This window comes from Lepidochelys kempii, chromosome 4 (genome assembly GCF_965140265.1).
Source record: "Lepidochelys kempii isolate rLepKem1 chromosome 4, rLepKem1.hap2, whole genome shotgun sequence".
In the NCBI taxonomy this organism is placed as follows: Eukaryota; Metazoa; Chordata; order Testudines; family Cheloniidae; genus Lepidochelys; species Lepidochelys kempii.
This window is the reverse complement of record NC_133259.1, coordinates 10504076-10576164: the sequence shown is the minus strand read 5'-3', so window position 1 is coordinate 10576164 and position 72089 is coordinate 10504076. Positions and strand designations below refer to the sequence as shown.

The 72089-nt window shown below is 45.4% G+C and overlaps 1 protein-coding gene and 1 long non-coding RNA gene across 2 annotated transcripts; one reads left to right on the top strand and one right to left on the bottom strand.

The window, feature by feature from the left end:
* The first annotated feature begins 28520 nt into the window (after positions 1-28520).
* On the top strand, positions 28521-39625 carry AREG (amphiregulin). Its single transcript, XM_073340361.1, has 6 exons — positions 28521-28644; positions 29310-29510; positions 32483-32672; positions 33140-33298; positions 35877-35976; positions 37555-39625. Exons 1-5 carry the CDS (start codon positions 28602-28604, stop codon positions 35962-35964), a joined length of 681 nt encoding a protein of 226 aa, XP_073196462.1. The 5' UTR covers positions 28521-28601; the 3' UTR covers positions 35965-35976; positions 37555-39625.
* Positions 39626-45551: 5926 nt separating this feature from the next.
* On the bottom strand, positions 45552-50936 carry LOC140910120 (uncharacterized). The gene is made up of 4 exons (XR_012158427.1): positions 50754-50936; positions 50377-50449; positions 47893-47980; positions 45552-46053 (listed from the first exon to the last, which is right to left on the bottom strand). It is a non-coding gene; the product is annotated as an uncharacterized lncRNA (long non-coding RNA).
* Between the last annotated feature and the right edge of the window lie 21153 nt (positions 50937-72089).

Genomic DNA, 72089 nt, shown 5'->3' with positions numbered 1-72089 from the left:
CAAAATTTGCCAGACTTTTACATTATTAACCAGTAGCTTCAGGTAGCTTGAAATCCTTAACAGAGACTGAGAGTGCAATTTATTGGGATGGTGCCAAATTGGCGTGGCCGTACTGAACGAATGGTGCTAGACATGGCTTGACATGACTGAACTGCGAAAGAGGATTCTGGGAGAAGAATCCTCCTCTTAGCATCAGGCAGATACCAGAGGTGAAATTGACTGGCTCCATGCTGCGTGTAGGATCAATACTGATCTTTGGGTCAGCAAATAAGTCCACCTGAAAGCAAAGAACATGTGTAGAATGTCCTGAATGGAGCATGGGCTGATGGGGGGCATATTGACCCTGTTGAAGGACATCACGCAGGGGGCTGAAGTGAATGATTGATAAGGGAGTGAATGTGGGGTAATGTTCAGTTGGCATCGCTCTGCAGTCTCCTCCAAAAGTACTAACCATGTAAAAATTAGTAATCACACGCCCACTGGGCATGCTTTTAAGACATGTGACCCCTTTGAGGAAAGAGAGTATAAAAATCAAGCAAATTAAATGACTTGTTGGGGGCAATTCCTTAATTAACACTTAAAGAAGCAACGCTGCTAGACAGAGTAGCCAAAACTCTGCTCCGTGGGCTCAAGTAGGACTGTAACCAGAGGGGTTTCCAGGCAGCCGAGGCCTGGCCTCAAAGGAATCCAAGACAGACCAGAGGGCTGAGGAGACCAGACCTGGAGGGAAGAAGTCATCCATAGAATTGGTAACCACCACTTCTGTTTGCCAAGCAGGAACTCTATGAGGCGAGCACAGGGCCTGTTTGTGTATGTTTATGAAAGAGAGGCTCGCTAAGAGGAATGTATAGCTCTTACTGTATAGTTCTTTAATGTCTAACATAGGAGTTATGTGCTTAATGTAACCCTTTACTGCTTGGGTAATTCCTTCTCAAATAAAGTGCAGTGTATGCAAGTTAATTACTGTGGCCCTTTTTCATTGGTATGACAGTAATCTGCTCCACTGGGAGCCATCAAAGATCCATTCAGGGGTAGTAGCTCCCTAGTGCAAACACAATTCACCAGCACAAATAGGACCATATATACATCACTTATACAGGAGGGTTGAAGTGGTACATGGAGTCTTGTGCTGGCCTTCAGGTGAGCATGAATTGGATTTTGTGTGTAAACTTTCCTTGATGCTTTGTCACTATAGTGGCGTGTATGGGCATTTGGTCCCAGAGCCTCAGCTGGTGTAAACTGGTATAGCTCCACTGAGTAGGGCAAAGGCTTTTTGCTATGTTATTTGATGTGAATGGCGGTAATGGGTGGGTCTGTTTATTAACAAAGACTGGTTCTTGACGGCTGCAATGATCACCAAGCACAGGATTTTACAAACATGGAAGCATCAGCTTATGCCCAGAATAGAGCTGTGGTATTTGAACCTGGCTGAGTTAGCAGCCAAAGAAGAACAACTTATTGCTGTAGAGAGAAAGTATATGAATTTGAAGAATGTGGACCCTGGATCTAGATATATTTGAATAAAAAAAGTTGAGATGATGCAAAGAATGCCAGACCTGCACTCCACTAAACCTGCCTCTCTTCCCATCCTTTCCTTCTTTCCCCATTCGCATATGTCTGCGCCTGGATGAAATCAATAAATATGTTGATTTCCAGCAGCTGAGAATCCAGCGCGCTGTGTTTTAATATGTTTCCCATAACATATCATGATGTTATTGCCATGCATTTTTAAAGTGATCCAGGAGTACTATTATATATGGTAACAAACCGTGGAAAGGGAACAGTTTTATTGGCTTTATTATTCATGCTGAGGGGCAATAATGAGGCAGAGCAAACTGAGGAGGCAGTGTGTCCTAGTGGCTAGATCACTGCACTGGGTCTCAGTAGATCTGGTGTCTATTCCTAGCTCTGCCACTAACCGGCTAGGTGATCTTGGGCAAGTTGCTTCACCTCTCTGGCCCTCAGTTTCCCCATCTATAAAATGGAGATAATGATACTGACCTCTTTTGTAAAACACTTTGAGATCTATGTCTGAAAAGTGCTCTCTAGAAGAGCTAGTATATTCTTATTTATTAAATTATTAACTCACCCATTAACCTCATGATAATGTTTGGATTTATTCATACTGTGCAAAGAAAATGCAGTAAAATATTAGAAAAAAATTGTTCTTGTGATTAATACACTGGCAGTATTTTAAATATTATGTGATGGGTTCTCTTAATTAAAAATCCTTGTGATGGGGTAGCCATCTACCCCATGCCGGAAAGGAAGGGGTTAAAAGCAGCCTACGGAGGCTATGCAGCAAGCAGCCAATTGGAGAGAGGCTGCACGGTGCAGTCAATCAGGGCCCAGCAGGCTTACATAAAAGGAGCTTGTTACACTCTGTGCCTCAAATTAGCACCCTGGCAATCCCATGTTCACCACTGTCTTATAATTTTATGTTTTGTGGGGTATCACTTTAAAAGTCTTGATCTGTTGAACATTAATATCCTGTTGGATTGTAGGTGCTATCCTTGTACGTGAAGTTATGAAGTACTGCTATATGTGTTACTGAAATATGTTGTGGGGTTGGGAACACCCACAACCAGCCTTTCGGTTACAACAAAGGAGTAGCCATCCATAGCCAGACAGCATCAATGGCTCATCAACCCCCAATCCACTATCCCAGAGACTTCTCTGAAAAGGCACACACATCATGGGGCACACTAACCTACGTCACAGGAAAGATCTTTCTAGCAAGCTGGAAGAAAGTATAACAGAGAGACAGTGACATCATCACTTGACCGCTTCCCCCTGCTGCCCCATCTCAACGCCTGGAGGAACATCTGGAGAACAAAGACTCTGAACTGGGGAAGAGTGGTCCCAGGCTGGAAAGGGAGTGCAGTCTGTGTATTGAGGAACTGTAACCTGCTTGTGTCATCTGTCAGGATGAGAAAAGCTGTTTGATTCAACACTTGTTTAGACCAGAAGTTTAGGATATAGAATGTGCGTTTCTATTTTTATTTTGTAAAGTAACCTATCTGTGACCTTTATCCCTGCCACTTATAATCATTTAAAATCTATTGTTCTGTAGTTAATAACCTTATTTTAATGTTTTATCCTCACCAGTGAGTTTGTCTGATGTGCTCGGGAAATCTCAGTGTGGGGTACAAAGGCTAGTGCACGTCCACTTTCCAATGAAGACATGGCAAATGAGGCCTTGTCTACACTACACAGTTTCATTGACAAGACAGTGGAGGTGTACACACTAAAACACTCCTCCTGCCAATGTAACTCCCCTGCTATGCCGACATAATAAAACCACCTCAACGAGTGGCATAGAGCTTTTTGCGATGTAGTTAGAGCGACACAGCACCGGTGTAGACACTGCACGTGGTTATGTTGCTCTAATTGGCCTCCAGGAGGTATCCCACAATGCCCATCCTGATCACTCTGGTCAGCAGTTTGAACTTGGCTGCCTTGAAGGTACACAGGTGTGCGCCCCTCCCCAATTTAAAGGCAGGGGAATTTTTGAAATTCCTCTTCCTGTTTGCTCAGCATGCACAGTTAACACAGCATCTTCCCAGCTGACCACAACGCTGGCTTTCCGCAGCAGCCACTCTCCCACCTGGAGCACACTGGAGCTGTTGGATCTGCTGAGTGTATGGGGAGAGGAGGCTGTGCAGTCTGAGGCCACACCAGCCATAGGAACTTTGATACCTACAGGCTGATTGCTGGTGGCATGCAGGAGAAGGGGCACGAATGGGACATGCAGCAGTGTTGTGCTAAAATCAAGGAGTTGAGGCAGGGTACCAGAAGGTACCCAGTTATTTAGGCCAGCGTTTCTCAAGCTGTGTTCCATAGGACCCTTGCTGGTGTGGTGGCCTGTGGGAGAGTTCAAGGAGGACACAGTGATGGCTCTTTCTCCTCATTTCCAGTTTCAAAACTTCATTAAAAGCAGCTAAACATTTTCCTGATGTTATTTTTCCATGTAAGCAACTGATGTAGTTTTGACTGTGAATGGGAAGGGAGGCAGGCCGCGCAGTCAGCAATGGCAGGTGAGGTATCTGTGGCCCACACCGTGACACGTCTGAGCACACCTAATTTAGAAGAGGATAATCATGCGGGATGATGTCTGCTACCTTCGTCTCCGCCTCCTGGTTGATGCACATCCTTGGCTCACTTTTCCTGTTTTATTACTACTGACAACTACTGACCACAAGGGCGTTGCAGTCCCAGCAGGTGGGAGCTACAAAGAAATAGGTCCCCCAAAGGGTGCAGATTTTGATTACACCTCTACTTCTAAATGGAATAATTAGAACTCACTGTAACAGTATATTAAGCCCCTGATGCAACCTTAACTCCGGATCAAGAGACATGACAGCTGATAATATTGTCTCATTCTGCCAAGAGTCTGTAAGTAACTGGGCATACAACATACATGCAAACCAAGCAAGAGCTTGTTCATCATAAACTTTGAGATGAAATTAGGGTTTAATCGAAGATACTATTTCCCAGGGAAAAATCTACCTGGCTAAACATGTCAATCAGAGTAGTGGATGACTTCCCCATCTCCATCAAACTCAGTGCCATAGCCTTGGATTACCATATGGAGTAATCCCACCATTACAAGAATGTATCTCTCCTCCTTACATAATGTCACTTTACAATAGCCTTCTCACAGGGTGACTGGCTCCTAAGGGTGGGCTATGATCAGTGCCCCTGTGCCTTATTAGCAAGGCCTTTTGTTTTCAGGTTTTATTTTGTTTCAGATTTCTCAGGAATGTATCAGTGTTTATTACAAAAATGAAGAAATGGGTGAAAATCATGACAAAAAATGAGTGTCTCAGTTTTTTGAGTAAAGATCAGAGGACAGGGGAAAAGTAACACACAGAGAAAAGTAAGAATATCGAAAGTAAAAGTAGTGTAATGTGGTGATTTATTTCATGAACTGTACATTAATGGTACATACACATGTACACACACATGTGTGTATCTTCCACTACATCATCTCACTTTAGCAGCCAACCCCACATTTTCACCCCCTGTATTTTTTTTCTCCTTCATGGCATTGAGCAACCGAAGAGCCTGTAGCCACAGGCCTATCAGCTCAGCAGATGGGTGGACTTTTTTTTTTTCAGTTCACCAAGCTCTCCTGGGTCCCTGGGGCACACCCCAGTAAATTGCTCCAAGAGACAAACTTCCCTCATTCTTATCATGGTTTCTGCAGGGATCACCTCCAGCCAGTCGCCCAACTCTTCACCATTTGTACGCCCATCTCAGCTTAAACTTTGGCTGCCTCTTTCTGTGCTGATGGAAGTGCTTGCCATGGGCTTCCGAGCTGAGGTTAAACCTTTCCTATGAAACGGCTTTGATCCATGCACAGCCCTCCTGGCAATTCTCTGGCAGTTCCCCTTCATCAGATGCACCCCTCTTCCCAAGCCCGGAGAGCCAGGCTAAGTGCAGAGGGGCTCCATGGTGACAGGAGGTGGCCCTGGAGATCTTCCTTGCCCATTTCTGCAGCCACATCAGTCCTCAGTTCTATCAAAATGCTCTTCTGAAGGTGTTTTCTGTTGGACTGATGATCACTTCCTCCTCCTAGGAAGCTCTGCCTTTTAATTCTGAGCCTTCAAGCACAGGCTCGCCATTACCACTCTTGAGGTCTACGTGAACACAACTTCCTTCATGTGTGTCTTCAGCTTTCTCTCTGTCAGTTTACACCTTACAGAATCCCAGGCCTGCAGGCCCCTAGGTCTGGATACTTTATTATCCTAAATCCATCACAGCCTCATGGGATTCAGGCAATCAGCTTTTGATTGTCAGAGCTTGCTCAGAGCAAAAAAGAGAACAGCTCTTCCCCTCACACCCTACACACATGAGTTCTTCTCCGAGATAATATTTACCAAGAACTCTCTCAAACATGCTTTCCGTGGGCAAACATCATTTGGTGGAGACATTTCCTTCACATTCAGATCAACCTGAAGCCTGATTATTATTATTAGTTTTTTAGTGAGAGAGGCAGAAGAAAAGCTTTGCAAGCAAAATTAGAAAAAGACCATAATGGGAATGGGCACACTGTATGAAACCCATTTACCCACTGTGACCCCAGCCCTGTACTCAGCTACTCAATGTATTAGTTCTGCCAACACCTATGCACCCACTATCACTGCGATCGAAATGACTGTAGATAGCTGTCCACGCACTATGCACATCAGACAGATTGATATAAAAACTTCTTGACTATCCCATTAACCTAACCCAAATATTTTGTCTGTGTCCAAAGGAACAAGTGAAAGCAAAATGTATTTTTTTCGATACTCTTATCTTCCTCAGTCCAATTGCAATACTCTTCCTGCATCCTTCTGGCCAGCTTCTTACAGAGACTATGGCAACTCCAAACGAATAGGATGAAAATGTGCTTCTCTCTTGGGTTCCTTTAAGAGTGGCAACTCCTTTCTTACAGGTTCCTTGAAGAGTGGACTCTCCTTCCTTAGGGGTGTTTAAGGTCAGGCTTGTCAAAGCCCTGGCTGGGATGATTTAGTTGGGGATTGGTCCTGCTTTGAGCAGGGGGTTGGACTAGATGGTCTCCTGAGGTCCCTTCCAACCCTGATATTCTATGGTTCTATGATTCTAACTTGTAGCGTAATGAGTTAGTGCACTAGTATCTCGCACAGGGAGGCTTGTGTTAAAATCCTGGAATGTTTGGTAAATGTATTCTAGTCTCCGTCGATCACAAAACAACCGGAGGATTTGGTACAGCATCCTGTTGCAGCTCGAAGAAAGGATCAGGTCTGGACTAGCAGGGGTGTTGTGGTGAAGTGTTGGTGAAATTTACAAATCATTTACTCAAAGCAAAGCTGGACTAGGCCAAAGCTAGTCATCCCTCTCTTTCATGGCCACTAAAAGAAAGAAAGAAGAGCTCCATCAGTAACTATAGAAGAATTCGGTCTTGCACAAATAGCCTTAATTAATTTAATGGAGCTGGCGCCAAACCTAAATTACCTGAGCACTCCCATTATATAATTCCATTCTGTATGATTAAAGCTTTCTCAGCAAACCCAGAGATCAAAACACAACGCTGGTGCAAATTTTTAGGACAGCTCAAAAAGATTGGGAAATCTCTATACGCTGCCTGGAATGGTGCCAGGCCGATCCTTCTCAACCAGCGATCCCAAGGCGCCGCCTGTCCAAATGCTATCAAGCATTGTCCAAAATGTCACCAAGCCTGTTATAGTCCAGATTTAATTACGGTATGGGGCAGTGGTTCTCCAACTGTGCTCTATGACACATTTGCTAGTGGACCACAGAAAGGTGGCAGGTCACATGACGCTGGCTCTTTTTTCCCCCCTCCAGCTGCTTCTGTGGCCCCATTGTCAGGTCCTTCCTTACAGCGAAAAGCCTGGACAGCTGTAAAACCAGTTGGAAACAAGGGAAGAGAAGCCAGCTTAGCTGCCTCCACCAGAGGTTGCTGCTACGTCACTGGAAGAGGAAATAGTAACTGACCTCAAGGATTGGAGCTGTCAGCCAGCGGGGCCAATGGGAGATGAACATCCACCAAGACAGTGGAGAAGACAGTGTATCCGCAGAAGGGAACCAAGCAGCTGAGCCAATTTGCAGGTGAGACTGGGAAAGTGGCAGGGCACTGTATGGTGGAGAAGAATTGGACCAAGCAGGGGAAGCATGTGCAAGGGGGCTGGACACAACTGAGATACAGAGCAGATGGGAGTGGGATTAAATGAAGAGAGAGAGAAAGAGACAGCAAGACTAGGAATTGAGGGTAGTGAACATCTCACCACACCCTGGCTGAACTCCAAACAGTTGGCTTTCATTTCTCCATTCCTCCTCCCCTTCGCTCCGCACTCCAAAACCAGATCTTTGGTCTGAAATGATGAGACCAAATGTGGAAAGTTTAAGTCCCAAAGGAAACTTTTCAGCAAGTTAATACTCCTACCCAGTTCTTACCTAGCGCATCCCCTCAGTAGATCTCAAAGCACTTCACAAAGGAGGCCAGTATCATTATCCTCACTTTACAAATGGGGAGTCCCAGGCACAGAGATGAAGTGACTTGCCCAGGCCACCCAGCAGGCCAGTGGCAAAGCCAGGAATAGACCCAGGTCTCCTGAGTTCTGCTCCAATGCTGTAGTCACCAGGGCTGGAAGCATTTAAACACGTGCGGTCAGATTCTCAGTTGGTGTACATCAATTTACACCAGCTGGAGATCTGGCTCAGGGAAGGGGTTAATTTAAACAATCACTTTTGCAATCACTTTGATAGCTTTTGCTGTTAGTGGAAGCTGTAATCATTAGAGATGATCCTCAACCAGCACCCTGGCTCCCATCACTCCTAAACTTCCGGACAGTTTCTCTCCCGATCTGAATGTTGTCAGTCTCGAATGATAACCCCTTTGCATCAATTTTTGAAACAGCAGGAGAATATGTAATGGATTTTAAATCCTGACCTGATCCACAGTTGCTTCTCCTTGTTTGCTTAGCAGCCAGGGAAATGCGGAGCTTATATGCAGTCACCGGAGGAATGCTGGTATCTAGGGCACCAGACTCTTTGTCACCAATACCAGACATCTCTCTTCTTCGCTCCTTCCCTTGGGTGCCGCACTAACTCTGCCAAGGCCGTGATTTCCCACCTCATCACCTTGTGCTGACTCACTGAATGCCAGCTCTGCTGCTACCTCAGCAGATTCATCTCCGCCTGCGCTCTGTGATGCACTTCATCCTGAAACAAGTCGAGCCAGTAGCTCTGCAGCCAAGGATGCCGCACTTTCCATTTGAAATTGAACTGGCTGGGAATTTTGCGATGGAAAATGCAGCTTCCACACATTTCTGGCTTTATCAGGAAAATCAAATGAAGTATTTTTATTTGGGGCTGGTTGGGCTTGAATCAGAATATTTCAATTTTTTAACTGACCCAAACCATTCTGTTCCGAATCAGTTAAAAAAAATGTAACTGCATTACCCTATTGCACTTTGTCTTATGGGATGTTTAGTCCTGGCCCCCATTCTCCTTGGAGGACTATCTCTGCCATATCGCAATGCAGATTGTCCTGTGTGGTGCATCCTGGGAGCCATGTGGTTCTGGATGCATTATAGAAGATGTAGTCCAGCCATAGGAGAGAATGGGGGCTGGAATTACAATTCTTGTAATGCATTGCATCATGGACAACGCAGTTTAATGTTGAAATGACTTGAAAGGAATGCTTCCAAATCATGGCAACAAACGGAAACGTTTCAGGTTTTGAATTCTGAAACAAAAAGTTGCAACATTTCCAAATGGAAATTTTTTTGGAATTTCTGTTCCACCGGATATTTTGAAATTTCAACTTTTTATTCTCCACTCCAGGGGAAAAACAAAAGTTGAAATGTGGGAATTTCCCATGGATGGAAATTCTGAATTTTGCTCAGCTCTACTTTGAAGTGTATAATAGTTCTATAATGATCTCATCAAGCATTATGTTTCATGACCTCAATTTAATTACAACTGTTTAAGCAAGACCAAGCGCCTCCACATTTTACTAGTAGAGCTTTCTGTCCGTCTGTCTCTCTGTAACTTTATTGGCCCCAAGATAGAAGGACTAATAGCAGTTGCTTACGTAGGTTCTGTGCAACCAAACTGACTGCTTCTAAGCACTGACCCACAAGACCACAACTACCCCGAATCCCGGCCTCTCTCGAACAGAGGCTGGAAGCTGTGTCAAATGACATCATTGATTTTCAGAGCAGATTTTCCTGCAATCTCACCAACTTCAAAACGATCTGCTAGAGCTCATCTGAGAATGTAATAGTCACCATCCGTGGGCTCCTGGACACTTGGCATGACATCAGCTGGGAGACATGTAGCATCCCAGTCCACCAGCAAGTAGCCAGAACTATAAAACCAGTGAGTGTTACTATAGTGCCATGTGGAGAGCAAACCTGAGCCCCTGGTGGAACAATGCGGAGGAATCCTGGTGAAGGTGAATGTCCTCTTGGAGACATCCCCCTGTTGCAGCAAGGGCAGTCCAGCCATAGGGCAGTCCAGCCGTATGGTTTTTCATATACCTCTATGGGCTAATTCTGGGTAAACATTTACTTTTTGATTCATCACCCAGCTGATCCCTCTGAAATGTTTGTTCATCTATGGTTTAGGAAGAAGACCCTTGGCCTTTTGGCCCGTGCTCCAGAAATAAACTTGCTGTCTTTGTCCTGCATCTCAAACAAACTATTCCATTTATTGGCAGAGTATCTTTAAAAGCAACCACTCTGCTGTTTTCAGGTAAGGAGGTGTTTACATCTCTCAGTTTCTAGTACCAAGGGCAACCGGAGTATGTTTTCAGGTAGCAGCAGAATTTTGGGGTGCATGAATTTGCCTAATGTCAGCATTTTGGGGGTTGTGCCTCTGTGGAAAGTTGTTTGCAGATGTATTTTTCAAGCTGAATCTGTGGCCCATTCATAGTTAGAGATTGCACCATTCCCACCTGACTATTTCAATCTTATGGCCTGCTTGCTTCTGTCCAATTAACTTTCCTCGGCAGCTTGCACGGGAAAGGGGCATTGGCACCTGCTGAAGATGAGCAGTCACAAATGAAGGGCAGCTTCTAATCAAATATATATGGCATGCAATCCACCAAAAATGCCCGGAATCAATATGCAAATTGCTAATATCACACACACCACTTTGAAAATGTAACTTTTAAGTTTTATACTACTCTTTTGTAGTCTGATCTCTTCCTGTAGGTGGAATTAAGGCTTAGTCTATGCTTAAAGGTTATATCAGCATAGCCACCCCTAGCAACATAGCTACGCCAGCAAAACCCCCAGTGTAGACGCAGCTATGTCAATGGAAGAATGTTTCTGTCAACGTAGCTAACGTTGTTTGGGGAAGTGGTGTTCCTACATCAGCAGGAAAAACTCCTTCTGTTGATGGAGGCTGCATCTACACTATGGGACTACGCTGGCATAAGCTTTGTAGTGTAGCCCGAGCCTTGGAGCATATAACTTTCTCCTCTAAAAATCTTTGAGATGAGCCGTATGACCATGTTCTGTGGTAAGTAATTTTTGAGTCCGTTATTCTGCTCTATAGCAAAAATATATCAGGAGGCAAACTTGTGTTACTCTAAATAATCACAGTCAAAATCTTCAAAATTTTGGGTGCCAACTTGAGACCCTTTAAAGAGGATGACTTTTCAGAAAGCACTGGGCACCCACCCTCTGAAAACCAGGCCTCTTCCATGGCTCTCAAGTTGGGCCCCCAAAATCACGTCACTTGTAAACATCGTGGCCTACCTCCCATAGCAGGAGCGTGGGAGTTTTAAATGCACTCAGCTTTGGTCTAAGTCTGCTCCCACTGAAGTCAATGGTAAAACCCTAGCCAGTTAGACCAAGGCTGAGTACTTTCAAAAATCCTGTCTTAAGCGCGTAGCAACAGATGTCCAGCCATACTCATCATCTGTCTTACATTAGGACATCTGAACAAGGTCATCCAGGGGTCAGGCCTGCAAAATGCTGAGCATGCCGGTCCCAATCCAGCAAAGCACTTAAGCACATGCTAAACTTTAAGCACATCGCGATTTCCATTGATTGCAATAAGACCACTCACGAAAAGTTAAGTATGAGCTCATGTGCTTTGCGGGATCAGGGCCAGAGTCAAGGACTGCACCCTTATTGGTTGAGTAAGAACTGCTGCCGATTGATTCACTGTTGACCACATTCCTTCCGCAGGAAGCCACCATGCACCAGACACCTATCAAGAGATTTTTATCAGTTATGGAGGCTACCCCATCTTCTCATGATGGCCTTGCAGTAACAGCACATGCTGAGATACTGCAGCTCTCTGAGCAGGGCTGCTCCACCATTTGGAATGAAGCAGCATGTTAGTGGAACCCACACCCACGCGGGGCGGTGCTCTGGCCCCGGCTAGTGGTGGTCGGACGGCAGATACAGGTTGATGATCCTCCTACGGCCTTATAGAGTTGGGCCTTTTAGCTCCAGGAGTAGGGTCTCATAGTTTAAGATCAAGAGGTTGCAGGTTCAGTCCTGGCTCCAATATCCCACCCAGGGGTGTTGTGTTACAAGTGGCTGCCTGTGTGGGGCTTGGAGCACAGTATTACATTTGCACAGTATCTGGAGCTACCATGATGCCCATCCTCCCTCACTGGCTACTTTTATAATGGCCAATTGATTTTCATCTAAGACTGTTGGTTTTTAAAGTATGGAATGTTGCACAACTGGGCTGTATTCCAGACCTGCTCCTCTTAGTTTAATGGGTATCTGGGTACGTGCACACCCTTTAAGGATCCCACCGCCGCAACTTGAGTCAGTCAAAGCTGGATTTTCAAAAGAGCTCAGCTCCCATTTATGCTCCAGAAATAAACAGGCAGATTTTCAAACATGCTCAGCCTGTTCTTTTGAAAATCTGATACGTTTTCATCCAGCTTAGAGAGCGGTCACAATTTTTCCAAAATGTGATGTTTCAATGGAAAAACTTCAGGACAATTTTTGGAAAAATTTTGGAAAAATTTTGCAAACGGCTTTCTGCATTTTTTTGACCAGTGCCATCTTTGAAATGCATTTTAATGTATATGTATTATGCAGTACAGTGCCCTGGGATCATAAGTGTATTTATGTGGAAGGGCTTTATTATTACAATTATTGATGATTTCTCTCAATATTATTACATTTTTTGTTTGCAAAATTCTAAAATAACTTACATTTCATATTTATTTTTGCGCTCGCTCTCTCTCTCTCTCTCTCTCGGGTGCACAGTGGTTTTTACTTCTTGTTTGCCGTGTTGTTATACCCATGTTCCTCCCATGATTAGAAAGACAAAATGGGTGAGCTTACATAGAGCTTCTCAGCAGACTAGAAGAAGAGCTTTGTGTAGCTCAGAAGCTTGTCTCTTTGACCAACAGAAGTTGGTCTTTTTACCTTATCTTTTTACTTCTTGGCAGTTGTCAGATTGAGACAGGTTGGAAGTAACTTGTCTAGGTTGTAACTGAAAGAGGAGACCATTCATTGTCAGCAATGCAGGTAAATCAGAGAAAAAAGGAGACTTTTCCTATTACAGGAAATGTGTTAATTATCCAATTCCAGTCATAATAAATCCATCCTGCCCCTACATAGACAAACACCTATCAGGGATGGTCTAGGTATACTTAATCCTGCCTCAGCACAGAGGGCTGGACTAGAGGACCTCTTGAGGTCCCTTCCAGTCCTGCATTTCTAAGATTCTGTGTAAAATTTAAACATTTAACCATCATTGACAAAAAAAAAAAAAAAAAGAGAGAGAGAGAGAAATAGTTTTGTATCCAAGTGGCAGATTTCTACCACAACCCTTCTCCTGCTCACCACCAACAGGTTTCTTCCTCCAGGGACTGGTGCTCTGAACCAGACTTTCATCTCACATCTCCCTAGTTTTAAACCAATTTATTTCCATTGACTTAAGCTGAGCCACCTGTAATTTAATAGGAGAACAGAGTCAGGCTGTAACTCTTCAGGGAGATGTAAGCTGGGGCAGTCCAAAAAGGGGAGAAAGAGGAGTCCAAAAAGTGATGTCCAGTATGCACAAGAGTCTGCCACCCTCACTCACCTTGCTCCAGGGGGAGTCATATTGAAATCAGTGGAACAACTAGTGACGGGACATGTGGCATGTTGATTAGCCCCTTGCTACACCTGAATAGAGTTTCTCAGGGTGGAAGGTAAAACTCATGTGAGAAGGGTATCAAATCCAGCTAAAAAAACAAATATTTTTTTAAAAAGGAGTGCTCAGCAGCAGAATGGCTGAATGTGGCCTTGAATAAGCAGAGATACGTGGTAATAGATGTTTGAGGACAAGGGAAGAGATAATCAGCTGAACATGAGCTCCCAATGTGATGCTGTGGCCAAAAGAACTAATGCGATCTTGGGATGCATCAACAGGGGAATCTCAAGTAGGAGTAGAGGGGTTGTTTCACCTCTGTATTTAGCACCTGTGCAACCACTGCTGGATACTGTGTCCAGTTCTGGTGTCCACAATTTACGGAGGATGTAGATACACTGGAGAGGGGTCAGAGAAGAGCCAGGAGAATAATTAAAGGATTAGGAAACCTGCCTTATAGTGTAGTCTCAAAAAGCTCAATTTATTTAGCTTAACAAAGAGAAGGTCTTAAGGGGTGACATGATCACAGTCTACAAGTACCTACATGGGGAACAATTATTTAATACTGGGCTCTTCAGTCTAGCAGAGAAAGATTTAACATGATCCAATGGCTGTGGAAGTTGAAGCAAGACAAATTCAGATTGGAAGTAAGGTGTACATGTTTAATGGTGAGAGTAATTAACCATTGGGCCGTGGGGGATTCTCCATCAGTGGCAATTTTTAAATCAAGATGGGATGTTTTTCTAAAAGATCTGCTCTGGGAATTACTTTGGGAAGTTCTCTGGCCCGTGTTATACAGGCGGTCAGACTAGATGATCACCATGGTCCCTTCTGGCTTGGAATCTATGCATCTTGGATGTGTGACCAGAACCCAACTCTCCAGTCTTCCTAGCCATGTGTTCTGTCAGTGGGGCTTCTTCATGGCTTCAAAAAGTGGCACTGCTTCTATACAATTGCGAACTTCTCCCTGCCAGAGGAAACAATTAGCTACTGAGTGTGCCTTGGAAGCCTCATTCAGGGCCTGATTGCACAGCCTCTATGCTAATGAGCAAGTACTCATGCAACAGTCCCCATTGGTGCTCCCCAAGGTGAGTAAGTGACCCACAGTCCAGCCCTGCTCCCTGCACATAGGAGCCGCTCTAAGAAGTGGAATGGATCACGGTGTGTGCACAAGTTGCAATATGTTCGGATCGGGAGGTTGGTAGTAGCCTTGCAAAGCAGTAACCCCTCCGTGCTATTTCAGCACGTCAAAATCAATGGCCGTATATGGCCGTGGTCGACTTATTCCAATGGCACCTTTCACCTTTACAGCGCATTCATTAGGGCCGCGGCATAATTAATTAAAAGCCACCAACGTCACAAGAGTGACTCCTATGCAGGCATATGCAGGTACTCCCAGCAAACAATAGGATTTCCAAGGAAGCAAAACAAACATGACTGTAAAACTGAATGCACTCTCGGGTCTCTTTGCTTATTCACAGTTTGTGGGACAACAAAATCTAGCGAGGTCTGCGTAATCATTATGTACGTAGAAAGGCTTGCCTGGGCTTTGTTCTGGTGAAGTTTCTACTTTGTAATAGAGCTAGAAAAATCTAGTTTTGGCAAAGATGTAGAGGAAAGGAATTTTTAATTGCTTCAGTCTTTGCTTTGTGATTCATTGTTTCTAAACATGTAAAATTCCTTTAGCAGGTAAAGTAAATAGGACATTCAGTACTCGGACGGGAAAAGCTAAATGCAGGGGACACATGGTATAGTCCGTTCAGAGTAATGATGACAGTGAGATGCTGGCTCTGATCCTGCCCTCCCTGAAATGGGTGTAAATCAGGAGGAAATCTATTCAAGTCAGTGGGGATATATGAGCCACATTTACACTGATGCTCCTTTATGCTGCTCAGGCCGTGGGAAGGGACACTAAAGTGAATGTAAATATACCTTACGCCCACTCTCAGGGCTCTCAGTGGAGATGAGGATCAGGCCCACACAAACGTAAAACTGGTCCAGATGAGAGGAAAACAGGAACTTAATGCACAATTCTAAACTGATTAGTACCCTTTGGGCCTGCTTCTGATCACGCCACTGAGTTCGGCAGAGCTAGAGTACTCCTGGGTCACCTGCTGTAGGATGATCAGCCAGTGCCCCTCCACTGTAGACAATGGGCTTGCAGAGACAGGAGGTGTACTTGGGTCCTGCTTTCGCCCAGCACTTAAGCAGGTCCTTATTTTTAATTCCATGCTTGAGCCTCAAAAGATGTCAAAAGATGCAGTGTCAAAAGATGATTCCAAATGATTTCTCAGATTTTACTGTTGGCCCCACTGAAGTCACCGGGAGTTTTGCCATTGAATTCAAGGAGGTAGGGGGAGGTCAGGATTTCACCTCAGATGTTTGTATATGCACAATAGAGCGGGAGCATCTCGGCACAATCATCATAATAACAAACAAATAAATAAATAATATTTAATAATGATTTTGCATTTCTATGTGCTGAGAAAGGTGTTTCTTTTGAAATTCCACCATGGCTATCAGAGGGAAAAGGGGCCACTTTCTCGTTAAATAGCACGAAACATAGGAGAGAAAAAATATGATTGCTCTGTCATGGGCTGCCAACAATTGCCTAAGACTACAATCCCCAAAGTGGACAGATGCCCTAGACCTTGCTTGCATGCAGTGGGTTGCATGGGGACTTTTACATTAGCTGATACACATTTTCAGATACATCTTCCTAGTGGCTTCGTATCTAAGCCACTCATATAGAAGTATAATTAACCCTGCTGTACAGAAGCAGTTATTCTGCCTATGCAACCTTCATGTTTTGGACTGTGCTTTGCACTCAAAACATCCCCTTCTGGGAATCCTTTTGCTTAACCCGGGATTGGTGCCGCTCCAACCTAGACCCCTTCTGGATAGATCGTCATGATTTATGCATTGCATCAATGTGACCATCATAATACCTCATTTAAATGCTATCTCTTGATTGTATCAACGCAAACATGCATTTTATGGACTAAGGCTAAGGTTGGCCTGTGGAGTCTAAAGAGTTTTAATGGCGGTAGCACCAAGCACGTGCGCTGACAGAAAGTCTTTTATCACAGTTACAGGTAACATGATCATCAGGAAGTAGTGGGAGATGAGCGATGTTAGGGGGCTTATTCCTTCACCCACTTACTTCCCTGGTCCTTCTCGCATGAACAGAGAGCAACAATACCCGAAGTCCAAAGGTACAAACAATTCGATGTTTATTGGGGTGAACTTCCAGCAAGCATGATTCCAGTTTCCTTCCTTAGTGTCCCACTTCCCACCTCTGACACCACAGAGCCTTACACTTGTGTCCCTGTTCCCATTCCTGCCCTTAGCCAAACATGATTCCAATTTCCTTACCCCCATTCCCTGTTCCCATTTCCCCCTTTAGCAAAACATGATTCCAATTTCCTTACCCACATTCCCTGTTCCCATTTCCCCCTTTAGCAAAACATGATTCCAATTTCCTTACCCCCATTTCCCTGTTCCCATCTCCCCCACCCACACACCCAAGCACACACCCACCCCCTCAATTCCTGATTGACTGCAGACTATATAGTAAAACTTGAGTTCGGCTTAGCTATACCTTAACCAATCATTTTCCTGAAATTTAACTAACCAATCCTAACATATTGTAACATGATTATGTAACCAATTATATCCCACCACCTTAATTAGTTTACACCCAGCAAAATTAATTATACAGCAGACAGGAACAATCACAGAACCAGAGAGATTATACAGACAAACAATAACAAAGTGGGAACTATAATGACAAAACAATACAGAAGTGAGGATTTCACATCCCAGCTATTGATAAGTGAGTTCTTGCCAGACAGGATGCTATCAAACTAAGTTTCCTTTTACATCTTCTAGGCACTTCCCTTTCTCTGGAGGTGATAGGCACTATCAGGACAGGATTGTATTCCTAACAGCCCAATAGCACCTGATTTCAATGTGACTAGTTTGGAATGTGAGGATGTGACCGGTCGCTTCCCAGCTTATGGCTTCCTCTGTTGCTTAGCCAAAGGCCTTAATCTAAGAACAGGGCCTCAGACTGTCACAGTAAGAGAAGGCCCTTACACTGGCAGACAGTGATTTTGATTCTTTCTTTTATACCTCTAACTAGCCAAGTGATAAGAATACACCTAAATTCTTAAAGTACAGGCCTTTGCAGACAGGCCCGAATATCTATATCCTAACAAGCGGAATAGAAGATGCATGACTAACATCCTAGGAATGAAGTAGTAGCCAGACTCAAGCCTTTAAAAAGCACTGGCTGATTTAACATGTTGACAATTTCTCTTTAAATGTTCAGCTCCATGCTCAGGAATTGGCTATCAAACCCCTGGGAGACTGAAGAAAATGCTTATTGTATTGAAGTATCATCATCATTGTCCAACTACTGTACTGAGCATATAATTGCAGTCGGTCTATACATCTATTGTGTTCTGTACAGTAGCTGTCAGCAGGCTGCGAGAACTTTGAGACCTATTCAATTGCAATAAAGAAGACCGGGCCTTTGAACTTTCCAACATAGCGCCACACTTAAATGGAGGAGCACTTAGAAAATGACATGTTGGCCACATCACAGTCTGGAAACTGACTAAGAGGCTGTTGTACTATACGAGTTGCAGGCTGGCCTTCATATAATGCTGATTACTGCACAGAAATTTTACCAGGCGAACGCATGAAGTGATCCTAGTGTTAGTCTCTAGCAACTAACTAGGTCTATTCATAGGCAGGTTAGCAGCCACCGTTTTATTTTCAAAGCAGCAACAGCCCATGGCATGATAGACAAAGAGCCAGATGCTCAGAACGTCAGTGAAGCTGCAGTAAATCACAGATTCCCCCCAGTGAGGATCTGGCCCCAAATCGTCATGTGACCTATAACAATGACATGGGACTGTTTATTTCTTTTAGTTCCATAGTGCCAAGCCAGCACAGTCACTAAGACTGTAGCAGTCTGTATTACCATGGAGATCTAGGGTTGGCAGGGAACTTGAGGACTCAGTCCCATGGGTAGGGCTGAGCACAGATGCTCCCGGAGGATTCGGCAGACAGTTTCCCTGTGCCACCTTATCTATATCTAGTAGCAACTGGAAAAAAGGACACAATTTATGTTGCTTTCAAGCACGCCAATAGGCTTGGTCATATCGTACACTGGCGGAAGTCAGCTGTGGGCCAGATTCTGCTCTTAGTGATATACCAGCATAAATCCAGAGTAACCTCACCAAAATCACTGAGTGGAGTTCCTCTCAATTTGCACGGCTATAAATGAGGTCAGACTCTGTCCCTGAGTCCTGCAAACTGTCCCTGCACAGAGCTGGTTAGCACTGATGAATGTATTTAGTTATATTTTACATGAGAAGATGCTCTATGCACCATTCATAGAATAAACACACACCCCGAAAATACAGCAATAATACGCCAGAACTTAGCTCCAACACAACAGAGCTTCTGTGAAACCTTTCTTGGCCTACAGCAAGGTCTCTGTCATGGCCTCATTCCTGGGAGAATAGGTGAGCCTTGCAGCATGTCTTGAAGATCACTAAATCTCAGAAACTCTGCCAGTTTCTGCCCTCACGTTTGTCCCACCTGCAGAGCTCTGGTAAGCACAATGGTGAGGGCAGCATCTGATCCACCAAAGAGCTTTGCTAGACCACATGGAATTTTGGATGGAATGGGTGATTGGACTGCACTTCAAAGAGACTCGCTGCTCCCTTTGCATTGCTCCTTCAGCGCAAGGGAGTGGAAAGCAGCCAGGGATTCCCTTGGCATGGAGAGCCCCCAGCCGGCATAGAGCTAATGGAGCTGGCTCCTCCACCACGTCCCCATCCCTGCAGCCTTGGCAGTGTGAGTTAGGAGCCAAGAAGACTGGGTGTGGCTGGAGTGTTGGCAGACAGCCATTTGGGGGCCCTAGCCAGCTGGCATAGTTTAGAGTCTAGATTGTGCTAACCCTCCCTCTTAGCTACACTCTGAGAAAGCAAATGGACAGCAAGGGGGCCAGGATGTGCCCCAACATATGCAGATATTAGGCACCATTCCCCAGTGCCATGCCCCTCGGGTGGCTGTTTACACATGTACAAGGCAGATGTTAAAAATCCTGCCATTCTGAGTTGGTAGCATTTTATACCCACTTTGCAGGGGGGCAGGGCTGTGGAGAATCAGGCCAACTGGCCCAAATACTTTAGTACAGTTGTATGTTTCCTATCTGCATGAATCGCTACTTTATTTAATTATGGGCCAGATTCTCAGCTGACTTACCCTAGTTTAACACCAGGGTAACTCCACTGGGCCAGATCGCCAGATGGTGTAAATCAGCATTACACCACTGAAATCATTGGTGTTATGTCAGTTTACACCAGCTGAGGATCTAGCCCATGATTCTAATGGGGCTACTCCTGAGTTACACTGCTGTAAGTGAGAGGGGAAGCTAGCCCTGTTTGTCATGTAGACCCCTGGGTTCAGAGCTTCTATTGTATTTTTTGGAAATGCCACAAAATTCACTTTTTGGGGGGGGTTGATTGTTAAGACACTCAAAATACATGCAGCCAGACAGCTTCCCATTGGCTAACCAACTGATGATGGTCAAAGTTGTCAATTATTCCATCCCCAATCAGTTTTCAATTACACAATCATGCTCCAGTCCAAATCTTTCTGGGAAAAGGTAGAAAAATTGCAACAGTTTGGAAATTGCATCTCTCTGGGGCCCAGATCCCAACCCCTTTTGGAGGCTGTGAGCTCAAAATGCATACATCATGTGGATCTGCAGATCTTGGAGGCTGTGAGAATTTGCATGACCAGCAAAATGGTTACACTCAGGCCTTCACTTGCACTAGAAGTATGACCAGATCCTCAGCTGGTGTGAAATGGTGCAACTCCATTGTCTTCACTGGGGCTGTGCTGATTGACAGGAGCTGAGGCTTGGGAAGGCAGGTCACCAGCCCGATTGCAGCACTTCTACCCGATAGATGAGGGCAGTACTGATACCAGAAGACAGTGACATTTGCCAATCAAAAGCTGAGAGAAAGTCCAGTGAGCCACCCAGACAAATGTAAATTCCATTTGAGTCATTGCTTTTAGCAGGTTCCCATGCAGTAAGTCATATGCTGGAATGGTGAGAAAGGATAAATCATGCTCTAATACCCAGGTCAGTCATGCCACACCCTTAGAAAATATACATTTTATTCTGCTGGAGCAATTGATGTGTATGCACTTGATCCACTTCCTTTAGATTCATGCATTTCAGTGGCACATTAGTGAAAGCAAATCGGATGAATAATGAGAGATCTTAGTTGGCACATGTACTGTCACTGAGGATGGAGGCCCGAGCCCTCTGCATCATGCCAAGCTGTTGTCAGGCTCAGTGAGTCTGGGGCAGAGCTCACATTCACACCACTTACTGCCACATTCACTGGCATTCTTGAGTAATGGCGTGTGACACAGAGCAGACTAGGTTGTGCCTCAGTGGCTACTGGATTGGGGCTCTGAATTGTTGGGGGGAGCAAAACTATGCAATAAACTAAACCAGGACAACTCGGGGGGGACACAAGCCTTGATCTTCAGCTGTGGCTGAGATACGCTCAGAGCTGAGGAGTGGAATGGGAGAAAAGGGGGTTCTAACCTCCCAAATTCTTTGGCTGACTGGGAGTGGGGGTGCCATTCTGGGGCATAATGTAGCTCTAGCAATATATAACTTCACACACCCCTTGCACGTTACCTCTGGAGCTTTGCTCACTCCGTCTCAGAGCATCTTAGCTGGTGTAATTACCTGGCGAGCCCAGAAGAGAATGGTGTAACAGGAAAAAGCAACTAGTACCAGGTGTAAGTTAATACAAGATCTGGCCTAAATCTAGGAGCCTTAAAATTCCACCTGTCGTGTAGCAAGAGAGGGTCCTGTTAACATGAACTCAACGATAGTCAATGGAATTCACCATGTAGCCAGGAAATTCCTGCAGAACAAAGCCTGATTCTTCACTCTGTTATGCCAGCTTATGACAGTGTGGCCTTCTGGCGTCAGGACTAGACAACGCAGCCTTTTTATTTATTATGAAATGCAATCGTCTCATTAGATGCTCAGCTGTTCTATGGTGATGAGCATGGGATAAGTGCGATTTGGTAGGTAGACAGATTCACTTAGACTCCCTGGTGAATTAGGTCTACTGAATAGGAAATTACTGCATTTCACGAAACCAGCACCAGGATAGCATCCATCCACTGGTTTCAGGAACAGATACTTTGTGCATTGGGGGCTGCTTCAGCGAGTCAGTGTGTTGTCAAAGTTTCACATGCCCCGGGTTTAACAAAGCCACAATAAAAGTCTTAGTATTACCTGCATGGTCCTAGGCCATTCGTTTCTGTAGGGAAACCTGCAGCAGCCATTCCTCCAGCATGTCGTCCCCTAGCTCTGGCCGGGGGGATGGTGGCCTAGCAAGAAGGGAAGGGCTGGGGTCGGTAAACCAGCACTGGATGGACCCCACATATCCCTGGCTAGAGCCACCCTTCAGAAGAGCCTCTACTTTGCCTCCAGCTCCTGGCTTCCCATCTAGCAGCACAGCTGGTCGATGCGTCACAATGGCACTGGCTGCTCCCTCCAAGGAGGACTTTAATGGCTTGGGGCAGGGACTAAGGCCGGCCTCAAGAGCATTAACATCCGTGGCAACTGGCTGTGGCATTTTAGTCCTGTCCCAGGGAAGCACACAGTATAGACGAGCTACTCACTGGCTCCACCCCTTTCTCCTGCCAGCCTCCCACCCATGTACAGCAAAGCCCCAATCACACGGTGTCGATGCAGAATAATTCTCACCTGCTCAAAATAAGGCGCATGCTTCAGAGATACAAAACCCTCCTCCTCCATCCCCCATGAGAGAAGAAGGATGGTCCAGTGGTTACAACACTGCCTTGGCTTCAGTTTCTTCCTCTGCTACAGACTTCCTGTGTGATCTTGGGCAAGTCACTTTAGACTTACATCGCATCAGCTCTCCACCTGTAAAATGAAGACGATTTGAGATGCTTGCTCCAATGTTACCTTTCTTCTCTGATGTGAACAATAATTTTATTCTGGTTTGCAGCCACAGCAATGGAGGCGGGGATCGCATCAGGTGTTCTGACCTATGCAGGCTAATGGGTTCCCTGGCCAGGAAAATCCAAGTGCTGCAGGAACGAGGCTGGTGATTCAATAGGTGATTCAATAACCCTTCCCTCCATGGGAGTTAGCACTGAACCAGTGTCCGGATGGAATGCTGGAGGCGTTGTCCTCCAGGTGGGGTCTACGTCCATCACCCACAATGAAGAACAATAGATCTTTAAGAATGTTACCAAAACCAATCTTTGAATTATTGCTGGTGAATGACACAGGATGGACAGTCCTGGCATCCTCTGTTTAAACAGAAATCAGCTATGGGATGAGCAATGGCAGTGCCCATTTCCCAGTGCCCACTGCCAATCTGGGCATGAGAACGGAACTTGGTTTCTAAGCCCATTTCATCTGTGGCGTCTCTGCTGAGACTGGCCAGAAGAGACCAAGGACTGACAAGTGCTGGTGTTTTTCATGATGCCACATTCTGCACAAGTTTGACACAGGGCATTGGGCAACAATAACTTTCACTCACTACCCGCCCGAGGCAGAGTTTTACTGGCAACCCAGCAGTGAAAGTGTATCTATGTCACAGCCACATCACCAGTCCCTTGAGCCTCACGGGGACTTGATTATAGACCCTGATGCTGTGGGGGTATCTGACACTGGACTCAGGTGTACATGTTATTTCCCCAGGAGTAATGGTCCCATTAAGAGCTCTTGATGCCGCTAAGACAGTCCATTGAGAAGGGGCCTTCCAATACTGCAGTAACACTGTGGCGAATCGGGCCGACTGTCTCCGCAGGGCATGCAGTGAGTTGGGGCATCTGAGATCAGAGACCACAGGCCAAAATCAAAAGGCCATGAACGAAAGAGGGCGCAAATCCTGCCAACTTCACTCAGGCAAAACTCCCAGTGGCTCCAATAACAGTTTAATCTCAGGAAGAATATGGTGAGCACTTCAGGATTTGGCCCTATAGATTTGAAAGGTAGGATTCTCTAAAACAGAGACTTCTATGGAAGCAGAATGAAGCCAGTGCTGAGTGCTTTATGAAGATCCCACCCTACTTGTCTTGTATTAGACACCCTTGAAGAATGGCTACCCTGGGGAGCAATCAAGTTCAGGAGTGGTTTCTCTGCTTCAGATTTCAGAGGCATGAATTGCATTCTTCCCCAAGCACGAAACCCCCAGTATCTACATTACTGAGTCAGGGCCGGGTTCTGCCTGTCTTACTCACTGAGTAGCACCTACCCCATGAGTAGTCCTATGCACTATCCTGCACAGTGCTGACGCTGTGGCTCTGAGGAGGTCCACAAGGCCAGATGGGGGCAACCACTATAGCTCCAGGGGCGTGGTGCCAATTTTCCCAGGTGGGTATCTGGGCCGTAGGTTTCAATGGGACTAATAATATTCTTAAAGTTAAGCCCTTAGACGCTATTCGGGGTGATAAGGATGGCAGAGTTGGGCCCTCAGTAACAGAAACTAATTGAAATGGGCATTAATTTGCAAAGCACGTGTTTATTACATTTCCACAAGGGTTCAGGAATTCTCATGATGCTACCAGCACTCCCACTGACTAGGGACAGGAGACTGTGGCAATGAATTGAGATTTGGCCAGACTATCATCTTCCAGAGAAATGAGTGAAGAAAGTTTTTGCATCCACCTTCCAGGGCCTCCAATGAGAGTAATCACATGCCCTTCAATGGCCTTATTTCCACAAGTAAGGCAACCAGAATGTGACTCTGAAAGCACATGGAGAAGGAACAAGTATAGGAAAATATTTGAGATTAATTGAGCACGTATCCAGATTCAAAACTCCCTGGAAGCTAACAAAAGAGGCAGGTAAGGCAAACTTGATGCCTCCAGCAGAAGCGAGTAAACGGTGGCGTTTCTGCTTTCTATTTTTAAAACCGGGCAAGTTCTGAAGAGTGTGAATTAGGCAAATAGCACGCTTCACTATCACAGTTGAACATCAGCAATGTCACGAAGAACGCCAAAGCTCTCCAAAAAGTTCATTTTTCTTTCAGAGGGGAAAAAAAGGTTTGTTGACTATTCCACATATGTGAATATGTATCGGGGCCAAATTCTCTGCTGCTGTGGATCAGGGAAGCTCCGTTGGCAGGAGAGATGGTGTAGGGTAGAGAACTGCACTGGGAATCAAGAGACCTGGGATTTATTCCTGATTCTGCCACTGACCTGCTGCAGGACCTTGAGAAGACATTTCCCCTCTGTTTCCCTTCCCACCCTTTGCCTGCCTTGCCTATTTAGGCTGTCCAAGTAGTATGCTCCTTGGGGCAGGGGCTGTCTCTTAGTATGTGTTTGCATCTAGCACAATGGGACTCTGGTGTTGGCTGGGGTCTCTAATCGCCACTATTATACAAATAGTTCCAGGCAGCGCTACCAGCTAAGGTTGCCCTGTATCCAGTTGCTTGTAACTTTGCTACCTTTCATCGTTTGGGCTGAAATTTTCCACGGCCGGTGTCTATCTCAGGCTGAACTTTTTGAAAAAGTTTCAGCCATTTCTGAGAACAAGGATAGGTAAAAATATATTGCTTTGCCAGGACTGGAAAAAAAAATGCTTACAGCCCTTTCAGTGAGACGGAGCACCTCCATGCTTGGGAGCAGGGACTTGAAATTTGGCGGGGGTGGGGGGTTGTCTATATGTCAAGGATGTGCCTTTGCTGCCCTATGAAAAAACATCCACATTTGGCCAAGTTATAAGCCTTCGGGAAACTTCAGGTCACACACACTCAGGGGAGACTTGTTCGAGTTTGGCATCTGAAGTCTCAGAAGATTCCATCTAGACTGAGCATGTTCCACCCAAGGGTTGCACGGGCTGATTGCGACTTTCTCTGCAACTACTGCTCCTGGCTGCTGTGGAGAAGGGCACTGGAGCTGAGAGTGCAGAGAGAGTGGAAAAAATAGGATGTGATCATGTAATTAAAGACTGTATCAAAGTGCACACACGCAAGGGAGCCACATTAAGGCTGCACAGGCGACCACAACTCTTGCATGTCCAAACATCGGAGTGCTTGATTTTACAACCTTCGTGTTCTTTTAATGCATTTCCTTGGTTGTTAAAAAATTCCATCCTGTGTAATCATTAACGCCCACATGGGTCATCAGCTGGGCTGGAATCCCCCTCTTTTGATCTCCCTCTTTTAATAAGCCTGTGTTTTGTGGGTGACAGCAATTAGCAGACACTGGGAGACAATTTGGCCCATTGTCTCTGGGTCAGACTGACCTGGATCTAAATATAGAGCTAACCTGAGCTGGACACCTCTCTGAGAGCTATCTATCGCCCTTTGCAGTGTGTAACACAGGGATGAATGAATGAATAACTTGGAACGCCACCAAGTTCAGCAGAGGATTTTATAAGTTTACTGAACTATAAATAAAATACAGATTAGAGGAAAAGAGCCAATGCAAAATATCCTTCCAGTTCCCCTTATTCATTTCCAGGAAAGCATGTCCTTGCTTGAGACCTGAATCTTTAGGGGGCCAAAATCTCTCTCCCACACAAGCTAATCAAAAGGAATCCAAGAGATGATTTCACCTGTCATGGTGAAAAACCTTGGGGTCACATTCCCAGGGCCAGCTTGTGCCTGACCCTCACCCGGAAGTGCACGTGTGGTGGAAGGACTCAACGAGCCTTCCCTTGCCCCCCTTGTGTGACCCGTGCACTCTAGAGACCTGATCCCCTATCCAATGGAGTCAGTGGAGCTGTGCTTTTTTCTAGTGGACACTGGGAGCACAGGGTCAGTTCCCTCCCTGCTAGAGGGGAGCACAGTGAGTGCCCTAGAGTTGGTGAGGAGATGAGGCTATAGCTCCCCTACACAATGGCCCAGCAGATCAGGGAGGCCATGCAGTAATTCAGGCTGCAAACTGCAGAGAGGTGTAGTAGCAGTCACCCAGCATATGTGCACCTGGAGTTCTAGGGAGCATTGTGTCTCTCCAGTGTGAATACCCCTCTCCCTCCCAATCCCCTTTCCCCCCCACTCCCACCTAAGTGACACAATGCAGCTGTTACTCATGCCTTACTCAGGCAAACACTCACTGGCTGAGTAAGGAGATCAGCATCTGTTCCTTTAGTTGCTTTTTTGCTGGTGAAAAGTCACATTCACTATCATATCTAGCATGCATCCACCCACGTGGGGGGCAGGGTGACCTGCCGGGATCGTCCCTGCAATAAACTCCTCATTCCTCTGTGTATGACAAATGACCCGTCCCTATGGCAACTCTTTGCGGCTTCACAATATTTTCACTTTACTGTGTAATTGAGTCACAGCAGAAGCCGGGGGTGGCGGGGTGTCAGGTGTGAGGAGAGACTGGCTGACACCTGTACAGAGAATTTTTCAGGGGACTTTATAACATCGTATACAGTCTGCAAGTTGTGGCAATAGTAAAAATACAGGCCCTGATTTTCAGCACATGCTTCAAGTTAACAGGATGTCAGCACAGGCTTAACAGTCAGCAAGTGGTGAAGTCCTTTGCTGAATCAGGGCCCGTTTGACATGGTTTTCAGTTTGGTTTCTAGTCAACAGCTGGGATGTAGCGTTGCTCTCTTAATCACAGAGCCAGGGTGGCAGGAGCCTTCCCAGGCTCATGGGTCAGGCAGAACTGCAATGGGGTATTTAGGTAGTCCTCTCCTCCGAACACCCTCAGGAAGCCCCAAAGGGGCAGGGAAGGGATGGAATCATGGCTCCCTCCATGCCAGCCAGCCCCCTGAGGAGGAAGCCACATGGGGGCAGGGTGGGGGTGTCATCAGGGCTGCACACCCCGAAGCATTGTTCCCCCAAGGCAGTGCTCCCCCCTGCAGCACACTGATAAGACAGCGCCCCGGGGGGGAGATGATACAGAGGCAGAATGGAATGCTCTCGCAGAGGGGAACCTATCGGCATTTACCCATAAAACGCTAATCCTTCCAAGCCTGCCAGGAAGGAAAAGCCCGGCCCTGCACTAAATCCCCTACAATCTTAGGTCCAGATCTTGCAGACCCTTATGCACCATCTTAGCCGTACACAGCCAGGCAGTCGCATGGACATCCAGGCGAAGTTTGGGCATAAGGTTTTGTAAGGCTGGACTCTGGGTACATGGGGAGAGCCAGCAGAGGGCTACAGCAAGCCATCCTTTCCAGGCAACAGGTGCTACCAATACCCACTTTCCTTAGGCACCCGAAGGCTGTTCTCAGAAATAAAACAGTCAGTATGAACGACCGTTAGAACAGATGCAGCAAGGAGGGAAATCTTATTGGCACGCCAGATGTTGCTCTCCCCATAAGCTGGCTGAAAAGCAGCAAACACTTGTCGGGATCTTTTTGAGAAAAACGGGGGGGGGGGGGGAGCATTTGCCTTAGATTTCGACATGTGCCTTCTTTGGACCAGGTGTAACTGGAAGGAGGCCAAGCTAGGCCAGCGCCAGGGTCAGTCAGCCGGGCGGACTCCGCGATCAGCTGGCTGCCCGGGGAGCCTCTCTGGGGGGACAAACACGTGCCCTGAGCCCGCACGTGGGCCGGGGTGGGTGCAAGGCGCTGCAGGCGGGCAGCGCACGTGTAAGGGGAAGCCCTGCCCGACTTTCACGGCCCCGCCCGCACTCTCCCCCCTCCCCACCCACGGCCCCGCTGGCGGGTCCCCCCTTTTCGCTCTGGGCCACGCATTCCTCCCGGCGGCCGCCCTGCGCACCCAGGGGTGGCGCCCGCCCCGCCTCCAGCCGCGCTCCCCTCGGCTGACGTAGGCCGACGCTCCCGCCCCAGCCCCGCCGGCCGCGGCCAGGGCTATATAGCGCGGCGGCCGCGGGCGGCTCCCCATGGAGCGCAGGCAGCTGGGGCCGGGAGCTCAGCGCGCACAGGGACTCCGCCGCGTAGTGAAGCCGGCCGGGAGGCCGGGACGCCGCCGTCTCCGATGCGAGCCCTGCTGCTGCTCTGCGCGCTGGCCGGGCTCTGCGGTGAGCCGCCGCGGTCCGGTCGCGGGGCGTTCCGCCGGCCCCCCGGGGAGGGAGCCGCGGGGCTTCCCGCTGCAGGGCAGGCAGGGCGCTCGGGCTGAGCAGCGGTCAGGTCTCCTAACCCGTGGCTTTCCGTACGGGACCCGGCTGAAAAAGAGCCCCCGGTGCTGTAATCCGGATTAGAACCCCCTGTTTCCTTCGGCCCGGCCAACTGATCCGTTTTTGCTCCTCTCATAGTACTTACCATGGGCCTGCGTTGCGCTGCCCAGCGGGGTCCGCTTTCCCCTGGTGGCCAGATGGAGGGAGGCTATTCACTCTTTAGCAATTTGGAAACTGCTGAAGTCCCTCTAGAAACTGACTGCGGTCAACCCCCGCTCTGTCTTGCGGGGTAGACTGGCCCCCTGCAGTCCCCCTGGGTTTTAGGTCTGTCCTAGCTAAGAAGAAAACCTTAAAACCCAGTCTTTGGTTTTTAAATCCTTGGACTGGCATAAGTGAGCTTGCATTTGAAAAGCTCAGCGCTGCTTCTTTAGTGACTCACTTGTGGGTGATGGCATGTGTCCAGTAGCCGCTTAATGTGTGCTCCGAGGTAAACCCTTTTGCCAGCTTTGATTTGAGGGGTAGGCCTGGGATCCTGATTCACTTCAACGCGTCTTCATTCTGTTCTGTAGGGTGCCAACCTGCTGCTGGATTAGGACTAAATGCGACCGAGCAGGAGGAAAACGTGCCTATGGTATGGGACCACAGTGTGGATGGGAGCACCAGGCCTTCAGGAATTGACTATGAAGATGCTGAGGAAGATGAGGAGGAGGAGGAGGAGGAGGACCGGGACCCAGCGGTGCCTATGTACATTGTAGATGATTCAATTAGAGGTGAGTTGAAGTGACGCTTCTGCGTGTTGTCCCCAAGGACCCCAAATCGTGTTTGACCAGGATAATGTATCACATGGAGAAATCTCTTTGGGTGAGCTTGCTCACTACTTGGCTATTAACTGTTACATACAAGAATAATCTTATTGTTCTAAAGATGACTATTTTGATGAGCCTTGAACTTGCCTTCCATTGATTCGTGCATCCTAATATTACACTGCTTGGTTTGCCAAATATATTGGCAACCAGTGGTGTGCAGGATGTTGAAGCAATTTAGCATTCCCCAAAAACCTAAAACTTTCTAGCTGCTATTCTCTGCTGGTGTAGTTACTTTAAAGTCAGACCTATGAAGTGGCTGGACTTTCATATGTGCCCTGTACTTCCTGCTCTCACGAGGTGCTAGTCAATGTGGAGTACTTGCAAAAATCTGTCTTAGAATTTTTTGACTTGCAATAAAATCAATGCAAATTCTCTGCTGGGAAGTAGCTACAGGGTGACTAGCAAGCACCAGTTTATTGTGCAATGATTGGAGTATGCCTAGACTAGGATAAAAGGTGGGTTTTTAAATGGTAGCTACTTGTCTTGTCCAACATGGTCTTAAAATATTAGTGTAGGTGGGGCAAACTTGTGTTGTAGCATGTTAGCTGGTTGAGGTGAACCCCAACTGCAGCTTGTCCGCACCAAAGCCTTTAACTTAAAATTCACGTTAGCAAACGTTGCACCTTTCTGTTTAGGTGAAGCCTCCAAGTTGCCCGTAACTGTTTTGTATGCCTGCGATCCAGGAAAGCACTAGTGTATGGTGACTAATAGTACAGGGTCTTCTCCTGTTTCCTGTTTGGCCCATGCCCTTGTATGTTAGGGAGGCTTAATAGGGAATGGCAATGGAAAAAGTCAGAGAGCTACTTACAGGACTTGAGGTCACTTCTGCAGTCTATAAGGTTGTCCTTGTATTTAACATCCAATAGTCTGCACGCTCCAGTGTGCTATGGGGCATGAACTGGTTGCCATTAGTCAGTGGAAAGATGCCCATGATTCCAGTGGTAGTTCAAAGGATCTGGCTCTTAGACGCAAGCCTGAGCTACAATGTTCTAAGTAGAACTTGCTTTTTGTGCAAGGTGGGTTTGGTCTGGGCCCATCTCTGATCTGTTGTGCCGAATGGTCTAGGCTTCCGTGAGAAAATTGAATCTGTCAACATAAGTTGGGCCTCAAATGTATTGGTTCATGGGCTAGATAATAGATGCACTTGAAACTGGGCTGTTAACCAGAGGCTGCTGTTTTGTTGATGGGCTATGGACTTTTTGCACTGGGCTGCTTAAAGCCCCACAAACTTAAATTCCGCATCAGATTGCTTCCCACACCATACCCGAAGATGCCTCAGCAGCTTTCTAAGGATATACAACTTGCAAACTATTGTTGGTTTGTATTAATAAAACCACCAGGACAATTGGACAACAGCCTTTTCCTTTAAACCCAAACTTACAGGTTGAGTCCTGTAAGGTAAGGGATGAAAGAAGGACCTGCTGTCAAAGTAGATCGATTGTCTTGATCTGCCAAAGTTAACTGAACAGCTGATGCCCTTGGCCTGACCATAGTGACTATGGATGGCTTTATTCTTCTAGGGGAAAAGAAACCAGACAACCGGGCCGGTACTTTTTGGTTTGCCTGCTGGTATAACTAATATCACTTCACAGGCAAAAATGTCTGCTAGCTGAGGATGGTGTCTTCTTTTGAGTAACCAAAATACATGACAAATTTAGTTAATAAGAACTTAAAATGCTCAGGTGTATATTTGGAGGCTTTTCCGCAGCTAAGTAGACTCTGGTTTTATGATAACCAGGGAATTGAACTAGCCTTTGAGAAGGGTAAGGTCATGAAGCGAATGACTCTCAAACCAATTTGATAAGCCATAGATTGAAAGTTGCATCATGCTGTGAGAGAGAGTAAAATATTTATTCTAGAGTATGTGGTGTACTGCTTGCGCCCATCTGCAAAGCAAGCAAGATCGATCAATAACTGTAGTTAACAATATATTTCATGAAAAGGACTAACACTATAAATAGATTTTCCTTGCTGTGCATTCCTGTGTATATTATCTGCATTCTAGAGGCTGCTAGGACTGTATATTATAGCTAAAGAGAAGTAGCTTGTCCTTTGTATTTAAGGATGCTACCATCTTTCTTTTGGAATGTAAAGAGAGGCCGTATAATTGCCTAGGCTAGCAGCTGAAGTTAAAAAATCATTTGCAGCATCATTAGTTTCCTCAAATGTATCTAATCTGGGATGACAATAACAGTAGAAGTAGTAGACCTGAAGTGACTTCAACTCTGGTGTGAATTTCCTTTCCAGTGTAAGATGTGAAGAGCTCTGAAGTAGGCGTAGTTACACACAATCTAGCATATTGCACACATTTATTTTCTATCTATGTATCCCACATAGCCATTGGGGATATCCTCACTAAGTTGTGAGGTCAAATTCTGCCTTTACAGGTGCATGCTGGCACCTGGTTGACAAGTGCTACCTCCGCTCACTGATGCGGTGGGGTGGGGGGGGAGACCTAAGTCAGTGGTTGCGGAACTTCACTCATAGTGGACCAAATCCTGTTTGTCTTGCAATTATTGTGAATAGTCCATTTGGGCCAATTCTTCATCTTGGCTTAAATGTGCCCCTGTAAACTAATACAGCGAGGATACCTTAATCAGTGTTTTATCTAAATTAAAAACCACGTGAAACAATGCTTAAGTTTTCCCTTCATCCTTCTATAGGGGTCATGTTTGAGGCTAAGTGAAAGAATCTTGGCCACAGAATGCTTAGTTATAAATATTCATTTGCATACGAATGCTTGCATTGTTTTTTTCCCCCCAAGACTCACTTCCTCACCCTTTTGCTGTAGGGTTAAGGCCTAAGGTATAATTCCATGTTGAACGGGATTAGCTGTTATAAATTCTGGACTGAACGTGACTTTATCTCTTTCCCAGTTGAACCGGTGATTAAACCCAAGCAAACAAAAACATATCGGGAAAAGAATCCTGACAAAATAAAAAAGAGAAACAAAGGGAAGAAAAATAAAAAGAAGAAGAAAGGGACACCATGTGAAGCAGAATACAAAAATTTTTGTATTCATGGTGAATGCAAATACCTAGAAGATCTCAAAGAAGTAACATGCAAGTAAGTTACAACTCAGATGTTGTCTAGATTATAAAAGTGTGTATCTGAATCTAGGGCAAGGTACTCATTGCGAATAATGGCTTAGTCAGAGGGAAATCAACTTGGTTCAACCTCTTGGATTGTCACGCAAGAGAAACTTTCCGCCATGTAAATTAGATGATGGTGGAATTCATAATCTGCATAACAAGCCACTGAACTCATCAGTTGGCCATAAAATTGAAAGCAGAAGGAATGGAAAGGCGTGCCTTCCTGAAACATCACACCCAAACTGATCTCAACTTGTTTCAATACCAGCAAACCTTGGGCTAGAATGATGACTGCATTTCCTGCAAATTCTTTAACACTAGCACCTGGACCCCTGTGTCAATTGACTGAAAAGTCACCTGAAAGTGTCTGTGTGCTTGGCTTCAGACAGGCCACTCAGTGCTGCTGGAACTAACGCTGATATTCCTGTGGGCTATTTTCAGGTGTCGCCAGGATTACTTTGGTGAACGCTGTGGTGAACAGTTCATGAAGACTCAGAAGAGAAATGACATCGACAACGATTCAACAACAATATTGGTGGTGGTAGCTGTCCTGCTCTCCAGCATCAGCTTCATTGCAATTGTCGTCATTATTATAGCACAGTAAGTATAGCCCTTCCAAGTCCATCTGTCTAGCCTAATTAAATAGTAGCTGGCACAGTATGGTGCCATTACAGAAAAATACTCTGGGGTTACACTGCCGCAGAGCGGGTTAAGGGCGCTCGGCCCTTCACGTGCATAAAATAAGACTGGTCCCTACCTTGAGGAGTTTACAGTCCAGCGCGGATTTAAAAAAAAAAAAGGATCGATCAATGGAGATGAGTTTGTAAGGTGACCCCAAAGGTGGTTGGCTGTGCATGGAGCACAGGGAGTCTGGCTCGGTCACTCCTGTTCTATTGTACAGCTTTGCCGTAGCTGGGAGCAGAAGTGGCATTGGAGGACACGCAAGTGGAGACTAGTAGTGAAAAATGCTAATGCTAACTTGTTTAGTTGAACAGTCTCTGTTACAAGTAGATAATGTCCTCTAACGGGAACATGGAGCTCCCATTGATGTCAGTGGGGAAGGTGGGAAGTGGAGGTGGAGTATGACTGTATAGACCTCTAAATGTACTCTTAACTTCATAGGAGTAGGCCATCTAGATCACTAATCCCAGACAGAAAAACTGTGTAATATATATGCTTAGTGTAATCTCTATGGACAAGAGGTTGATTGGCAAGAAACTCAGGCAAAACTCTACCTCTACACTCGACCAAACGTTGATATATTGGACACATAACGGGAGGGAGCAAAAGTCATTCTTCTCAAGAGCAAACTACGTCAGTTTACAAACAAAAAACGAAGTTGCATAAGTAGCTGCCTCTTGGAAAACTGAACATGAGGGAGATGGAGTAACTGCCAACCCCAAATCTCACTGATTTTACCATCTCCATCTTGGTTCAGATGGTGATCTAAATGACGTTTATCTTGGATAGGCACATGCAGGGTCGGGGAAGTAAATGGGAACTGTTGACTTCTGCCGTGCCAGGTTCACAAGATCATGTCTTCAAGGCTAGGTGCCCAGAAAGCACAGTGAACTTGTGCTCTAGTATATTGCCTTGATTCTTATCTCCGTGATATTACTCATGCAACTGGGTGACCACAAATGAAGTAATTCCATTGTTACGCTGGTGAACTAGAGCCCAGGCTTCAGTGAAGCATTCCTCATGTGGGCATGTGTCAATCAGATATCTGTCCCTTCCTCTATTCCCCTAAAATGTACAGAAACACCATTCCCAGATAAACGCAGAGGGCACTAAATGTAGCCAAAATCTGGAGCTCTATCCACAATAAACCATTTGAAAGCTGTTCTTCCTATCCTTGGCAAAATTAGCCAGTTATGAGCACTGTGTGGTAGCTGATGACACTCTGGTTTGTGCTTATGTCCCCCTTTTTAAAAACTTTCATGTCTGTTAGGGCAGGCTGGTATATGATGTGTAGTGAACTAGCATAGAATGCCACTGTGGAACTTAAGCTGGCTACGCAATAAATCGTACTGTACTGCAGCCTGGGATAATGCAAAGCAAACCCCAAAGCCAGGATCTAAAATTAGACTAGACAGACTACACTATAATAACTGAATCAGGTACATGCTGTACCTATTCCTGCAATTCAGGAAACCAAGGTGTGCACTTTTGTCTGTTTATTGCTTCATACTTAAGTCTCATTTAAGAAATGCTGTTGCAGACACAAATGGCCTTAAGTATTCACCACATTACAGATGGGATACTTCTTTCATACTCCGTGGCATTGTGAAGAGTAACTGGTTCACATTTGAAAAGCATGTGGGGAGGGTGATTAAAATACGGCTTATATATTAGTGTGGGATAAGACCAGTTTTTAATTTTATTTGATCAAACTAGGACCTTCCACAAATGTATCTTTAGGCATAAGTCTCAAGTTTGCAAAAAACTGTCTAAAATCGTCCAGATCTGAAGCCACCCTTGGAAAGAGCCGCTGGAGCTGAAAGTTCATTGAGCATGCTATGTGGGGTCCAAGTGCTCTGAAGATGAAGTACTAACACCCTTATAACAACCACATGGAGTAGTTAAATGAGACTTAATTTTCTGTGAGATATGGAAGCTGCTTATCTTTCTGAAATAGAATGTGGGGTTTTTTTTACATTCTCCTGCTGACCTATGCTTTGGGCAAGAAGCCCTCAAAGTCTTAAGAACAGTAATAAGACAGTAGTTAAAGCAGGCGCAGTTGCGGGTGGTGGTGAATTCTTGGCTTCTATTCCGGAACCACTGTATAATCTTGGACAAGTTACTTAGGGTAGAATTTATCAAAAGCGCTCAGCCTTGGCCTGTTCCCATTGGAAATCAATGGGAAAACCGATCAAAATGAGGATTGTGATATTTAACCCTTTCCTGTAAAGCACATGGATGAAAAGTCCCATGGAAATGTCCAGTATTCTAGAACTTGGAATTTCCTTTTGCTGGACCCAGCCCTGGAGCTGTGCATGGATTACAGCAGTGTATGTTCAGAGCTGGAGAATGCTTGGCAAACAAAAGCAGTTCTCCTGCTTTCCACAAGCTGGTTCCTTAAAGTTACAGTCTGACTATTGGAGGATACGCTTTAGGGATGGGGGGCAAACATACTCACTCAGAATGAGCTCTAAACCCTAATGCTTTGACTCCACAGGCTCAGGAAAACGTATCCTCAATGTGAAGAAAAGGAGGAAAGAAAAAAGCTCAGACAAGAGACTGGAAATGGCCACGTCGGCGTGTAAAGGAGAGCGCAGGTACAGAATGACATTGCCTTAGTTTGATGATATTCTAAGCTTGTACCATCCACAAAACACTTACACGCTTCATAATTCTGCATAACCGGGAGTTTTAGACTCTTGCTGTGTGCACAGCTGTTAGGAAACAGGATCCTAAACTCCTGGTGTGGGTAATAGCCTTGTGGGTACTTGGAGAACCTGTTTCTTGTCTTATGCAGAGGCAAGGGATAGAAAGACCTTGAAATGCCTGATCACAGGTGAATGACCTGGTAGCCTCTTGTCTCCGTCAAACCTTGACAAACATAGACCTGCGCAGAAATTCCTGCGGCTTTAATAGCATCCACGCTCCCTTCTGTGTCTGCTTTCCCCTGGCTCACAGGAGGGGCTGGAGCTGAGGGAAAGCCTCACAAAGGGAGCCATTGGCAGTATGGGAGTAGTACAGAACCTCCCTCCCCATCGGCTCTCTGGCAGTTTGAAGCGTGTGCTCCCTCTGAGGCCACAGACTGCTTGAGTCATGGCAGAAAAAGAAACCGAGCGTGGGCCGCCTGAGGGGAGGGTGCCAAGCACTCCTTTCCCTGTCATGGCCTTTTCTATTCATTCCGTTACCGAGGGAGGCTGTGTAGTATCTAAGTGACGTCCACACTTAGCTCCATGAAAGTTCATTCAGACTTGGCCTTGGAGACCAAATTTCCTCCATATAAGAACAGCACAAGCTTTGTAACGGCTTGTCCCCGCCTTGGACTGCAGGAGCTGTATTTAAATGTGAGGAAAGGAAATGTGTCTAGTTGGTCAATACAGACATTGTCCACTTGAGTGCCTACAGGGCTGCCAGCCTGCTATGATGTGGGCATCTGTCCTGTTAGAGAACTGACACCACCAGCATGTATTTGCAGGGGAGGGGTAAGAGGAGAAGGCAGCACATGTCCTAACTGAGTGCTGTAAAACAAATTCTCTTGCATGTCATGTGTTGGCTAAAACCTTGTCATGTCCTAGCTGTATCTAAATGTGAACTAGTGATCTCCATGTGACTTGGTATCCTGGCAGTTCTTTGAGCCATCCAGTTCTGCTTGGTCTTCCAGTCCTCCCTAAAATCCTTTTAAAATCTAGCTTTATCTCACCTACTTATGCAAAATCCAGATTGCTTTTCTTAATGCAGTAAGCGATCACTTCCCCCTCTTTTGGCTAAAGGACTAGGTCTGATCTCAGAGCCAAGGACCCCAGGCATATCTAGCTCATTGACTATAAGGGGCTGATGCAGTTGGCTAAAAAATAACTGGAAAGAATAATTTTGAGTACAAGCCATGGGGCCACACCTTGAACTGTTGTAAACTGTAGTTGGTGGATATATGCAGATTTACACCAGCTGGGGATCTGGCCCCATAGCTTTAGATTTATGCCTGGACCAGTTGATACTTACTGCCTTTCTATTAAGGCCTGAATACTTATCTCCTTGAAAAAGCAGTAAGAAACCCCAAATCTTTCAACATAGACTCTGACAGCAAAGACTGTGTTCAGTCTGCTGTGGCTTGACTTTCAAATCAGGTCATAACTTGCATTGCCCTTCACATGGTATGATTTAGTCTTTGTCTCTTGCAGAACATGAAGCTGAAATGACCTTTGCCGAAGCGACAGAGTAACTCCTTCATGAAGATGCATGTAGGAGATGGCCAGTGTTGGAGCCACTAGGAGCTGTTGCCAGGAGGCCCCACTCAATCGACATGGATCCTGTAAGGAGGCATCTGAAGAACAACTTGATGCTGAGAAGCTAGCTGGGCAGGGCTGCTGCCTCCACACTGGGCAGCCAGGATGTGTTGGATGTTGCAACTAGAGGGTTAAAAGCACCACTGTTAGGAGCTACAGGAACTTCTGACATTGGGCCCCATCCAGTTATTGATGGAAGACTACTATCTTTCTGCTGCTACCTGGATAACATTCCTTCTGACTCTTGCGGTTTGCTGCGAATGTTGTAGAAAGTCTCCCTTTAGGGAGATCATGGCTTTAAGGAGAACAGAGAGCTTGTTGCCCCTCTCTGCCCCATTGTTACACAAAAGGAAGTGGGACCAGATTTGATTAAGCTTGTTCCCCAGACCTTTGTGACTGGAGGTGCACTACAGGTGTGGGGACGAGCTTTCTTCTCCCACCCCTGTGATCCTACGTGCTGTATCTGCTTTATTAGCAGCAGGCCAGGAATCTGAAGGCTTGTCTGGACCACCGGGGTCTGAATTCTAGTGTGCTGTGGACTAACTGGTCTGTGTCAACCTTGCTGGTGCACGCTACAGATTTACCTAGTGCAAAGTTATAGTCCTGTTCCAAGCAGTAATGCACACTGGGAAACTTGCAATGCCAGCAGGGTCCACATAGTCCAGTTTGCGCATGACATACTAGTTCAGACTAAAGTGTGGTGTGGACAAGCCCTGACTCTGGTTCTTCCCCAAAATCCACTCATGATATCTCACTGAAGATCCCTTTTGTAATAAACCTGGGCCCTGATCCTGCGAACACTTAAGCATGAGTAATTCCATTGACTTCAATGGGACTATTCATATGAGTGAAGTTATGCACCCATTTGCTGGACTGAGTGATTGCTTTGGGGTCTCAATTAGAATCATAGAATATCAGGGTTGGAAGGGACCTCAGGAGGTCATCTAGTCCAATCTCCTGCTCAGAGCAGGACCAGTCCCCCACTAAATCATCCCAGCCAGGGCTTTGTCAAGCCGGGCCTTAAAAACCACTAAGGATGGAGGTTCCACCACCTCCTTAGGTAACCCATTCCAGTGCTTCACCACCCTCCTAGTGAAAGATTTTCCTAATATCAAACCTAAACCTCCCCACTGCAACTTTGAGACCAGTACTCCTTGTAGATTGTCTCCAGGTTTTTCTTCTAGTACCTTGGACAATGAAAACCTTTGTTCTAATTTTAAGTTCATAAGATCAAGAACTAGGTGCTGTTGCCCAGCTAAGATGCGCATTAAAGAAAACATGAGCACTCCGAAATTCCAGAAAATGTGGAATCAAACCCTTAGTTTTCAGGCATTCCTTGGGTCTTTTTTACAGAACCTCTGCCAGATAATTTATTAGTCATTTGTCTGTGATCTCATTGTCCATAGCTTCCTCCCTAGGCTTCCAGATCTTGGTACACCAGACCCTCGCTAGAACGTGGGATTTGGGATCCATGCACAGTACTGCGTTAACACAGGGACCGCATTAAAATGAATTGCAATTAAAGTAATTAAATTTGGCATCCATGGCTGCGACCGCATTATATGCGAATGCCCACTCTATAGATGCGCGTTCTAGCGAGTGTCTGGTGTACTTCCAACTAAACCTCAAGTAATAAAAGATGATAAAAGATATAAAATGTTTTCTAGATCCAGTAATAGAGAACCTCTCTTCTGGAGAAGAGCTAGAGTCAGATACTACTGCTTGCTGAATATCAACAATAACTTTTATAGATGTTGTGACCCCCCCCCCCCCCGAAATGCACAGAATTTTCTAAAGTACTTTGTCTTAAAAATCTCCTTTTGCTGACCTGTGTCCTTATGATCTCATTTGAGAACTTTCCTTAACAGATTCAAACCAAATCTTACGCATGAAGTATTGCATTCTTTTCAGGAGTCAAGTATGTTTATAATTTATTTCAAAGGCTTAACCATCAGAAAAGATTTTTCTATTAAGCAAAACTGTAAAATTAAATTTTATTTCTGTAAAGTATGTAAGTACAGAGTTTTATACTATTGTAAATATTTATTACTGTATTTAATATTTAAGGTATGTGCACAACATAAAGGAAACCTATTTATTTTGTAATTAAACTTTCTTTTTACATAAATAGTCTAGTTTATGCTGATCAAGGGGTGTTGAGATAAAAGAAAAATGATGACCCAAAACTTGATCCCTCAACTAGGGGTTGCGAACAGGGAGAGAGACTGTAAACACACCCCCTTCTTAATGAGAAGGGTAAGTTCTCAGTTTTCTGTTGTGAATCTCTAGTTTCCATGGGCAAGGCTGCAAACCAGTGATCTAAAAAACTTAGAGTAAATTAGTTATACAGGCACAGATCTCCAAAGGTATGTAGCCTCACCCACATGCTGCTCTAACCAAATATGGAAAAGGAAGACACTGATTTGGTAAAATAGGAGCACTTTGTTCAGTAACTCCTGTAAAAGGAACTAAGCTTCCAAGCCTTGCGTTAATGAATGGGGGAGTTGGACCTAATATCCGTGGTTCTGTAGAAGGTCTAAACTCTAGTTAGCTGTACAGACCATCAGCCTGACAGTATGGAATGGGAGGGAAAGCTATGCATAATAAGTCAAGAGACTATTTAGTCTTTCCTATCCTGCAGCTCTTTAATGAGTTTAGTGGCACGCTCTACTAGGGCTCCTCATCGTCTTGAAATGGTATGTAGAACAGGAAAAACAGAATGTTTGAAGGTTATTAGTCTGTCCGCATGTTGCCTTAAAGCCACAACTAGCCTCTGAATTGAAAGTGTCTTGCCAGTTTTAGTCTGTGTCCTCCACCTTTTTCACCTTATGTTGCTACCTGAGTCTGCCTTTAGCCTTTATTGACAAGATTTCAGAAATGACAAAAACAGAAGTGTAAGCGCATGTGGGGTGACACCAAGGGCAGGGATAAGAGGCCTTTCTGGGAAACGTCACTCCGGCTGGACCGGGGTACAGCCTTATCTCTTGACTTTTCTAAGTTAATGGCTGGATGTTACTGACCGCTTCCATTACAAACAACATCTCTGTAGCGGGCTGGGGCTGCGATTCGGTAAGGGATGTTGGTTCTAGAAGTACAGTCAAGTATGTAGGGGGAGGGATACTCAGTGGTTTGAGCATTGGCCTGCTAAACCCAGGGTTGTGAGTTCAATCCTTGAGGAGGTCATTTAGGGATCAGGGCAAAAATTGGGGATTGGTCCTGCTTTGAGCAGGGGGTTGGACTAGATGACCTCCTGAGGTCCCTTCCAACCCTGATATTCTATGTCCCTTGGGAGAGCTGTTTGATGTTACTGCCTAGGCATTGCCTTGGTGGCCTTTACCACATGAGCATAAAACAAATTCCTAGTTTTCTTCACATAAACTTGCCGCCCTAATTATCTTAGCTGCAACCTATTACCAGGAAACACTCCGTGTACCTCATTCCTTCTGTCCTACTTGTGAGTGTGAAATTGGATTGAACATCAAGGAGACAGCTTCCGCCTGACTGGAATGTATTGTGACATTTTATGGCTAAGATTGCAGCACTTTGTTCCATGGAACCAGCCTCTAAGTAAACAGCATCTTCTTTCCCCCCCTCCCCCCCCACACACCCAAGGTGGCTTTTTCTGCTGTTTCTTGCTACTAAAACTGGCAGGAAAGGCTGCCATCCTGTCTTAGGCATCATGTGAGCCATTTCCATTTTGCCTTAATAAGCCGTTTAAAGACTCCGTGCTGTGAGAACCCAGTGTGTAGAATCAAACCGCCATGATCCTTTCCCTGTAAGCTCCAGCAACCTCACAAACTCTCGTTCACATGATGGCTGCCTACCTGCAGAGTAAGTCCCATCATTTATTATTTGTATTCCTGTACAGCCTAGGAGTCCCAGTCACAAACAAGGACCCCATGTGCTAGGGTCTGTACAAGCCGACTAAATAAATAAAATGGTGAGCCCATGCTTAAGGTCTGCAGCGTCTGCCATGATGCGCTAGATTCCACTTTGCGTCTCAGTGTGAAGCACGTGCCGCCGGGCTGGGTTGCGAACTGATGTAAAGGTTTATACGTTAAAAGTCTCATGAGTCAGATTAAATAGTAATTATGTCCTCCAGCCAAAATAGTCATGGACTACAATTGTTTTTTAAACGTGCTAATTTTTCCCTCATACAGCCTTTAACGCTGAATGATTACTGCCCGTTACCAGCTTTTACTATGAATCAAATATGCAAGTGCTGGCAGGAGCTGGTGCGTGAATGAGTGTATTCGTGCCAATGGGCCAGCCCACACATCAACGCTGCGAGGAAGAGCTTTCAGCATAGCTCCCCCACTTTACGCAGACGGGTGGTTCCCAGACTTTGATGCCATGACCTCCTTTGGGCTCAGTGCTGGTAACACGACCTTCAGGGTCCCTAACTACAAGTGTTGGATGTGGGTTGGGTCAGAAACCAACCCAGCTTTGGGTTGGGCTAGGCTGGGTTCCCTCGCCCGGCCTGTGGGCTCCGCACTGCGGCAGCTGAGGCCTCCCTGTGGCGTGGCGTGAGCGTGCCAACATGTCGCAGCACACACAGCGAGGGGCCGGCGGAAGAAGGGCACGCCGCCCTCTATCACTGCGCAGCACCCGTCTCACCACACTCTGGACCCAAAGTTTGGGAGATGCTGACAGGGAGGGAAAGGGAGGCGTATGGAGGGTCGTTACTCGCCCACGGTCCTGCAAGAGTCTATGGCAGAGCTAGGACTGTTGCCTAGACTATTTGCTCTGGTTTCTAATCACGCCCAGAAAACTAACCTGCCTCCCGTCAGCCTACTTGTGCTTAAATAAATGCCATACCCAGGTTAGCTTTCAGCAAACCGTGGGGATGGGGCTTTCACAAGGGCTCCGATTGGGTTTAAAAGGAGCCGAGTTGGATTTAACAGGCCAATGCTGCGCACCTTTGAAAAAAATCCTCAACTGAATGTATATAAAGCAATTGCATCTCTCTGACAGCAAAGCGCTTGTAGCTCTTTCCTTTGGAATCTCACTGATTGACTTGATACTTGGTTTAAATAAGGAGCCTCATTTCACGGGGGGGGGTTTAACACTTTTTTTTATATATATCTATATAGCGCTAGAAAGGCCAATTTATTCCCAACACCAAGAAAAGAGGCTAGTCCCTAGTAGGCTAGTCCCTTTTTCCTACAATGGCCATCAGGTACAAATGGGAGCCAATAAAGTTATTTGTTTTGGCAGCTTCTACCTTTGAATGTAACACAGTGAGTTGTCTTTCTCATATCCTTGATGGCATTTCCAGTAATGGGTGTAAGAGCCGTTTCCTTAAAATAACTCCTGGCAGCTTTTAAATCAATATGCTAACAACACTGATTCATAGGCCAAATCTGTTGGTAAATGTTACACATCCGAAAGCTCTATTAGTGTCAGGAAGAAATCCCTCTCCATCTGAATCTTTATCAGTAAAAAAAAACCATCCCACTCTCCTGCTGGTAATAGCTCATCTTAAGTGATCACTCTCCTTACAATGTATATTTTTTCATGGTCTGTGTGTATATATAAAATCTCCTCACTGTACTTTCCACTTTATGCATCCAGTGAAGTGAGCTGTAGCTCACAAAAGCTCATAATCAAATAAATTGGTTAGTCTCTAAGGTGCCACAAGTCCTCCTTTTCTTTTTGCGAATACAGACTAAGGCGGCTGCTACTCTGAAATTTATCAGTAAAGACTCTCTAAGCAGCTGCTCCTTCAAAACATATGGAATGGTATACATACTACAAAGGGCTACTATAAGACAGCTTTAGAAGCACACTGGGCTATTGCTAGTTTGTGGAGAGGCATATAACTTTGAGCTATCGAGTGGTTTAATGAGGCATCTATCATTTGTCAACATAGAACAGTGGTAGATCAAATGATACCAAGCTCAAATATTTTCCTGCCACTGCACTGTCTTGCAGCTCCAAGTTTGGTGCAATTTCATGCCTTGTGAGCAGTTTAAAACAAGAAGTGAGCAAGGGGAGCACTAGTCACCTGTGAATTTGCATATTCATCCCCCATCACATGAGCGCAATCAGTGGACAAAAGTGTCAGACAAGCTTTAATAAGCAAAGCTACATCATTCCTACTTCGCTGGCTAAAGCCATGCATACTTATCATTCTCTCACTTGTTACAGCGCCCTGAAGCAAGCTACCCTCATTTACTGCAGCTCCGGCTTTGCCTGTCGCTAAAGATTGCTCCTTTTAGCGCACTGTATCCGGGAGGGTGGAAGGGAAACGGTGTCATACCAGCCAGTGTTCACTTGCTGTAGCTGTACAGCCTGACAGAAGCATGAAAGATGCATAGCATCCTCACTCAGCCCTGGTCTACACTAGGACTTTAGGTCGAATTTAGCAGCGTTAAATCAATGTAAACCTGCACCCGTCCACACGATGAAGCCCTTTATTTCGACTTAAAGGGCTCTTAAAATCGATTTCCTTACTCCACCCCTGACAAGTGGATTAGCTCTTAAATCGGCCTTGCCGGCTCGAATTTGGGGTACTGTGGGCACAATTCGACGGTATTGGCCTCCGGGGGATATCCCAGAGTGCTCCATTGTGACCGCTCTGGACAGCACTCTCAACACAGATGCACGATTGTTTGCTGTTGCTCTGACGCAGGGAGGGGCGACTGATGACACGGCTTACAGGGTTGGCTTCAGGGAGCTAAAATCAACAAAGGGGGTGGCTTTACAACAATGAGTATTTCAGCAGGACTTCACGGAGGGTTCCAATAAGAAATGGTGCACCTAAGGTATTGTTCTTATTGGAACAAGGAGGTTAGCCTGGCCTCTGATTGATAAATGGCTAGATTTACCTCGCTGCACCTTCTCTGTGAGTGACTGCAGTGTGACCTAGAGGAATAAGTCCCCTAGATGGGGCTGGGGGGGGGAAGCAAATGAGTACAAAACAAATCTGGTCTATTTCTTGTTTTGATCCACTCCATCTATCTTTTACATCTTTGGCTGGCAGCAGACGGTGCAGAAGGACTGCATGCCATCCACATCTCATGGCTGCTCGGCAGAAGATGATGCAATAGGACTGCTAGCAATCCGTATCGCCTGCCTGCTCACCATAAGATGGTTCAATAGGACTGACTGCAGGACTAAAGAGAATGACTTGATCAAGTCACTCCAACTTTAGTCCCTGCGCCCATGTCTGCCCAGGTGCTCCTGATCGACCTCACACAGGTGACCAGGAGCACCTCGGACACGACGATGACGGCTACCAGTCCTATTGCACCATCTGCTGCCACAAGGCAATGGGTTGCTGCTACTGTGTAGCAATGCAGTACCGCGTCTGCCAGCAACCAGGAGACATACGGTGACGGTTACCTGAGCGGGCTCCATGCTTGCCGTGGTATGGCGTCTGCACAGGTAACTCAGGAAAAAAGGCACAAAATGATTGTCTGCCCTTGCTTTTATGGAGGGAGGGAGAGAACGGGGGCCTGACGATATGTTCCCAGAACCACCCGCGACAATGTTTTAGCCCCATCAGGCATTGGGATCTCAACCCAGAATTCCAATGGGCAGCGGAGACTGCAGGAACTGTGGGATAGCTCCCCACAGTGCAACACCCCGGAAGTCGACTCTAGCCTCGGTACTGTGGAAGCGCTCCGCCGAGTTAATGCACTTAGAGCATTTTCTGTGGGGACACACACACTCGAATATATAAAACCGATTTCTAAAAAAACGAATTCTATAAATTCGACCTAATTTCGTAGTGTAGACATACTCTCAGACATGCCCTAGAAGCTGAGAGCTACCAGTGCCAACGTAGCATGACTATTTCAATAACGTTGTCAAGGTTTTTTTGTTTTTAAACTATAGAAAAAGGCACGCTTTCCCCCCTCCCCCCCCAGAAAAAAACAAACGTCAACAATGTCAACAACAAATGAACACACTTCAGTTTAAATTGGTATAAATTATGTCACTCGGGGGCGTGCATAAGCCACTCCCTGGAGCGATGTAAGTTATACCAACCTAAGCGTAGGTGTGGACAGCGCTATGTCGGGGACAGGGAGTGCTTCTCCTGCCACCATAGCTACCGCCACTCGCAGCGGCTGGAGGAATTAAGTCAACGGGAGGGCTATGCGCTTGCAGTGCTACGGGCAGTGCAGCTGTAACCTCTGAAGTGTAGCCGTAACCTTCATTTGAAAAATTTTCACCTGCTTTACTGGCAGCTGTTGGGGGCCAGGATGCGAAACCAAATGGTCCATTGGTCTGATCCACTCTGGCCATTCCTCTGATCCCATCCATAGTCACCTTCTCTTCATGCATAATTCAGACACAGGTAACATCAACATAGCTTCCATCTGTTTTTGGCCAGATTTTTCAGCAATAGTATCCTTCTTGCACGTCCAATTTTCCAATCCCAGTCAGCTGTGAGTGCAAAGACCACAATTAAGTACCGGATTGAAACCACAAATCAGGTCATTCCAAATGGTGACCCTTCAAACTTTGCCAGTTTTATTGAAGACAGATAAGCTATCGTCAGCCTCAGAAGTATTCCCTTGTACTTGTTAAAGGCAAGCCCTTGAATACTGCAGCTAACTAATTTCAAAGACATATTTAGTTAGCTAAAACAATTAGCAAGTTTTTAAGGGCCATGACTGTATAGTCTATCTACTAAGTGCTTTGAGATCAGTGGATGAAAAGCACTATATAAGAGCGAGGAAATGTTATTATATGGCTCCCACCACTGTAATGTCTGAGCACCTCAAAAACATTCGCGACTTTCCCCTCACAAGACCCCTGTGAAGTAGGTAGGTGTTCTCATCCCAGTTTCACCAATGGGGCCAGAGGTACAGGATGATTACGCGAGTTGCCCAAGGTCTCACAGAGTCAGGAATTGACCCTTGTGCCAGTCCAATGCCTTAACCGTGAAACCATCCTTCCTCTCACAACTATCATCTGTGTAAGTGGCATGATTTGTGCTCACAACTGCTTACAGGTGTGACAATGCAGAGGGAAGTAATTGCAAGCGCAAATTTCTGACCTGATTTTCAGAGGTGCTGAGCATCTGTGGCTTCCACTGACTTCAGTCCCTACTTTTGCGTTCTAAGATCTCCACCAGAACCCCTTGGCTCTCTAGGTTTTAGCTGAACACTTTGCATGAGGGTGATCTCACATTTATAGGGCTCCTTCCAATCACATGGATTCCAGAGCACTTTACAGTCTATGCACAGGGATCACTTCAACCAATTCTGAAGTGCAGCCACCTCTTGGGTGAAGCATGGCAACTGGCTTACAGAGTTGAACAAAACTGCGCCATGGTTTTGGACAAGAAACGCCCTCCCAGTTGCCACACTATTCATTTATGATGAAAGTCAAATTGAGAAACATGAACATGAACTGTGAGTCTCAATCTTATTTAGATGTTATGTGAGCACGTAGAAAAATAACAAGATAACAAGATAACAAGATAACAAGAGTTTAGCCTTAACAAGATAACAGAGTTTGGGATATTATAATATTCCTAGTCTTGCAGGTGGAGTGAGGTGAGTGAATAGTATCAAAACAAAACAGCCAGGAATCAAAAATAACTCCAAGCTGTTACATCTTGGTAACACAACAATAAAACTGCCATGAAAAATGATACAGGATTTTTCAATCTCTAAATACAACCAAAGGACAATTTGAATTAGTTCTATCATCAGACTTAAATCAACACTTCAAGCGTTAAATGCCCAAAATCTGACCTAGGTTTTTTTCCCCCTATCTCTTTGCCAAGCCCATGCAGATGTTAAAAACAAAATACCATCAATAAGCCACATTCTATTTTTAAAATAAAACAAATAGAGAGCATCCATAACAATGCCAGCATTCCTGTACATACAGTCCACCCTACATTAAAGACCTTTGTACATCTGTGCAATAGCAGAACGGCATTATGGGAATGTGGGAAGGTAGTGCGTACTGTGACAAGAAAACAGATTTACCTTTCAAGCTTCCAAGAAGTTCATATAAACAGCTGTGAGAATAAAAAAGGATTTTTAAAAAAGCTGGAAAGCACCTTAGAGAATGCACCCTTTCGAGCTTTACCAATTGCCACATAGGTATGAGGAGTTTTTGTTCTGCTATTTTTACAGTTAACATAAGACCATAAGAACGGCCATACTGGGTCAGAGACCAATGGTCCATCTAGCCCGGTACCCTGTCTTCTGACAAGTAGCCGGTGAGAAGATGCTTCACAGGAAATGAACAGAACGGGGCACTTACCGAGTGATCCACCCTTGTCATCCACTCTCACTTAGAGGCTTAGGGACACCCAGAGCATGGGGTGGCTCTGAAATGGCTGAGGAGCTACCTAGATGGGGAATAAACTGTAATTGTCAGCCACACAACCATCTCTTTCAAAGATAAGGTCAATGTTTTAAAACAAGTTTGAGATCCAAAAATACACGTCAATCTGGACGTAGGTTGCACACCCAATGACTGCAGTTGCACATACAAATTAGGTGTCTGCATGCACAAAGGGGTAGTTAGGTGAATTTGTATTTGCAACTGGCCAGTTTGCACACACAGCTGTAATTCGGCTTGCAGCTGTACAGTTGCAATTGAATGCATATTTGGATACATGCCCTTTGGATTTTCTTCTTTAAAAACTGGGCCCTAAAGGTGTGTCTGTACTGCAATCAAACACCTGCAGCTGGCCCATGCCAGCTGACTCGGGCTCACAGGGCTCGGGCTGGGTAGCTGTAAAACTGCAGTGTAGACTTTCAGGCTCAGGCTGGCACTCAAGCTCTGGGCCCCCGCGACAGGGAGGGTCCCAGAGCCCAGACTCCAGCCTGAGCCCAAAAGTCGACACCGCGATTTTGCAGCCCCATACCCTGAGCCCCGTGGACCCGAGCCAGCTGGCATGGGCCAGCTGTGGGTGTTTCAATGCCGTGCAGACGTATTCTCAATGTCTGTGTCAGTGGTTCTCAACCTGGGGCCCAAGCAGCACACAGCTGCCTCCCAGGTGACACCCTCAGGGCCATACAGGCAGTATAGATATTGTGTGGACGTGGCCCACATCACATACAGAGAGCTGCATGTTCAGTCCACAAAGGTAAATAGGTTGAGAACCAGGCTCTTATGATTGACACAAGTATTCCCACAATGCAGTGGCTTTGTGCAAACAGTACAAAACCCGACAATGCCCCTCTGTTACCCAGGGTATCATTAGGAAAACCAAGGTGGGATTTTCATGAACTGTCAGCATTGGCCTAAATGTTCCGACTGAAATCAAGAGGAGTTTTTACCATTTACTTTGAACAGGACCAACGCTGAATGGATTTGAAAATCCAAGGTTCCCTGCTATTATGTCGCATGACAAAGTGTTCTTTAGGACTTGATTAAAGCCCTTCATAATTCTCACTTCTGGAGATTATCCTGCCAGTGTTTAACAGCTACTTTCACTCAGGAAAATATACATGGCTGGATAAGGTCATTCTGTTGCGTTCAAATGTACTTTAAACACACTGTTTTAATTTGCATCCCTAACTGCCTATGAAAACCTTGGTTCTTGAGTTACTTTATTATGTGTAAAACCTTATTGAATAGACTTGAACCAGGTCCAGTTCAGTTGTTACCTATAATCTTCAGGTTGCATTTAAATCCCAATTCTGATAAGTGGGTTTTAGCCCACGAAAGCTCATGCTCAAATAAATTTGTTGGTCTCTAAGGTGCCACAAGTACTCCTGCTCTTTTTAGGGAATATTTAGTAATTCAGAGTGAGAATGGAATTAATATGGACGTCAAACCAGAGCAGTCCTTTAGCTGTCACTTGGGAACGTTGCATAACAGCAATCGCAAACTCTAAATGAGATCCATATTTGCATCATGCGTGATTGCAATACATCTCCTCCACATATGTATTGTTAGGGTGACCAGATGTCCTGACTGTATATAGACAGTCCCAATATTTGGGACTTTTTCTTACATAAGTGCCAATTGCCCGCCACCCCCTGTCCCAATTTTTCACACTTACTATCTGGTCACCGTGTGTATTGTTATTATTAAACATGTTTATTACAGTAGTGTCCAAGGACCAACCAAGAATGAGGCCCAGTGTACTCTGTACACAAGCATAGAGTGATGGACAGCCTCTGCCTTGATGAGCTTTCAATTGAAATAGACCAGCCAGAGAGCAGGTGGCGGGGAGGAGCAGAACATATATGCAGAATGAGCTGGTGATGGAGGAAAATGTCATGTTAGTTCCATGGTTTTATTTTAAGGTGGGTTTAATTAGGAGCTGATCTGGTGGTCCCTCCTGGCCTTAAACCCTACAAGGAGAGGATCAGCTACATGGAAAGAAAAGGGACGAGAGAGGGGCCATTGAAGTGAAGGGGGGTGAGGGTAGGTCAGGGGAGAAGATGGTAAGGAGCAGGTGTGGAGTGACCCTGAGGTGAAGAGTCTGGGAAGGAAGTGGGAGGGTTGGAGCAAACAGCCAATCAGCACAGGGCAGAAAAAGTCCAGACAACACTGTAACTTCTCTGCCTGTGCAAAGGGCCTTGCTTTGGCTGCTTCTGTTCCTACGAGCTGGAGTCTCTTGCTGGTCCCTCTGCAATTTTCCCATGCTACAGAGTGTGGGGGAGGGGAAGGACCGCCTGGGTCTTAGTTTCCCTAGGATGTGTATGGGGGTCTTCCCTGCACAGTTATGGGTCCTGGGCTGGCTGGCATGGAAGGGTGGCTCCAAGTGGGCCCTATTTTATTCCCTACCCCCAGTTGTTTGCTTTGGCTGCTTCTGCTGCTGCTCCTACCGGTTGGAGATACGCCCAATGGAATGGTCAGCCTGTAGGAAAACAATACATACAATCCATTATTTGTGAAGAGGAGCTGATTAATAACACCAGCTATCATCAAATGCAACTTCACACATTTTCATTTTTATGGTGCTTCAAACTGGAAACCTTTTGTGCGGCCTTACGCTCCACCCAGTAATTCTAGCTAACCCCCTCCCGGCCAAATTCCAATAGGCAACGTTGAGTTTGGAGCAAGGGTTTGAGCCAGTCCAGAGGGACATGGTTAGAAAATAGCTAGATGGTTCATTAGGAGATTTAATTCAATTGCACGAGTACTGGAGATGGAATGCTCACCGAGCTGGAGAGACCAGTTCTGACGGTTTCCACACGACTCCGCCCACCGGGGCTCCAGCATGGCATTTCAATTATAAGCATGACATCGCCAGACTAGACTCTCATTGGATGAGCCAGTGGGCCTGAAAGTAGAACAGTGTCACCTGGAGAAAAAAACAGCGAGAAGATTAACTCTTTCATGGGTGTGGGATACACCACAGGCAACCTGGTGAAATAAGAAATGGCACCATTCAAGTAATGTTGCCATCCCGGGCAATAACCAACCATCCCCAAAGTGACAGCTACATCACCACAAAACAGATGGGGCAGATTCTCAGCTACTATAATTTGAAATCAATGGAGCTATCCTCATTTACACCACCTACGGGTCTGGCCCCAAACATGAACCCCACTTCAGCTTTTCCAGGAAGGACGGCTTTGATTCACTATGTCATCTGCTCATGATTTGATCGTAAGTCTCACCCTTTTGGCAAAAAGAATGAGGAATACTTGTGGCACCTTAGAGACTAACCAATTTATCTGAGCATAAGCTTTCGTGGGCTAAAACCCACTTCATCGGATGGATGAAGTGGGTTTTAGCCCACGAAAGCTTATGCTCAAATAAATTTGTTAGTCTCTAAGGTGTCAGAAGTACTCCTCGTTCTTTTTGCTGATACAGACTAACACGGCTACCACTCTGAAACCTGTCACCCTTTTGGGTATATTTCCTAAAGCCCCCGCTCCCGCTATCCTGAGCATCTCAGCTGTCATTAAAAATAATACATTTCTAGCCCTCAGGGCTGTGCTGGAAACCTTGAAAACATGAAGAGCGTGCACCCCAGTGGCTAGGAAACCAGAAGACAAATAAAAAGCACAATATATAGACAATGATTTGCAAGCCAATCTCACGATTTTTGGGGGCGTTTCATGTTTTTTGAATGCTGGGCAACAACTGCCCTATAGCCAGGGGGAAAGAACTATGGGCCCTCAAAGGAGAAATGCCCATCTCATGCCCAGTCCGTGTTAGACCATGCGATAGTCAGAGGTTCCAACCTGCTGATCTCATGTGGAGCGACGGGAAGTAGGGCAGTCCTCAGCAGACAATCCCTCAGGCCTGGTTGTGAAACATACATGTACAGTGCCTCCAATTATGAAGCGTACCAAGGCCCACAGCTGCGGTGAGTATTTTACTAATTATGTCCCTGCCAGTGCAAGGAGGCGTCTGGCTCCCCCACCCCCACACTATTACTCCTGTCTTGAAAAAGCTGCATTGGGAATGACATTGCAGCCTAGAGAATGCTGAGTAAACAGGTGATATCACAGGATAGTGCCATAGAGTGGCCACAGCTACCGCTCAGCTGTCTTTGCAAAACAGGATACATAATACAGCACCCGTTGTCAGCAGGCATAGCCGCATTATTCAGTGCCGTGGAGCCAAGAGCTCGGATGGTCTGTCATGGACGTGCAACCTCGCCCACAGCTATGCTGCTTCTAGTAATGGAGATTTTGGCCCTCATGTCTCACATACATTGCCACAAAGAGTCCGGATATGTATGTTAGCAAACCTGATGATAACAGCAAGAGCCAGGAAGTGCAGGCTGCCCTGAAGATTTTGGATTTTATGCCACTTGGTCATGGGAGAATTCCTCGCTCCATGGGCGTTCCCCAAGTACACCCACCCTTTTCTCCACGTTACATTCCTGTCCTTGACGTGGTGCAGAAAGTCCTGGTTCCAGCTGCCAACATGCTAATGATTAGGTGTTTCTGCCTTATGGATGCTCTCCTAGGCATTCCAGTGTACTCAGCTACTTCTCACAGAGGGGCCTACCCAACCGAATTCAGCGGCACCTACATTTCCTCTCTACCCCTAGGTGTTGAAGGACGTGGTGCTGGTGTTTAGTGGGGAGGGGAGGCAGTACACCTTGTGTACTCAGTGACAGCTGTGCAAATGGGGTGTGTCACCCTAGCATGTCAGAACGAGGCAGTCTCCATTAAAGATCTCATGATGCTTTTCACTAGAGTGTTCTGGCCAAATTGCAACTTGGGTAATTATAGCGTGCCCGCCTGCCTGTCTTCCCCCTGAAAGCTTTAATTGGTGAAGACATTCTTCACTTGCAATCCCATGCTTCAGGGGTGTTGTATGTTGTTGATGCAGTTGGACGACAGGTGATGTGATCCCTGGGTGATTACTGGGGGCCCGCTGATAATGTTTGCAAAGTATTTGGAGATCCTTCAGGATAAAAGGAGCAATTCAACACATACAGGATACTTACTGCGGGTAGCCTAACTTGAAGATTAAGCTGCTTGATTCTCCTTGACACTAATTCTCCTCCCACTACGCCACTCTGGCAGCAGAAATGTAATGCCCTCCACCACTCTCTTCAGACGTTTTTAGTCTGCCACAGAGGTGCAAGGGGGCCTCCCTGCAAAGGAGAACCAAGCCTATCTTGTCTAGCCTGCAGGAGACTACCAACAAGGTGTGGAGCATCACTTCGGGCACTAGCCAAGAATATGGCACTTGGTTCTAAATGGCCGCTGGTTTCAGCACTACTAGGACACCATATCTCAGTGCCTCAGCTTTGAAATACAAATTTTAACCTTGGGTAAAAGACACCAGGGTGATTTGCACGCTATGGCAACCAGTGCTCTCTATAGATAGATAGATAGATAGATAGATAGATAGATAGATAGATAGATAGATAGATAGATAGATGTTTCACCTATTTATGGCTATTTAAGGTTAATTTCCACCAAAATGAAAGTATTGCATGAAATTATAGTCCTTGCACACCAGCATCCCAAAAGGAATCTAAACCTTCTAGAGATACTCTCAGGGAAGAATAGCTTCTTAGCGCTATGCAGGTCCTTTGTGACCATCATCATCAATGAGGCACATGGGTTAAAACCCCCATGGATGTGTTTCTCTCCAACGCCCACCCAACTGTGGGACAGACTTAGCCTCACAAAGGGACCACAGAGCAACTCCTTAAAACCCAGCCTCCCTTTTTGTACGGGCTATAAATACTTAGAGTTTCACACCTGTAATTGTGCGCTGGAGCAACCGATGGTGAACTCGCTGTCATGCAGGCACAATCACAGAGATGTTTAAATTACACCAACTGCATGCACAATAGTCTTCCAGCTGCAAAAGTTTAGGCCCAACCAGTGAGCCTGGGTTGAGGGCCCATTCGAAATCCGGCCTTTCTCAATGTGCATTTCCACTGGTGGCCAGTGGGGCTTTTTAATAAGCTGCAAAATGCGATAAATAAAAAATTACAGAAGAATATTTCCTCGTATCTAGGAGGAGTGCTACGCAGCCACTTCCAGTCTTTGTTTTTTCTGTGCCACCAGGACAATGCATAGAGTTTCTGTAACAGGTTCTCACCAATCCACTATTTCAGGATCTAGGTGTATCTACGTACTAGCAAAAATTTATATAAGTTAATTCCCACACTCCCAAGTCGTGAATCATTAAGGGAACAAAGAAAGGTGCCTCCTTTTAAGCATCATTGCCACCTGCATTATGAACATACGCCCAAGAATACCTGCTGCCTATTTAACCCTTATGAAAGCAAATATATACTGCAGTCAGCTCTGGGATTGCCTTAACCTTCTGACACACATACCAAGAGGAAATAAATTCCTGCATCTAAAAATGCTAATACAAGGGTGAAAAAAAATCCCATGTTGTACTGGCTGAGCTATGCAGCTAAGTTTTGATCCTCAGAAATGCTAGCAGTGTCAGCTCCCATTAACTTTGATGGGAGTCTAAGGATGGGCCGCATCTCACAGGTTATGCTTAGTACATTGCAAGATCAAGCCCCGAATGAGCTCTTCATGCTGACCAAGCTTACAACTCTTATTTAGCTATTCACCTTGCTAGTAACTGATCCCTAGTTGAAATGAAGTTTTTGACTTTGTCAAAGCCAGGCAAGAGGCAGGCTCTTCCAGCTACAACTTCCATGGCTTCTGGTCACCAGTACTACAGTTTAGGGTGTAATCTTGAGTTAAGAATCTCCAAGGCAAATGAAAATAGGGGTAGGGTCATAACCTTTGTGGCTGCGTTTGGCACAGAACTGCAGGCTCGGTTGGTTTCTGTGTGAAATGTTGCAAATAGGCGTGCCACAAATAAATGAAACGAGATAAGCTCTATGTGCTGTATTAGCACATGAAAGAAAAAGCAGCAGACGCAGCAAAGGATTGCCACATCTCGTTCACATTTCAAAATACAGTATGTTGGTAGCAAGAGGCAGGTGCTTCTGGGTGATTGCTGCTGGTCACTCCTCCAGCCTGAGGAATCTTTTGTAGCATCATTCAGTTTCATAGTACTGTGGACAACTCAAGTGTGAGGTGGGAAAGGAGCGGATGAGCAATCACTGCCCCTGCTAAGAATTGTCAGTATTCCCATTATACTCTTGTTGGTAAGGATGGGCCTGAATCTGAGTGGAACGTTGGGATGCCGGGCCCAGATCTCAGCTGCTGTAAACTAGCATAAATCCATAGAAGTTAATGAAGCTATGGGTCTTCCTCCAATCTGTCATGGCTGGTTTAAACCAGGACCCCAGATTCGAACGTGGCTGCATTTTGGGAACGTTCACATCAAGAGCGGAATCTGCACTTTGAGAATCAAGCATCTCTAGTCTTAGGGATTTATAACCGGGCTCTAAAACTTTGTTCCATTCTAAAACTTGTCGTCTGGCCAAGACGCGGTTCTAGCCCAGGAACAAACATCCATTAACGTGTCTTTGTAAAAACTCGGGAGAGATCCCTAGCTAGTCCATATCAGTGTCCCTCCATTCACTTCAATGGCATTTGCAGCACTTGTATTGACTCTTTCTAAGAAATGATGATGAGAATCGTGTCTTCCCACTCCCTTGTAGCTTATGTAATCCTGTACACTGGTGCAAAGTAAGCCTGATTCACTGGTGTCACTGGCTACTTCGTGCCTTGTTGGCAATGCAAAGCACCTGTAGAACCGGCCACTTACACTGAGTTTCTAGCTGCATTGCTCTAACTCTTGGCTCAGGGGGGTTTTGACTAGTTTCTTCGTGTCTTTGAAATCCTCCTTTCTAAAGTTTAGTGTCACTGTCCTAGTTTCTGGTAGATGGTTCTTCCTCCAAGAAGGTTAAATTTAATTATATTGTCACTTTTCTTTACTGGCTTTAATCTCACCCAATACAAACTCATAAAGCATTAAGGTTCGGCTTAGCACGTCATACACGTGTCTGCTGTGGATTGTGCATTTCAGCAGGGGTTTACGTGATAGAGTCTGTTTGATTGATTGGGCGATGCCTCAGGACCCATCTACAGGAATTGTTTGAGTGGGAAGGTCATCGGAATCTTGGTCTCTTAAAAAGGATTGATGTTGATGAGCCAAATGACGTTTAAATCAATTAAACCAAGTGGGATCAAGAATTGTGGTGGTTAAAGTGTCTGGCAGCTGGGACTGAAATGCTATGCCAGGGAGCTCAGCAAAAGCTAGTGATTAGAAATAAGACTCAGAATAAGAAAACCCTAGCAATAATTTTTATGTATATAGCACATTCTAGTGAGTAGCCCCAAGTGCACTGAAAACATTCATTAATCCAATAGGCAGTAAGTCACTCTTATTACCTTTCTACAGATGGGTAAACGGAGGCATCAGATTTGCCTCTTCCACATCACCAGTGACCTTGCTTAGTCAGAAAGGGAGACACTTCCTCCCTTTGCCTATGGCCTAGGATACAGAAGCCTAGAACACATAAGGGCCCTAACCACTTGGCTGTCGAGTATCCTGTCTCAAACTCATGTATCCCCAGCCTGTCTTTCATGTCAGGCCCAATCTTCTGGGTGCACTCTGAGAACACCATCAGGGCCAGGTTTTGCAGGGGGCTAGGTTCGGGAATGCTTAGTCTGGGGATGCTGCGTGGGGCTAAAGCTCCAAGCTAAGGGTGACATCAGAACTTAGTCAGCTTTGCGCCTGCCTCCTGGTGGGAATGTAGGGGACTTTAGGCCGCAGCTGAACAGTGGTTTCGATAATGTCAGCAGCATCTAAATGTTGGCGTTAGGTGCCCAAGTACCTTTGTGGCTCTGGCCCCAACTGACTAGGAAGCCTAAATCACATAGGTGCTTTATAAATGGTGCCTTATTAAGACTTGTCTTTGGATAACTAGGCCCTTGAATTCTTGCTGTGCAGACACAGCAGCTGGTTTTGAAACATCCTTCTCTGTGTCATTTGGAGGCTTGCTTCACCATGGCCTGGATCCAGTTGTATGCAGATGTCACTGCACTGAAATCACAGGAGCCAGGCAGTGGTGAATCAGGCTGCTGCTTGCCTTTCCACTGCATGAAAATCAGTCCCGTGGGCTAATACATTTTTAGAAATCGAAGCAACTTGTTTTTTTATTGGGGGAGGAGGGAAACTAAGCAATTTCTTATGAGTTGAGGGAAATGACCTGTGTGGCTGATAGATCTACACAAGCTCCGGATACACTGCACGGCAATCAAATCACTGAATCAGTAATTGTGTTTGGCTGATTACATGCAGGCCTGGCATTTGGTTCCCCTATGCAGCCAGGTCCAGCCGTTGCCTAGGATATGCAAATACCAGGGGCAGCAAAATACGTGGGGGTTGTTGATTATGTGTGTGTCGCTGCGATCAATGAGGGGCATAGATATGCCAGTTTGCCTAGGGCAGTGAAGAGGGTAAGGGTGACCAGTGAAAAGGTTTCCTTCTGTGTGACCGGATATTTGCTTTGTGAGCACTTTTATATATGGTGTTTGCTCTGGGTGAATGTGGGGTGGGCGTAGCTCTGCCTTTATTGATCCAAAAGCAGCTACAGTAGAGGCTGCAGAGTTCTGATTATTATGCAATACTGTACACAGAGAAAGGAATTTCAATCCCATGCTGTGCCAAAGCGAGATACCTTCAGTGGCCTTTGTCTTTAATACAATGGGGATCACATTTTTATTATTCTGAAGTATACTGCCAGGCTGAGAGAGATTCCTCCATACATAGCCTAGCGTATAGGAATAGAGTAGTATCCCTTTACATAGTCTGTCTGCCCATCTGCGCTGTGTTTTAGAAGAAACCAGTCAGAGCCGCATTCTCTGTATAGCTCGGCCTTGTGTGTTTGTGGATAGTGAATAAACGTGGTTCTTTGGGACCAGCTCTGCATGGGTCATTCCTCATCTTGCTTTTGTGGGGTAGAGCCCAAAAGACACTTCACATGTTGCTCAAAAACCTCCAGGACTGGTGACAACTTGCACGACCCTAACAATTCAAATATTTGAGTGCAGAAGTGAGAGAGAATGTAAGAAGCTGCTTTTGAATGAATCTCAAAGGCCTGGGATGGAATGTCTTTGGGACTTGTTCTTTGGTTGTTTCAGTAAGCTAGCCATGAAATCCAAGAGGTGGGAGGTGGAAGGGTTCTTGTTGGTGGGACAAGGAGAAGAATTGTGACGCTAATGAGTCAGATCTTCAGCTGGTTTAAATGTAATTTGTGCCTAGTGACAATGTCTTTTTGGAATATACCAGAAGTCCATTGCCATGGTGTAGCATTCCTGTATGCAAGAGGAATATGTAAAAACCTAGTCAGTGAGTATATAAATTGTATAAATGTTGCCTATTGCTTTCTCCCTTCTCCTGACCTCTGTCTTTAGATGGTGAGCTTCTCAGAGCAAGGATTGTCACTAAGAATTTTAAAATGCCCAGCACATAGTGGGTGCTACCGCAAATAAATAATATGACCACCAATAATGTCTATCATGCCCTTCTACTGGATGGAATTGGAACTGCATATCTGTGTATCATGTGCCCTATATTGCTTACAGGCGCGGCGGGTTTTCCCATTGCTCAAGTTACAAGGGCTCATCCTTATGGGGCAGGGCATCAATCCTGAGCATTTCCTACGGTCTGCAGCCTCTGGTCAGCAGTGAAGTCCCGAAGTGACCCATATTTGTTAGAATATTTTTTGCTTCAGTATTGACTTTCTGCCCTTTTCTTCCCCTTGTGCCAGAGATTTACCCCAAATTGTATTTAATCTACAAGGGCCAGATGGGATGGAATATGGTCTGAGGTGCTGTCGGGGAATGGGTTTTATTTGATTTTTTTTTTTTTTTTTTTTTGGTAAAGAGGTGAAGCTGTTATGGCTGTGGCTTGCATAAATGTTGTAATTTCGAGTGACGGAAGGAGGCTCAGAAAGAGCCCAGGATGGGCCTCTGTATAGGAGCATGTAAAATTGAAATAAATAAATATACAATCCATGTATTCATGCAGGGTTAAATTCTGCCTCTGGTGTACACACACAGCTCCTAGGGACTTGGTGACTACTAATGCTTGCTTGGGATACATAAATACCGACATTCCTGCAAAGGTATCCTGAGTGCACAGCACAGTTCTTGGACCTCACCCACCCCAAGCACACCCCAAAGGCCAAAGCAAGTACCTATAAATAGCTACACCGTTTGGGAGCCTGCAGGAGAATGTTGTAGCCGCAGCATTTGATCAAGGCAGAATTTACAACGCAAAAACATGCCTATAAAAACCTGTGATTAAATAACCAAGGCTGGGATTGTCAAAAGCACCCAGCTTTTGCCTAACCCAGGGCAATGGGAGTTCTACCATTTCTTTCAATGGAAGCAGAGTTAAGCTGGTGCGAAGCACTTTAGAGTATCCTGCCCACTAAGTAATCCTTACGCTGGAACCTGCTACAAGACAGCAGTCAGTTACCGCAGAGCACCTAAACATGAGTACATGCAACTTAAAACCCCACAGACGGCAAAGATCTCCACAGCATGTGAATGCCTGCCAGGTGTTTACAGATTTCTCCTCCCAGCACTCTGGGAAAGAGGGAACGGCCATTATCCCCATATTGCAGCAGCTTGCCTAGGGTCACAGAGAGCCACCGTCTGAATCCAGGTCCTTTTCACCCAAGATCGCTTCCACCTGCAAATCTGCAGGTCTACAGTCGTATGCACAAACAGAACATAAATGGATTCAACACAATGTCTCACCCTTTGGGATGAGCTCAGGCCCCACCAGCTTTCCTCCCAGGCCTGGGATTTGTACTGCAGGGATCAGGTAACTGAGAGCTGCATGGCCGGCTGAGAAGGCAGAAGCAGGACATAAAGTGCTTCCTGTTCTCGCTAGGGAAGAGAGATCAGAGGGGAACAGCAGCTGTCTGGGGAAGCCCTCCAAGAGCGAGGGGTCTGGGTCAGGGCTGCCATGATTCCTGGTGGAGAGGAGGTCAGAAATGGATGGCGGGAGAGGCTTGCCTGAAGCCACTTGGGAAGGTGTGGGAGGAGACCTGGGGAAGAGCCGCAGCAAGGTGTCTGGATCCAGGCAAACAGTAGCTCCCCAGGGAGAGGGAACAGGGGTGGTGGAAGGGCTTGGCAGACAGAGGTGCTGGGGAGGTTGCAGAGAAGACTGAAGGAGATAGGGAGAAGTAGGAAGTGGCCCTGGGAACTGTGAAGCAAGACAGTTTGGAGCTCAGGGCAGACACAGAGTAAAGGGTTCCAGCCCCATGACACATTCTGATATTTCGGTGTTTGGTTTTGTCCCAAATTGGGATGAAAATTCATGGAACAAAAAGGCCAGAGAAATTTCTTGGAAATCTTGAAACGTTTGGTTTCTACTTGGTTCAACACTGAATTGTACCAGCCTGAGCCACTGTGGTGCCTCATGGAAGCTGTAGTTCAAGTGCCTCATGGCCCAGTTCTCCTCTATGGATGGGGCTTCCCCATCAGACTACATCTCCCAAGATGCACTGTGGTCATGGGACTCCCAGGATGCACCACAGTGGTTACGCTAGAAAGGATCCTGCAGTACATCATGGGAGATGTATATCCAACCAGACATCCTGTCCCTCAGAGGAGAATGAGAGCAGGAGGCATCCAAGCTACATCCCCATGAAGCATCGTGGTAGCTTGGGTGGACACCGACTAGCGTTGAACCGATCCAGTGTTTTGATTCACGTCAACCTGAGACCAAATAAACTATTTTGTTTCAATTTTCCATTTGGGCAAAATTAAAATTTTCCTTGAGAAAATTGTCTATCGTCCCTCTCCCCCATCTCCTGTTCTGTTACACCAACAGAAAAGACTGACACTGATGCAAGTTATCGTTTGTTGGTATAAAGTACATTCCGCACACGGTATAAAGTAACCACGCAGACATCAGCGGCTCCTCCACCAAGTGGATTGACTAGCTAGATGCATCTTGAAAGAATAGCCCAGGCTAATGCTCATGGCCCAGACTGAGCAAAAGCATGGTGTCCCAAACCCCATGCTTCCTTCTCTATGATTGTATGAAGTCTGGACATTCTGGGATACCCATGAAAAATCCCATGGAGTGGGGAATATACAGAGCATAGCCCGCAAGTCAGCCAGTCTGTTTAACCCAGTTTTAATCCATCACTGAAGATAGAAAATGTAGTGTTTGCTCCAAGATGTTGATTTACCAGAAACTTTATCACGTTTCTCCAGAACACTATCTCAGAAGGATAAACTAAACATTGCACAAGTGACAATGGGCATTGAGTGCTGTTGCCCTGCTGGCCTGCCTCTGTGATGACTGTCTTCCACCCCAGAAGTGAGTGCATTTGAGTGCTGGGGTCTTTCTGACTCTGAAATCTATCTGCAATGGAAATTAGCGGAATCTAGTGTGCATGAGGGTGGGGTTGCATATGTGCACCCCCTACAGGCGACTCATCCACACTACCAGCTAAATCCAGTTGTCTTGTGTAAGGAAGAGGTCTTTATGGATGCAGATGATCTGAGCAGGTTCTGCTGAGGCCTGTAATGGTTCGATTATTAACACGTCATCCTGCGCAAAAGTTAGAGCCTGCTTATGCCAGGGCTGAATAGAGGGAAACTCTGCAGCCAAGGAACGATTATCTGAATAGGTACTCAAAACATCTCGGGCTAGCGTCTCCTCGACACCTTTGTAAATCTGGAGTAGCTCCATTGAAGGGAATCAGATTTCAGAGGAACAGCCGTGTTAGTCTGTATTCGCAAAAAGAAAAGGAGTACTTGTGGCACCTTAGAGACTAACCAATTTATTTGAGCATAAGCTTTCGTGAGCTACAGCTCACTTCATCAGATGCATTCAGTGGAGGTATTTTCTACTGAATGCATCCAATGAAGTGAGCTGTAGCTCACGAAAGCTTATACTCAAATAAATTGGTTAGTCTCTAAGGTGCCACAAGTCCTCCTTTTCTTTTTATTGAAGGGAATGGAGCTGTTGTTAAATAGATGAGACTAAGAGCACCACCAGGCCCCTACTTCCTTGAATCTGGCTCTACTGAAGTATTTCAGACACACAGGGATCTAATGACTGCTGCAGCATGTAGGTGTGGCCTACAATCTGGTTAAATATGCTGTCTGAGCTGTTCTGTAGACTGTAATCAAGGACAAGCTGTGGGAGATGGGTGTACAGCTCAGCACGATGGGTACAGGGAAACACAGAGCCACTGCTCACTAATTGCAGCCTAGATAAACCACATTTTTCATTTTGATCCAGTTCCTCCATGGGCCCAGACAACCTTTTGTTCCTATATTTATATCAGTTAATGGTATTAAAGCATATTTCTGGTCATTTGATATTATTTATTATTTTCATTATGGTTTGCTTAGGGGCCCCGGTCAGGATCTGTTGTATCAAGTAGTTTGCATTAGATATAGGACTTCTGATTATCAGTTTTCACTGATAAAATATCCCAACCAAAAGGAAATTGGTGTTTACCCAATAAACAGTGGCTAGCCACCAGAAATGTTACTTGTATCTAAGGACTTGTCTACATGGAGCAGTAATATGGACTATGGGGTGGGGGGTGATTTCTAAAGTGGAGTAATGTGTTGTGCATTAATTAGACCCTGGTGAAGTAGGCACTAAAGGGTCCCTAGTGTGGTTTAACATAGGGCTGTTTGAAACAGTTAGAGTACACTAGGGAACATTACAAAGAGATTACTCATTACAGTACAGTATATGCTACTGTAATTGGTAATGTAAATCATGTACATTACTCATTACAGTAGATACAAAGAGACAATTCTGAAAAATAAACCCAATTTTGGACATCTACCTAAAACTCAACCATTGCTAAACATAAACTCCAAAAATGAAATGAACAAACCCTGCAAAACAGAAGCCTTAATTCTATACATATAGCATTTAAGGAACATTGATCCTAATTTTTACTTGCCATACTTCTCCATCTTACAGGGCCTGATCCTGCAATCCGAGATGCTATGGCCGAACTTTGTGGCTATATGGAGCCCTATTAATTGCAGTGGGATTCCAGCAGGTTGCATTGGCCTGAATGGATCCTACTGCAGGACCTGGGCCTAAATACGGGACTGAGTCTGAGCCAAAGATCGAGCAATGAGAGGCAGAATAAAAATGATGAACACAAAAAGAGAAATGAGCTGCAATTGTATTTTTAAATGACTCTGTCGGACCAATGTCTTTAGCACAAGAAGCGCTGCTTATTGTAATGTTTGATAAGTACTCTGGTGTCTCTGGTACCCTGGTGTCAGCAGTAGCAACCTTTGATAATTCATGAGCACCCAGCTCAGTTTGAACACACTCAGGCTTCTGGAGACACAAGGACAGATTGTAAAGCTGGTGTAAAGTGATATTGCTGTGCTGATTTGCACCATTGAATTCACTCTGGGCATGCTCAGAGGTGTAACACAGGTGTTAGACCAGGCACTCCCATAGTAGCAACTTGGTGACTATTAGAGCCAAGTGAAATCCAGCATTTCCATCCTGCAGGAAATTCAACTTTTGTTCTTTGTCCCATAGCACCCTGGTGGTCTCTCCTTGTGGTGGAGGGCAGGCAAATGCCCCATGGAAGTTCCTGTCCACGGCGCGTAATGGGAGATGTTGTCTGGCTGGGAAGCCCAGCCTATAGAGGAGAATGGGGGCCAGGGAAAGTGAACTATAATGCCCAGGAGGCACTGGGACAGGATGTCCGATTCATTTGGGGGGGATTTGGTTTCTGATTAAAAAAAAAAATCAAAATTTTCCATGGACAGCAGGCATGGTTTGTGAAAAAATACCATTTGGTTGAAAACCCAATTTGCCACTGAAAAGCAGTTTTGGTGGACATTTTTTGTCCAGCCGTGTTCTCTGCACTTCACGCATCCAAAGCACACGCAGGACCTGTGTATTACTTATGCCCTATTTTGAGGGCTTTCGTGAGACTTAAATGGTACATAGGCCTTTTGGCTGGCCCTCTCCATGAGGGTGCCTCGTTCACCCAGAAGGAATGCTACGGTGATGTTAATTACTTGCGAACACTCATTATAAAGTTTCTAATGTATGTTGAGTTGTTGCCTGTAACAGCACAGAAGGACCTAGCAAGGAGACATCTTGATAAGGAGGAATGAACACGGGATTGGAAGGCACAAAGCCCTGAGTAGTAATCTTTGTTCTGACACCGATTTGCTCTTGTAGCCTTGAGCAAGTCACTTCCTCTCTGTCACAGTACTGCCATCTCGACAATGGGGATGATAAAGCACATCAAGCCACCTCAAAAGGGCACTGTGAAGGTTACTTAGATAATGTTTATGAAGTGCTCTAAAGCTCTATTGAAGTGTTACATGTTGTTATTGATAAAGAATGATCACTTGGCTTACAGAAGCCACGTGACTTTCTCATGGGACTGCACTCTAAGAATCTCTGCAAGTGGAGTGAGATGTGTGTAAAAGGGAGAGAGGAAAAGGATCATTATCCAGCATAGGTGCTGACTTCTAGTTTTCCCTGGGGGTGCTTCACCCCCAAGGCCCAGCACTATTCTGCCCCTTCCTCCAAGGCTCTGCCCTCGCTCCACCTCTTCCTGCCCCTGCTCTGCCTCCCTCCCCTGAGGCCCCCCCACTCACTGCACCCCCTCCCTGAGGCCCCTGCCCGCTGGCTGCTCTCACCCAAGCCCCTCCCCGAGCTGCCAAACAGCTGTTTGGTGGCATCGCCAAACATCTGTGGCTGGTGGGTGCTAAGCACCACCACTATTTTAATTCCGTGTGTGCTCCAGCCCCAGAGCACACACAGAGCCAGCACCACGGCTACCCAGAGCGCCTAGGTTTGGGATGACTTCGGTATTTGAGTTGGTTTTTATTTTAACTTTGCAAGTCCCAATTCCTGTAAATCCACATTTTTTGAACATATCACAAAATCTGTTTTATTAATAGATTCTTTGATTTTACAGCCACTACGATCATCTAGTCTGCATAATATGGGCCAGAGAATTCCAACTGCGAAGGGAGAATTATCCTTCCTGGCTATGTAAGGCCTGATGTAGTAGGCCATATTATTCATCAAAGCACTTAAGCAGGTGCTTAAAGTTAAGCATGTGCTCAAATACTTTGCTGACCTGAATACTATTGAGCGCAATAATCAGTGGGTGAAGTAGAAAGACATCTAATCTTCATTTAAAGACTCTAAGTGATAATGAATTTACCATTTCCTTCAGTAATCTGTTCAAATGACTGATTACATTCCTGCTTTAAAAGTTGCATGGTGGGGCAGGGTATGCCACAGTTCTAATTTGCTGCGGTGTTGCCAGCTCTTGTGATTTTTACCATGATCCTTGTGATACTGGGTGGGGAGGGAGGGGAGGTATGTTCTGAAAGTCCCAGCTCCTGGAGTCAAGTGAGAATCTCAGCTTCATTTGAAAAATAAGTGTGTTTTTGGCCCTCATAATTGTAAAAAAAAAAAAGTGTGAAAACATGTCTCCTGTGCACCCTAAAGGCTCAGCATCCAGAAGGCAAACTAAAATCATTCAGAAGGTACTATTTTAAAGCCAAGCTCGTGGTTTTCGAAATGTTGGGGTTGGCAGTACTGCTGATGTGACCTAACCAGCAGTGATACTACTGGCAGTGGAGGAAAGTATCAGTTTGCTTATTGGAAAATGAGCGCCAAGTTGGGCCCCAGGAACTCCTGAGTTCTAATCCCAGCTCTGTCACCAACTCATCGCATGGCTTTCTGCAAGGCCCACCACCTCTCTGCCTCAGTTATCCCCATCTGTAAAACAGAGATAATAGCACTTACCCTACTTAATGCATTGCGTGCGTAAAGTGCTCCGTATTGTCCCATTCTGTGCACAGGTTCCAAATGTCTCCTGACCTTGCTCTTCTTTTTTGAAAATGAATAGGCTCTAGGTTATTTGTGTGTCTGTCTTCCCACCTCCTGTACTGTGGACATACCACTGCCCTCTACTGGATGGAAAGGGTGTGTTTGCCTTCTGGGGAATTAAAACAGTAGTGAGCAGCAGCTGTATAGAAATTACATATTTGTACTGTAGGTTCGCAGAGTGGTTGGGGCAAAATCATGTAACAGTCCCAAGGTTGGTTTTTGGTGGGAGGTTCCCTATCCCTGTTCATTATTGGCAGGCTCTGAAATAAACAGCCTGTGAAACTGCTAGGGAAACAATCTGCATGCATGTAGGTCTAACAGCCCTGAGTTTGCTTAAGGAGGACCACTGTCCTGAAAAAACACCACCTTTTAAAACAAGGAGGAGGAGAATACAGTGACCGTCCCATTTGACAGCCAATTCCGTGGATTTTAACTGAAAGGCAGTGTCAAATATTATCCTGAGTCCCCCCCTGCCACTCCCATTTTTAATTGCCTCTTAAGGGCTGTTTGTGTCCTGAGTTGCCTGTGTAATTAGGGTGAGAAACAAAGAGGGGACAAACCCATAATGTTTTGTGATGACTGTAGGTATAGCTTAATGAAGCACCTGATCATGGAAATTGCATACAGTTGAACAGCTGGAAAAGTCTTCCTGTCTCCCAACAGCCAGAGGGGTGGGGGTGTGGGTGAAGGATGGTTGTGTGGTTAAGGCCCTGGCTTGCGACTAAGGAGATCAGGGTTTCATTTCAGTTCCCTGATCTGTGTGACCTTGGGTAAGTCACTTAATCTCTCTTGTGCCTCAGTTCCCCAGCTACAAAATGAGAAGAAGAATACTTTTATGTGTTGCCTATTTAGACAGTAAATTCTTTGGTGGCAGGGACTGTGTCTCATTATGCGTAGCACCCAACACAATTGGGCCTCTAGGCACTCCTTTAGTACAAATAACAAACAATGGCATTTGGTACTCGGAAGAGCATTAAAAACTGCTATTCATGACAACCCTAGATCTAAGTACACTCAGCAAGGAGAGAAGGTAACTCAATGAGTTGTATTTTTTGTCTTTGATTTACTTCTCCACTGAGGATCAAAGGTAATGAAAATTGGAGCAGATTACATAGAATTCTACACTTTGATTTCTTTTTTTAATCCTTGCTCTAATTTGGTCTTCTCAGATCCACCTATTTTTGTTCTTCAACTGTATTAATGTGGTTTTCCTCCTTAAATATATATTAGTCCATGCTAGTATGTGCCAGGATCACACGCATTCTTCAGCTTTATTCACGGTTTATTTGCCTCCTTTCTTTTGCTAAATCTTAACCTTTCTTTCTCTTCATTCTGTAAAACGTTAGGAACCCTTTCCACCGGAGCATTGTGAACAGGCTGTTCTTGTAAATAGTCCCTTTGTTCTCACGTTCCTTCATTAAACAACCCCAAAAATGGATTGTCAAAATGTTATGTTTGCAAATGTCAAGTACAGTACTTAAACTAACAAAGGCTTATTTAAAAAAGGACAAATACCCAACTTCTATTAATTCTGAATGCACACAGCCAAGTTTATTTTTAGCCATTATTACTAGGTATTCAGAATCAATTTTCATTGCCATTATATTAAGTGTGTAAAGAACATGCCAAACCTGACCCAAAGCCCATACCAGTCACTGGGATGACTCCCATTGTGACCAATAGGCTTTGGATTAGATCCGTGGAGTAATGCTTGCTTAGCGTTCATGGCAGGGTTAGAGAAGACCAGAAACAATGCTGAATTGCCTATAACACACATAGGCAGATGTTCTGCTCATGGGAACAGCAGTGAAATGGTTAGCAGCCTCAGAAGTTAGGGCCATGTTTGTAAAAGACAACAATGGGATCCTACTTCCATATGTAAAACACATGGAGAGGAGTGTACAGTTATCACAACTTCATGCGCAAATGCTAGTTAAGTTTCTAAATAACACAGCAACAAGAACATAATAATAATTAATAATACATAGCTCTTTCCAGCGCTTTTTCATCCACAGATCTCACAGCACTTTACAAAGGAGGTAAGTATCATCATTAAATGCCTCTCATCACATTGCATATATTTTTCTTTGCAATCATGAGGGCTAGCAACTTAAGCCAAAACTCTCAAATTTTGGCAACAGACTCCTCAATGAAAGATTTGCTTACAGCATTGGGTCATATGAGTTTATCTGTTTCTATCACTTGTTCCCTTCATGAAGCCATAGTTTTCTGTTTGTGACATCATAATCATCTCCATAGCAACAGGTTGTGACTTATAAACGGAGATTTATGGCTTCAAGTTAAGAATAAGTCACATGAACATGTGAACTCTTAATAACAAACAGCATGCAAAAAAAAAAGAAAAAGTCAAGGAAACACAAAAGTAGGACCCTGCACTGTATGAACTCTTAAGAGAATGTTTTCCCCGAGTCATTAGCAGGCATTCAAACATATTCAAAATGCGATTTTTTAGTGACCGTATTGAGCCTGATTATTGGGGAAAGGGAAATTCCCAGTCTGAGCATGTGGCAAGAAAAATTCTTTTAAGGCATGCACAAAGGTATGTACTCACTTCCAAGTGTCAAATTTTGAAAATTATGCCACTTGCTTCTTATTTGTCTTTCAGTGATCTGTGACAATGTAAGGATCAATAGAGACTTATCAGTAAGAAAAGCTATTTAAATTAGCCATGGAATTATTATACCCTCATCAATGGAATGCTAACATAAAATCTGACTACAAATGAATTTTATCATCTGTTTATATTTTGTTGCTGTTTGCTCTTAGTGATGATAATCATCAGACTGGTTGGAAGCTGACATTTGTACTGTATCAGCTATCTGGGTTATTTTTTACTATCCCTTTCATGTTTTATTTGCTGATTTATTTCACAGGTAGAGCTGGATGAAAATTTTCTGATGGAACTTTTAATGCCTTTTAATCAAGATTGAAATTTTCCATGGGAACATGTCAATTTTGATCCAATTTTGTTGCAAAATCAAATATTGGAATAGTTCCATTTCAACCGTATCAGAACAGAATACTTTGATTTTTCATTTCAAAATGACTTTTTGTTTAGAAGTGTATTTACTTTATATCATATACCAGGGATCGGCAACCTTTGGCCCGCGGCCTGTCAGGGAAATCCACTGGTGGGCCGGGCTGGTTTGTTTACCTGCAGCATCCACAGGTTCTGCCGACCGCAGGTCCCACTGGCCGCGATTCGCCATCCCAGGCCAATGGGGGCAGCGGGAAGCGGCGAGGGCCAAGGAGAAAGCTTTTGCCGTGGGTTTCCCAGACATGGGATTTGAGTGGTGGAGTTAAAAAAAGCAAAATGATCTTAAACATCTTGCAAACTTTTCTCACTAGATCATATCAGTGTTTAAACAGGGCAATTTGTGAAGGGCTCAGTTATTTGACAGTACAGTACCTTGTTAAAGCCAGATGCTCATGACCAGTTATCCAATGTATATATTTGTGGTTTATTTTTCACACTTTATATTTAACTGAAAAGGGAAGGTACAAATGAAAGTAGACTAACATTTATATTCCCAAACCACTAAGCAATTCTTCTAAACCCTCAGCCATTTAACTCCAGCTTTCATGTTCCAAAACGGGGAAGAAATTTGTCTGAAAATGAAGGATTTCTGCCTTCGCAGAGTGGCCAAAAAGGAAAAGAGCACTGAACATCTTTAAACTTGCTGCCACCACAAAGAGGAGTTTAGTCACTTGGCCAGCGTTCTCATAACCGCTGCTGCCTCACCTCAAAGTCTGGCTAACTGCATGAGAACCCGAGAAACCGTGCCAGATCCTCAGCAGAGGTGAATCTGCCTAGCTTCATGCGGGTAGATCACAGTATGATCGGCCACTCCTGGGAATCTGGTTTTCTGTGACCAATATGCATAAAACTTTTTCTTTATATGCGTGTCCCATGTTTAAAGGACACTGTGAGAATCATCTACCAGGTTCATTTATAAGGAGAGACTAGAGGAATCTGTAGGGCATATTGGCCCACGGCGTGGGGGAGGAGGAAGGGGGTGCTATCCTTCACCCCTAGATCTGTAGAGTTTCTGTGGGGAAGGAAGGGGGCCATTATTATTTACTTTACTTGGCCTACACTACTCCTGCATGAAATGTCAGATATCAGTGTCTGGCACAAGAGGGTCATTCTGAAGCAGTTATCACACGGCAACAATCTCTTTCCTGCAACCGCACCAAGCTGGAAATCCACCAGCTGCACCCAATGCTTTGCACCCCTTCAGAATTTGCCACCTTTTGGCATTCCAGTGAAAAACAACTTAGGTACCACAACAACCATGACCAGCAACAGAAGATAGAGAAACTCACTGTCCTTCAAAGGTCAAATGGTTAATAAAATTAGCATTTAAGTGGCTTCATTAGGCTTCAACATTAACATAACCCTGTTCTGATGAAAGTTGCAATCTCACCCTCCTTTCAGTGTTGGTGTCACTCTCAGGCTCCCTGCACAACCCAACGTGCTACAAACTTAATTCACCTTTACACTCTAGACACAAAAGCAATACCTGTGAAGAGGCTCCAGCTCCCTCTTTTTTCCATGCCTGTGGATTTTTATTTGCCCAGTGTATAAGTCTTTTACAAATATTTGACTGGAAATGGGAATGCTAACGGCAAACCAGAATATGATTGTGTAAATCTAGTGCTAACACGGCTGTTGCTGAGGAAAGCATGCCCATAGAGATCTATTGGGTTGCCTTGGAGATACTTTGCAATTGATCAGAGGGTGTAGTTTAGTATATATACACAATGTGGCTATTCCTGAGAAACTGTCTGTAGCCTCTGGATTGTATTTACACATTTGTCCAGTATCAACTTGGTTTGAATATATGAAATAAAGGCCATCACGTCTTTATGGCTCATCCCTCCCTCCTACCACAAACTCAGGCAAACTTGAAAAAGGTGGCATCCACTTCCATTACCATGTGACTATAATTCCAAGACAGTCCTTTTAAAAATTAACCTTCACCTGGTGGAGGTGGTATAGTGTGGAATCCTGCCTCAGAGTCAGTTCTTCAGCTCTGTCCTGCATGGAGATCATTTCATGGTCAAAAAGAAAAAGAGTACTTGTATCCCTCTTGTTGCACATTCCCCTATCGCTATTCTCCTCCTAACATTACTGCCATAAAACATCCCTCTTACTCATGCAATATAACTCCTAGATCCACCTTCTCGCCTCCCTTGCTAATTACCATAATTAGCTGGCTAGACAAGTGTGTCATGGGATTAGAATTTCATCACAAAACAGGGTCATCTCAGGAAGTTCTTGCCATTTGGTTTTACGTAAATTTGTCATCTCTAGAGCTAGAAGGCAATTCTAAGTCTCTAAGGGTATGTCTACACTACGGAATAAGATCGAATTTATAGAAGTCGGTTTTTTAGAAATCGGTTTTATATATTCGAGTGTGTGTGTCCCCACAGAAAATGCTCTAAGTGCATTAAGTGCATTAACTCGGCGGAGCGTTTCCACAGTACCGAGGCTAGAGTCGACTTCCGGAGCGTTGCACTGTGGGTAGCTATCCCACAGTTCCTGCAGTCTCCGCTGCCCATTGGAATTCTGGGTTGAGATCCCAATGCCTGATGGGGCTAAAACATTGTCGCGGGTGGTTCTGGGTACATATCGTCAGGCCCCCGTTCCCTCCCTCCCTCCGTGAAAGCAAGGACAGACAATCGTTTCGCGCCTTTTTTCCTGAGTTACCTGTGCAGACGCCATACCACTGCAAGCATGGAGCCCGCTCAGGTAACCGTCACCCTATGTCTCCTGGGTGCTGGCAGACACGGTACGGCATTGCTACACAGTAGCATCAACCCCTTGCCTTGCGGTAGCAGACGGTACAGTACGACTGGTAGCCATCATCGTCATGTCCGAGGTGCTCCTGGCCACGTCGGCTAGGAGCGCCTGGGCAGACATGGGCGCAGGGACTAAAGTTGGAGTGACTTGACCAGGTCATTCTCTTTAGTCCTGCAGTCAGTCCTATTGAACCGTCTTATGGTGAGCGGGCAGGCGATACGGACTGCTAGCAGTCGTACTGTACCATCTTCTGCCGAGCAGCCATGAGATGTGGATGGCATGCAGTCCTTCTGCACCGTCTGCTGCCAGCCAAAGATGTAAAAGATAGATGGAGTGGATCAAAACAAGAAATAGACCAGATTTGTTTTGTACTCATTTGCTTCCCCCCCTCCCCTGTCTAGGGGACTCATTCTTCTAG

Bases quoted from the DNA above. Each gene is read 5' to 3' on its own strand.
- AREG (XM_073340361.1), top strand. From the start codon at position 28,602: ATGCGAGCCCTGCTGCTGCTCTGCGCGCTGGCCGGGCTCTGCG. The intron at 28,645-29,309 runs GTGAGCCGCCGC...TCTGTTCTGTAG, and splicing joins CGCGCTGGCCGGGCTCTGCG to GGTGCCAACCTGCTGCTGGA. The intron at 32,673-33,139 runs GTAAGTTACAAC...GGCTATTTTCAG, and splicing joins CTCAAAGAAGTAACATGCAA to GTGTCGCCAGGATTACTTTG.